The 72,089-nt window shown below is 43.2% G+C and overlaps 1 protein-coding gene across 1 annotated transcript; it reads right to left on the reverse strand.

The window, feature by feature from the left end:
- Positions 1–21,847: 21,847 nt before the first annotated feature.
- LOC123395481 (ATP-dependent DNA helicase 2 subunit KU70) lies at positions 21,848–32,214 on the reverse strand. Its single transcript, XM_045090485.1, has 19 exons — positions 31,923–32,214; positions 31,732–31,812; positions 31,252–31,368; positions 30,587–30,701; positions 30,018–30,123; positions 29,542–29,659; positions 29,337–29,420; positions 29,211–29,269; positions 28,641–28,774; positions 28,520–28,563; positions 26,266–26,342; positions 25,930–26,077; positions 25,276–25,337; positions 24,195–24,255; positions 23,454–23,546; positions 23,268–23,385; positions 22,775–22,877; positions 22,259–22,442; positions 21,848–22,180 (listed from the first exon to the last, which is right to left on the reverse strand). Exons 1-19 carry the CDS (start codon positions 31,983–31,985, stop codon positions 22,067–22,069), a joined length of 1,881 nt encoding a protein of 626 aa, XP_044946420.1. The 5' UTR covers positions 31,986–32,214; the 3' UTR covers positions 21,848–22,066.
- Positions 32,215–72,089: the final 39,875 nt, after the last annotated feature.

Here is a 72,089-nt window from a genome sequence, read left to right on the forward strand (position 1 = left end):
ATGACATACGGGATTATACGAATCCTTGGCACTGAGGTTCAAACGATAAGATCTTCGTAGAATATGTAGGATCCAATATGGGCATCCAGGTCCCGCTATTGGATATTGACCGAGGAGTCTCTCGGGTCATGTCTACATAGTTCTCGAACCCGCAGGGTCTGCACACTTAAGGTTCGACGTTGTTTTATGCATATTTGAGTTATATGGTTGGTTACCGAATGTTGTTCGGAGTCCCGGATGAGATCATGGACGTCACGAGGGTTTCCGGAATGGTCCGGCAACGAAGATTGATATATAGGATGACCTCATTTGATTACCGGAAGGTTTTCGGAGTTACCGGGAATGTACCGGGAATGACGAATGGGTTCCGGGAGTTCACCGGGGGGGCAACCCACCCCGGGGAAGCCCATAGGCATTGGGGGAGTCACACAAGCCCTTAGTGGGCTGGTGGGACAGCCCACAAGTGCCCAATGCGCCAAGAGAAGAAAAATCAAGAGGAAAGAAGAAAAAAAGGAAGGAGGTGGGAAGGGAGGGGGACTCCTCCCACCAAACCAAGTCCAACTCGGTTTGGGGGGGGAGTCCTCCCCCCCTTGGCTCGGCCGACTCCTTGGGGGGTCCTTGGACCCCAAGGCAAGGTCCCCCTCCCTCCTCCTATATATATGGAGCTTTTAGGGCAGATTTGAGACGACCTTCTCACGGCTGCCCGACCACATACCTCCACGGTTTTTCCTCTAGATCGCGTTTCTGCAGAGCTCGGGCGGAGCCCTGCTGAGACAAGGTCATCACCAACCTCCGGAGCACCGTCACGCTGCCGGAGAACTCTTCTACCTCTCCGTCTCTCTTGTTGGATCAAGAAGGCCGAGATCATTGTCGAGCTGTACGTGTGTTGAACGCGGAGGTGCCGTCCGTTTGGTACTAGATCGTGGGACTGATCGCGGGATTGTTCGCGGGGCGGATCGAGGGACGTGAGGACGTTCCACTACATCAACCGCGTTCCCTAACGCTTCTGCTGTACGATCTACAAGGGTACGTAGATCACTCATCCCCTCTCGTAGATGGACATCACCATGATAGGTCTTCGTGCGCGTAGGAAAATTTTTGTTTCCCATGCGACGTTCCCCATCAGTGGCATCATGAGCTAGGTTCATGCGTAGATGTCTTCTCGAGTAGAACACAAAAGTTTTTGTGGGCGGTGATGTGCGTTTTGCTGCCCTCCTTAGTCTTTTCTTGATTCCGCGGTATTGTTGGATTGAAGCGGCTTGGACCGACATTACTCGTACGCTTACGAGAGACTGGTTTCATCGTTACGAGTAACCCCCTTTGCTCAAAGATGACTGGCAAGTGACGGTTTCTCCAACTTTAGTTGAATCGGATTTGACCGAGGAGGTTCTTGGATGAGGTTAAATAGCAACTCATATATCTCCGTTGTGGTGTTTGCGTAAGTAAGATGCGATCCTACTAGATACCCTTGGTCACCACGTAAAACATGCAACAACAAAATTAGAGGACGTCTAACTTGTTTTTGCAGGGTATGATTGTGATGTGATATGGCCAAACGATGTGATGTGATATATTGGATGTATGAGATGATCATGTTGTAATAGAAATATCGACTTGCATGTCGATGGTACGGCAACCGGCAGGAGCCATAGGGTTGTCTTTATACTAACGTTTGTGCTTGCAGATGCGTTTACTATTTTGCTAGGATGTAGCTTTAGTAGTAATAGCATAAGTAGCACGACAACCCCGATGGCAACACGTTGATGGATGATCATGGTGTGGCGTCGGTGACAAGAAGATCGTGCCGGTGCTTTGGTGATGGAGATCAAGAAGCACGTGATGATGGCCATATCATGTCACTTATGAATTGCATGTGATGTTAATCCTTTTATGCACCTTATTTTGCTTAGAACGACGGTAGCATTATGAGGTGATCTCTCACTAAAATTTCAAGACGAAATTGTGTTCTCCCCGACTGTGCACCGTTGCTACAGTTCGTCGTTTCGAGACACCACGTGATGATCGGGTGTGATAGACTCAACGTTCACATACAACTGGTGCAAAACAGTTGCGCACGCGGAACACTCGGGTTAAGCTTGACGAGCCTAGCATGTGCAGACATGGCCTCGGAACACATGAGACCGAAAGGTCGATCATGAATCATATAGTTGATATGATTAGCATAGGGATGCTTACCACTGAAACTACTCTCGACTCACGTGATGATCGGACTTGGGATAGTGTAAGTGGTTCATGAACCACTCAAATGACTAGAGAGATGTACTTTTTGAGTGGGAGTTTAGCGTATAATTTGATTAAGTTAAACTCTAATTATCTTGAACATAGTCTAAAGTCCACTTTGAATATATTTGTGTTGTAGATCATGGCTCACGCGACAGTCATCCTGAATTTTAAATACGTTCCTAGAGAAAGCTAAGTTGAAAGATGATGGAAGCAACTTTGTAGACTGGGCTCATAATCTTAAGCTAATCTTACAAGCTGGGAAGAAGGATTATGTCCTTAATGCTGCGCTAGGAGATGAACCACCCGCTACGGCTGATCAGGATGTTAAGAACGCTTGGTTAGCTCGTAAGGAGGACTACTCAATAGTTCAATGTGCAGTCTTGTATGGCTTAGAACCGGGACTTCAACGTCGCTTTGAGCGTCATGGAGCATTTGAGATGTTCCAGGAGTTGGAGTTTATCTTTCAGAAGAACGCCCGGATCGAGAGGTATGAGACCTCCGATAAATTCTATGCTTGCAAGATGGAGGAAAACTCGTCTGTCAGTGAACATGTGCTCAAAATGTCTGGGTACTCAAACCGTCTAGCTGAACTGGGATTGAACTCCCGCAGGAGGCTATCACTGACAGAATCCTTCAATCACTGCCGCCAAGCTATAAAGGCTTTGTGTTGAACTACAACATGCAAGGGATGAACAAGTCTCCCGGCGAGTTGTTTGCGATGCTGAAAGTCGCAGAGTCTGAACTCCGTAAAGAGCATCAAGTGTTGATGGTGAGCAAGACCACTAGTTTCAAGAGAAACGGCAAAGGCAAGAAGGGCAATTCGAAGAAGAGCGGCAAGCCTGTTGCCAATCCGCCGAAGAAACCCAAGGCTGGACCTAAGCCTGAAACAGAGTGCTTCTATTGCAAGGGTATGGGTCACTCGAAGCGCAATTGCCCCAAGTATCTGGCAGATAAGAAGGCGGGCAAAGAAAAATCAGGTATATTTGATATACATGTTATTGATGTGTACGTAACCAGCTCTCGTAGTAGTGCCTGGGTATTTGATACCGGTTCTGTTGCTCACATTTGCAACTCGAAGCAGGAACTGCGGAATAGACGAAGGCTGGCGAAAGACGAAGTGACGATGCGTGTAGGAAACGGTTCCAAGGTTGATGCAATCGCTGTCGGCACAGTGTCACTTCAGCTACCATCGGGATTAGTGATGAACTTAAATCATTGTTATTTAGTGCCTGCGTTGAGCATGAACATTATATCTGGATCTTGTTTATTGCGAGACGGTTACTCTTTTAAGTCTGAGAATAATGGTTGTTCTATTTCTATGAGTAACATCTTTTATGGTCATGCACCGAATGTGAGAGGATTGTTCATATTGAATCTTGATAGCGATACGCATATACATAACATTGAGACCAAAAGAGTTAGAGTAAACAATGATAGCGCCATATTTTTGTGGCACTGCCGCTTGGGTCATATTGGTGTAAAGCGCATGAAGAAACTCCATGCTGATGGACTTTTGGAGTCACTTGACTTTGATTCACTTGACACGTGCGAACCATGCCTCATGGGCAAGATGACTAAGACTCCGTTCTCCGGAACAATGGAGCGTGCAAGTGACTTGTTGGAAATCATACATACCGATGTGTGTGGTCCAATGAGCGTAGAGGCACGCGGCGGATATCGTTATTTTCTCACCTTCACTAACGATTTAAGTAGATATGGTTATGTCTATTTGATGAAACACAAGTCTGAAACATTTGAAAAGTTCAAGCAATTTCAGAGTGAAGTGGAAAATCATCGTAACAAGAAGATCAAGTTCCTACGGTCTGATCGTGGGGGTGAATATCTGAGTTTCGAGTTTGGTGCTCACTTAAGACAATGTGGAATTGTTTCGCAGTTAACACCGCCTGGAACACCACAGCGTAATGGTGTGTCCGAACATCGTAATCGTACTTTGTTAGAGATGGTGCGATCTATGATGTCTCTTACTGATTTGCCGTTATCGTTTTGGGGTTATGCATTAGAAACAGTTGCATTCACTTTAAATAGGGCACCATCAAAATCCGTTGAGACGACACCATACGAACTGTGGTATGGCAAAAGGCCAAAGTTGTTGTTTCTTAAAGTTTGGGGATGTGATGCTTATGTCAAAAAGCTTCAGCCTGAAAAGCTGGAACCCAAAGCGGAAAAATGCGTCTTCATAGGTTACCCAAAAGAGACAGTTGGGTACACCTTCTATCTCAAATCCGAGGGCAAAGTGTTTGTTGCTAAGAACGGAACTTTTCTCGAGAAGGAGTTTCTCTCGAGAGAATTGAGTGGGAGGAAGATAGAACTTGACGAGGTTGTCGAACCTCTCATCCCTCTGGATGGTGGCGCAGGGCAAGGGGAAACCTCTGTCGTTGCGACGCCGGTTGAGGAGGAAGTTAATGATGATGATCATGAAACTCCAGTTCAAGTTCCTGTTGAACCACGCAGGTCAACGAGATCACGCGCTGCTCCAGAGTGGTTTGGTAATCCCGTCTTATCAATCATGTTGTTAGACAACAATGAACCTGCGAATTATGAAGAAGCAATGGTGGGCCCAGATTCCAACAAATGGCTAGAAGCCATGAAATCCGAGATAGGATCCATGTATGAGAACAAAGTGTGGACTTTGGAGATACTGCCTGAGGGCCGCAAGGCTATTCAGAACAAATGGATTTTTAAGAAGAAGACGGACGCGGACGGTAATGTGACCGTTTATAAAGCTCGACTTGTGGCAAAGGGTTTTTCACAAGTTCCAGGAGTTGACTACGATGAGACTTTCTCACCCGTAGCGATGCTTAAGTCCGTCAGAATCATGTTAGCAATAGCTGCATTTTTCGATTATGAAATCTGGCAGATGGATGTCAAGACGGCGTTCCTTAACAGTTTCCTTAAGGAAGAGTTGTATATGATGCAGCCCGAAGGTTTTGTCGATCCTAAAAATGCTGACAAGGTGTGCAAGCTCCAGCGATCCATTTATGGACTGGTGCAAGCATCTCGGAGTTGGAACAAATGCTTTGATGAGGTGATCAAAGCATTTGGGTTTATACAAGTGGTTGGAGAATCTTGTATTTACAAGAAAGTGAGTGGGAGCTCTGTGGCGTTTCTAATATTATATGTGGATGACATATTACTGATTGGAAACAACGTAGATCTTTTGGAGAGCATAAAAGGTTACTTGAATAAAAGTTTCTCTATGAAGGACCTAGGAGAAGCTGCTTACATTCTAGGCATTAAGATCTATAGGGATAGATCAAAACGCCTGATAGGACTTTCCCAAAGCACATACCTTGATAAAGTTTTGAAGAGGTTCAAAATGGAATAGTCCAAGAAAGGGTTCTTGCCAGTGTTACAAGGTACGAGATTGAGTAAGACTCAGTGCCCAGCAACTGATGAAGATAGAGAGCATATGCGCTCCGTCCCCTATGCTTCAGCCATAGGTTCTATCATGTATGCGATGTTGTGCACTAGACCGGATGTTAGCCTGGCCATAAGTATGGCAGGAAGGTTCCAGAGTAATCCAGGAGTGGATCACTAGACAGCGGTCAAGAATATCCTGAAGTACCTGAAAAGGACTAAGGAGATGTTTCTCGTGTATGGAGGTGACGAAGAGCTCGCCGTAAAAGGTTACGTCGATGCAAGCTTTGACACAGATCCGGACGACTCTAAGTCGCAAACCGGATACGTATTTATTCTTAATGGGGGTGCAGTAAGCTGGTGCAGTTCCAAGCAAAGCGTCGTAGCAGATTCTACATGTGAAGCGGAGTACATGGCTGCCTCGGAGGCGGCTAAGGAGGGTGTCTGGATGAAGCAGTTCATGACGGATCTTGGAGTAGTGCCAAGTGCGCTGGATCCAATAACCTTGTTCTGTGACAACACGGGTGCCATTGCCTTAGCAAAGGAACCACGGTTTCACAAGAAGACCAGACACATCAAACGACGCTTCAACCTCATCCGCGACTACGTCGAGGAGGAGGACGTAAATATATGCAAAGTGCACACGGATCTGAATGTAGCAGACCCGCTGACTAAACCTCTTCCACGGCCAAAACATGATCGACACCAGAACTGTATGGGTGTTAGATTTATTACAATGTAATTCACATGGTGATGTGAGGGCTGGATTAATGACTCTAGTGCAAGTGGGAGACTGTTAGAATTATGCCCTAGAGGCAATAATAAATGTAGTTATTATTATAATTCCTGTATCAAGATAATAGTTTATTATCCATGCTATAATTGTATTGAATGAAGACTCATTTACATGTGTGGATACATAGACGAAACACCGTCCCTAGCATGCCTCTAGTTGACTAGCCAGTTGATCAATGATAGTCAGTGTCTTCTGATTATGAACAAGGTGTTGTTGCTTGATAACTGGATCACGTCATTGGGAGAATCACGTGATGGACTAGGCCCAAACTAATAGACGTAGCATGTTGATCGTGTCATTTTGTTGCTACTGTTTTCTGCGTGTCAAGTATTTATTCCTACGACCATGAGATCATATAACTCACTGACACCGGAGGAATGCTTTGTGTGTATCAAACGTAGCAACGTAACTGGGTGACTATAAAGATGCTCTACAGGTATCTCCGAAGGTGTTAGTTGAGTTAGTATGGATCAAGACTGGGATTTGTCACTCCGTGTGACGGAGAGGTATCTCGGGGCCCACTCGGTAATAGAACATCACACACAAGCCTTGCAAGCAATGTAACTTAGTGTAAGTTGCGGGATCTTGTATTACGGAACGAGTAAAGAGACTTGCCGGTAAACGAGATTGAAATAGGTATGCGGATACTGACGATCGAATCTCGGGCAAGTAACATACCGAAGGACAAAGGGAATGACATACGGGATTATACGAATCCTTGGCACTGAGGTTCAAACGATAAGATCTTCGTAGAATATGTAGGATCCAATATGGGCATCCAGGTCCCGCTATTGGATATTGACCGAGGAGTCTCTCGGGTCATGTCTACATAGTTCTCGAACCCGCAGGGTCTGCACACTTAAGGTTCGACGTTGTTTTATGCGTATTTGAGTTATATGGTTGGTTAACGAATGTTGTTCGGAGTCCCGGATGAGATCACGGACGTCACGAGGGTTTCCGGAATGGTCCGGAAACGAAGATTGATATATAGGATGACCTCATTTGATTACCGGAAGGTTTTCGGAGTTACCGGGAATGTACCGGGAATGACGAATGGGTTCCGGGAGTTCACCGGGGGGGCAACCCACCCCGGGGAAGCCCATAGGCATTGGGGGAGTCACACAAGCCCTTAGTGGGCTGGTGGGACAGCCCACAAGTGCCCAATGCGCCAAGAGAAGAAAAATCAAGAGGAAAGAAAAAAAAAGGAAGGAGGTGGGAAGGGAGGGGGACTCCTCCCACCAAACCAAGTCCAACTCGGTTTGGGGGGGAGTCCTCCCCCCCTTGGCTCGGCCGACTCCTTGGGGGGTCCTTGGACCCCAAGGCAAGGTCCCCCTCCCTCCTCCTATATATATGGAGCTTTTATGGCAGATTTGAGACGACTTTCTCACGGCTGCCTGACCACATACCTCCACGGTTTTTCCTCTAGATCGCGTTTCTGCAGAGCTCGGGTGGAGCCCTGCTGAGACAAGGTCATCACCAACCTCCGGAGCGCCGTCACGCTGCCGGAGAACTCTTCTACCTCTCCGTCTCTCTTGCTGGATCAAGAAGGCCGAGATCATTGTCGAGCTGTACGTGTGCTGAACGCGGAGGTGCCGTCCGTTCGGTACTAGATCGTGGGACTGATCGCGGGATTGTTCGCGGGGCGGATCGAGGGACGTGAGGACGTTCCACTACATCAACCGCGTTCCCTAACGCTTCTGCTGTACGATCTACAAGGGTACGTAGATCACTCATCCCCTCTCGTAGATGGACATCACCATGATAGGTCTTCGTGCGCGTAGGAAAATTTTTGTTTCCCATGCGACGTTCCCCATCAGTTCCACAATATACCAGAGATCATTGTCAATAGCTTGTAGATGCATCTGCATCTTGGTCTTCCAAAAGGGAAAGTCCTTTCCTTTGAAAGTAGGACATGCTGCAGTAACCTTAATCATGCCTGCAGTCGACATAACTAAAACTCGAGGTGGTTAAACCAAAATCACACAGAACAAGGGAGTACGTTGCTCTTATACCAATTGAAAGTGCGTTATATTGACTAGAGGGGGATGAATAGGAGATTTTTAGAATTTCATCACTGAGGAAATTCCTTTTGAGGAAATTCCTCACTGATGACTAACTTACAGCGGAAACAACAAAGGACCAGGAGTGCAAAGTTTCACTACAGCAGTTTTCAGGATGAAGACTACGAAAACTGTTTGCACAGTAAGCAGGCACGCAGAAAACAGATAAGGATTAACTTGCATGAAGAATTTGGGGTTGAGGAATTTCAGAGAAAGTCTTCAGCAAATTCTTCAAACAGTGACAGTGAAAATCATCAACACATAATATGAGGAATATAAAGAGTTGAGGAAATAGAACCCGTTTCACAGTGAAGACAGTAGTTGATGACCCAGTTCCAACTGTTGTGACAGTTGTACATCTGGTTTGGAGCGGCTTGGTATTGAAACCAAAAGACACACAGTCCCTACCGTATTCTCCTTGGGCTAAGAACACACAGTCCTCGCCCAACACTCGTGGTAAGTCTTCAGGGCAGACTTCCAAACACTCACAAACTTGGTCACCCGATGATCCACAATTGAGTGCTTGATTGCTCTAGACCATGACGCCTAACCGTCTGGAGGATGCACAGTCCTCAAAGGTAAAAGGCTTCAGTCCCACACAGGAACAACTTCTTCGGTGATGCTCAATCACTTGGTTCTCGGTTTGTGGTTTGGTGTTTGGGGTATTTCCTCACTGATGAATTACTCTCGAAGACTCTGAGGAATTTGGGTTGCTCTTATAACAAGTGTCAGTTTCTAACGGAGCAGCCAACCAGCTAATGGTTGTGGGGGGCGGCTATTTATAGCCTGGGAGCATCCCGACATGATTTGACATTAATGCCCTTAAGTAATATGACCGTTGGTGTGTATAAGACCAATGATGTGGCGTGGCTATCGAAAATGGTCGGGACCCTCAACTGTGAGAGTCCTCATGTCACTTATATTCCTCACTTGAGGCTTTTGGTAGGATTAGGCTTGGGTTGAGCATCATGAGGAAATTCATTCCAATGTGTTACCTCGACCCCCTTTAACAGTACGGTGTTCCTATTACTCAAGTGTGAAGAAAACAAAACAGAAAGAGTAAATCTTCAAGCTTCAAAGTCTTCAGAATGATTTTCTTCAGGACACACCGAATTCCTCAATTTCAAAATCTTCATGAGGAATATCATTTTCATCGCAAATTCTTCGCGATTCAAATCTTCAGCTTCAGACCAATTTCTTCAACCGAAGATATACATATTTAGGGGTCGATATTCATCGAATATTTCAAACTTCTCAGCGACTTATAGATCATGTGTACACTCAAGAACACATTAGATACTTAACCTATAAGTCTTCAAACCACCAAAATCACTAAGGGGCACTTGATGCACTTACAACTTTGTGTGTATCAAACGTCACAACGTAACTGGGTGACTATAAAGGTGCACTATGGGTATCTCCGAAAGTGTCTGTTGGGTTGGCACGAATCGAGATCGGGATTTCTCACTCCGTGTGACGGAGAGGTATCTCTGGGCCCACTCGGTAGAACATCATCATAATGATCTAAATGTGACTAAGGAGTTAGTCACGAGATGATGTGCTGCGGAACGATTAGAGATACTTACCGGTAACGAGATTGAACAAGGTATAGGTATACCGACGATCGAATCTCGGGCAAGTTCTATACCGACAAGACACAGGGAATTGTATACGGGATTGATTGAATCCTTGACATCGTGGTTCATCGGATGAGATCATCGTGGAACATGTGGGAGCCACCATGGGTATCCAGACCCCGCTGATGGTTATTGGTTGGAGAGGTGTCTCGGTCATGTCTGCATGCCTCCCGAACCCGTAGGGTCTACACACTTAAGGTTCGATGACGCTAGGGTTATAGGGAATTGTTATACGAGGTTACCAAAGGTTGTTCGGAGTCCCGGATGAGATCCCGGACATCACGAGGAGCTCCGGAATGGTCCGGAGGTAAATATTGATATATATGATGGATGGGTTTGGACGCCGGAAATGTTTCGGGCACCACCGGCAAAGTGTCGGGGCCACCGGAAGGGTTCCGGAGGCCCACCGGGAGGGGCCACCAGCCCCAGGAGGATACATGGGCCAAGTGTGAGAGGAACCAGCCCCTGGGTGGGCTGGTGCACCCCCCCCTCCCACACACACACACCCAGCCCAAGGCGCCTAGAGAGGGAAGGGGGAAAACCCTAAATCAGGTGGGCCTAAGGCCCACCAGGGGTGCGCCACCCCCCCCCCCTCTCCCCTCCTGGCCGCCACCTCCAGCCCCATCTAGGGCTGCCGCACCCCTTAGGGGTGGGAACCCTAGGGGGGCTCCACCCTCCCCTTCCCCCTATATATAGCGGGGGGGTTGGCCATTGGAGATACGGGAATTTATCTCTCTCTCTCGGCGCAGTCGTGTCTCTCTTCTTCCTCCTCTCCCACGGTGCTTGGCGAAGCTCTACTGTGAGACCTCATCGCTCCATGGCCACCACGTCGTCGTGCTGCCCGAGCTCTTCCCCAAACTCTCCCTCCTCCTTGCTGGATCAAGGTGCGGGAGATGTCACAGGCTGCACGTGTGTTGAACGCGGAGGTGTCGTGGTTCGGCACTAGATCGGAATCACACCGCGATCTGAATCGCAGCGAGTACGACTCCATCAACCGCGTTCTAGCAATGCTTCCGCTTAGCGATCTTCAAAGGTATGAAGATGTTCACACCCTACTACGGCGCCAGGAATCCCTCGCGGCCTCTTGAGCTTGCGTTGGTTTTTCCCTTGAAGAGGAAAGGGTGATGCAGCACAGGAGCAGTAAGTATTTCCCTCAGTTGAGAACCAAGGTATCAATCCAGTAGGAGAATCAAGCCAAGTGTCCAGAGTACTTGCGCAAACACAAACAAGCTTGCACCCAACGCTATAAAGGGGTTGTCAAACCCTTCAAGATTGATTGCAAAGTGAGATCTGAAGGCGGAAAGTGCAACGAAGTAAAAGTAAAAGGCTGAAAATATGGTGTGAAGTAGACCCGGGGGGCATAGTGTTCACTAGAGGCTTCTCTCAAAATAGCAAATATTACGGTGGATGAACGAATTACTGTCGAGCAATTGATAGAACCACGCAAAGTCATGATGATATCTAAGGAAATGATCATACATATAGGCATCACGTCTGAGACAAGTAGACCGATACTTTCTGCATCTACTACTATTACTCCACACATTGATCGCTATCCAGCATGCATCTAGTGTATTAAGTTCATGACGAACAGAGTAACGCCTTAAGCAAGATGACATGATGTAGAGGGATAAACTCAAACCAATGATGTAAACCCCCATCTTTTTACCCTTGATGGCAACAACACGATGCGTGCCTCGCTACCCCTTCTGTCACTGGGTGAGGTCACCACACGGTATGAACCCAAAACCAAGCACTTCTCCCATTGCAAGAATCATAGATCAAGTTGGCCAAACAAAACCCACAACTCGAAAAGAATTACAAGGATATGAAATCATGCATATAAGAGATCGGAAGAAACTCAAATAAGATTCATAGATAATCTGATCATAAATCCACAATTCATCGGATCTCGACAAACACACCGCAAAAGAAGATTACATCGGATAGATCTCCATGAAGATCATGGAGAACTTTGTATTGAAGATCAAAGAAAGAGAAGAAGCCATCTAGCTACTAGCTATGGACTCGTAGGTCTATGGTGAACTACTCAAGCATCATCGGAGAGGTCATGGTGTTGATGAAGAAGCCCTCCGTATCCGAATCCCCCCTCCGGCAGGGCACCAGAACGTGCCCCAGATGGGATCCTGCGGAGACAGAAGCTTGCGGCGGCGGAAAAGTATTTTCGTGGATCTCTCACGTAGTTTTGGATTTTTCCTAAATTTATAGGCGGAAGAGGTAGGGCAGACGAGCCACGGGGGGCCCACAAGCCTGCTAGCCGCGGGCCCCCCTGGCCGCGCCTAGGGGGCTTGTGGGGTCCCCTGGTGGCCTCTGCCTTGGTTGTCAAGTCCCATGCGTATCTTCTGTTCCGGAAAAAATCTTTTTGGAAGTTTTATTCCGTTTGGACACCGTTTAAAATCCTCCTCTGAAAAGGGTCAAAAACACGGAAAAAACAAGAACTGGCACTTGGCACTGAGTTAATAAGTTAGTCCCAAAAAAGATATAAAAGGCATACAAAACATCTAAAGTTTGACAAAATAATAGCTTGGAACCATCAAAAATTATAGATACATTGGAGACGTATCAAGCATCCCCAAGCTTAACTCCTGCTCGTCCTCGAGTAGGGAAGTGATAAAGACTGAATTTTTGATGTGGAATGCTACCTAGCATAGTTGCCCTTTGTAACTTCTTTCATGTGACATGAATGTTCAGATCCGTAAGATTCAAAACAATAGTTTTCTATTGACATGAAAACAATAATACTTCAAGCAAACTAGCAAGGTAATCATGAACTTTCGAAATAACAAGGCAAAAGAAAGTTATCCCTACAAAATCATATAGTCTGGCTATGCTCCATCATCCCCACACAACTAATTTAAATCATGCACAACCCCGGTATTGGCCAAGTAATTGTTTTCGCACTCTTACCTTCTCAAACCTTTTTCAACTCTCATGCAATACATGAGCGTGAGCCATGGATATAGCACTATAGGTGGAATAGAGTGTGGTGGAGGTTGTGACACAAAAAGGAGGAGATGGTCACATTGACTCGGTGTATCAAAGGGCTATGGAGATGCCCATTAATAGATATCAATGTGAATGAGTAGGGATTGCCATACAAAGGATGCACTAGAGCTATACATAAGTATGTGAAAGCTCAAACGGAGAACTAGTGGGTGTGCATCCAACTTGCTTGCTCACGAAGACCTAGGGCAATTTTGAGGAAGCCCATCATTGGAATATACAAGCCAAGTTATATAATGAAAATTCCCACTAGCATATGGTGGTGACAAAACAAGAGGCTCTCGATCATGAAGCACAAGTGTGGAAAGAGATAGTAGCATTGTCCCTTCTCTTTTTTTCTCTTTTTTTTGTTTGGGCTCTTTGGCCTCTTTTTTCTCTTTTTTTATGTGGGCAACTTTGGCTCTTCTTCTTTTTTCCTCACATAGGACAATGCTCTAATAATGATGATCATCATACTTTTATTTACTCACAGCTCAAAGCTTAGAATGATGATGACTCTATAGGAAATGCCTGCGGCAGTGTATCGGGATGTGCAACGATCTAGCTTGGCGTATGACATTGAAACATCTCGTTAGCTTTCTTACGATCATGCAATGGAAATATGAGAGTGACGACACAAGTCATGAGATGGAACGGTGGGAGTTGCATGGCAATATATCTCGGAATGGCTATGAAAATGCCAAAGTGGGTAGGTATGGTGGCTGTTTTGAGGAAGGCATATGGTGGGTTTGTGCACCGATGAAAATTGCGCGGTACTAGAGAGGCTAGCAATGGTGGAAGGTGAAAGTGCATCTATACCATGGACTCACATTAGTCATGAAGAACTCACATACTTATTGCGAAAGTTTTTATTAGTAATCGAAACAAAGTGCTAAACGCATACTCCTAGGGGAAGGGTTGGTAGGTGTAAACCATCGCGCGATCCCGATCGCAACACAAAGGATGACAACCAATAGATCAATTATGCTCCGACTTCCTAACATAGCGGTTCACCATACGTGCATGTTACGGGAATCACTAACTTCAACACAAGTATTTCTAGATTCACAACACCCTACTAACATGACTCTTAATATTACCAAATCCACGTCTCAAAACTAATTGAGAGGAATCAAACTTCTCTTCTACTCAATGCACATGAAGATGGAAGTTTTATTGTATTCTCTTTGGATACCTATCACCTTTGGGACTACTTTTATAGCACAAGCCAACTACCAAGTTACGCATCGCCGTGCTCTAAAAGATCTAAGTGAAGCACATAGAGCAACATGGTCTAGCTCAAAAGATATAAGTCAAGCACAAAGAGTATTCTAGAAAATTCACGATGAGTGCATGTCTCTCTCAAAAGGTATGCAGCAAGGATGATTGTGACACAACAAAAAGAAAAGACTCCTATGATACAAGACGCTCCAAGCAAGACACATATCATGTGGTGAATAAAAATATAGCTCCAAGTAATGTTACCGATGGATTGAAGACGAAAGAGGGGATGCCTTCCCGGGGCATCCCCAAGCTTAGGCTTTTTGGTGTCCTTGAATTTGGCTTGGGATGCCTTGGGCATCCCCAAGCTTGAGCTCTTTCCACTCTTTATCCCTTTGTCCATGAGAACATCACCCAAAACTTGAAAACTTCACAACACAAAACTTAAACAGAAACTCGTGATATCATTAGCACAAGAAAACAAACTACCACCTCTTTAGGTACTGTAGAAATCTTGATTTCTGTTTATATTGGTGTTAGGTTACTGTATTCTCACTTTTCCATGGATAGTACCCCCCGATACTATCCATAGTTTCATCAAAACAAGCAACCAACACAACAAAAACAGAATCTGTCAAAAACAGCCCATTATGTAGCAATCTGTATACTTCGTATACTTCTGGTACCTCAAAAATTCTGAAAACTTACGAATAATCAACTCAAAATCTCTTTATGAATAAAAATGAAAAATAATCTAGTGAGTGAAAAGTTTCTGTCTTTTTTCCAGCAGGATCAAACAACCATCACCAAAACTAGTCATAAAGGTTTTGCTTGGCTCAAACACAAAAAGAAACACAAAAAACACAATCATAACAGAATTATGATGGTGTGGACGCAACAAAACAGAAAGAAAAAGATAAATTCATTGGGTTGCCTCCCAACAAACGATATTGTTTAATGCCCTTAGCTAGGCATAAGGTGATGGAATCACGTATCGTCGTCTTTGGTGCTCAAACCATAAGTAGCCCTCATCATGGATTCATAAGGCAATCTTATTTTCTTTCTAGGAAAATGCTCCATGCCCTTCTTTAAAGTAAATTGAAATCTAATATTCCCTTCCTTCATATCGATGATAGCACCAATAGTCCTTAGGAAAGGTCTACCAAGAATGATAGGGCATGTAGGATTGCAATCAATGTCAAGCACAATGAAATCCACGGGTACATAGTTCCTATTTGCAATAATAAGAACATCAATGATCCTTCCCATTGGTTTCTTGACAATAGAATCCGCAAGATGCAAACTAAGAGAGCACTCATCAATCTCATTAAAGCCTAGAACATCACATAAAGACTTTGGAATCGCAGAAACACTAGCACCCAAATCACACAAAGCATTGCATTCATAGTTTTTGATTTTGATTTTGATATTAGGTTCCCACTCATCATGAAGCTTTCTAGGAATAGAAACTTCCAACTCAAGTTTCTCTTCAAGAGATTTTATCATAGCTTTGACGATATGATCGGTAAAGGCCTTGTTTTGGCTATAAGCGTGTGGAGAGTTTAGGGTGGATTCTATCAAGGAAATGTATTCAATCAAAGAGCAACTATCATAATTGAATTCCTTAAAATCCAAAGTAGTAGTTTCATTACTACTCAAAGTTTTGATATCGTCTACTCCACTTTCAATGCTTTTAGCATCAAGATAGATGGACTCCGAATCATTGGGGCGTTTTTCAACCAAAGTGGATTCATATCCAGCCCCATCATCATTAGGTTTGACACTAGAAAACAAGGATTAAATGAGAGTCACACCAAGCACTTTAAGATCTTCGTGATTCTTATCACGAGAACACGCCTTCTTAAGCCATCCATGTCTAGCACGAATTTGGGCGGTTCTTTCTTTGCTCTCACTCATGGAAACACGCATAGCGTTCAAAGTTTCATCCATATTGATCTTGGGAGGAGCACATCTAACTTTCAAAGCATCAATATCACTAGACATTCTATCAACGCTCTTAGTCAAATCGTCAATTTTGAGTAGGTTTTCCTCTATGGACGCATTGAAAATATTTTGCGAGTTGATAAACTCTTTGATATTACTCTCTAGATCAGAGGGTAATTTATTGTAATTTCCATGAGTATTGTTGTAGGAGTTGCCAAAGTTATTAGAGGGGTTACTAGGAAAAGGCTTAGGAACATAGTTTCCTCTAAAAGCATTGTTGTTGCCAAAATTATTCCTACCAACAAAATTAATGTCCAAGCTCGCGTTGCTACTCTCAATCAAGGAAGACAAGGGCATATCATTAGGATCTAAAGGAGCACTTCTACTAGCAAGCAAAATCATTAACTCATCCATTTTAGCGCTCAACGAGTTAATTTCTTCTATAGCGTGTACCTTTTTACTAGTAGGTGACCTTTCAGTGTGCCACTGAGAGTAGTTTGTCATGATATTGTCTAGGAGTTTTGTGGCTTCCCCTAATGTGATTTCGATGGACGTTCCACCTGATACGGAGTCCAAGATATTTCTAGAAGCGAAATTCAAGCCAGCGTAAAAGATTTGTATGATCATCCAAAGACTCAAGCCATGAGCGAGACAATTTCTAATCATCAATTTCATTCTCTCCCAAGATTGTGCAACATGTTCATGATCAAGTTGCTTAAAATTCATGATATCATTACGGAGAGAGATAATCTTAGCCGGCGGAAAATACTTGGATATATAAGCATCTTTGCACTTGTTCCAAGAATCACTATTTTTGGGCAAAGATGAAAACCAAGTTTTTGCTCGATCTCGCAACGAGAAAGGAAAAAGCTTCAATTTAATAACATAATTATCCACATATTTCTTCTTTTGCATATCGCAAAGCTCAATGAACGAATTAAGATGGGATGCGGCATCTTCACAAGGAAGGCCGGAGAATTGCTCTTTCATAACAAGATTCAGCAAAGCAGCATTGATTTCGTATGATTCCGCACTAGTGGCGGGAGCAATCGGAGTACTAATAAAATCATTATTATTAGTATTCAAGAAGTCACAAAGTTTGGTGTTTTCAGTCATGGTGACTTCAACAAGCAAACAAGCACACAAGCGAACAGAAAGCAAGCGAGAGAAAAGGACGAACGAAAAAGGCAAACGAAAAAGGCAAATATTTTTATAAATTTTTGTTTTTCAGAAGTGGGGGAGAGGAAAACGAGAGGCAAAAAAGTAAATGCAAGAGATGAGTTTGCGACACTTACTTGGATGAGCTTCACCTAAAACTTGATCCTCCCCGGCAACGGCGCCAGAAATCCTTCTCCTACGGCGCCAGGAATCCCTGGCGGCCTCTTGAGCTTGCGTTGGTTTTTCCCTTGAAGAGGAAAGGGTGATGCAGCACAGGAGCAGTAAGTATTTCCCTCAGTTGAGAACCAAGGTATCAATCCAGTAGGACAATCAAACCAAGTGTCCAGAGTACCTACGCAAACACAAACGAGCTTGCACCCAACCTATAAAGGGGTTGTCAATCCCTTCAAGATTGATTGCAAAGTGAGATATGAAGGCGGAAAGTGCAACGAAGTAAAAGTGAAAGGCTGAAAATATGGTGTGAAGTAGACCCGGGGGCCATAGTGTTCACTAGAGGCTTCTCTCAAAATAGCAAATATTACGGTGGGTGAACGAATTACTGTCGAGCAATTGATAGAACCGCGCAAAGTCATGACGATATCTAAGGAAATGATCATACATATATGCATCACGTCCGAGACAAGTAGACCATTACTTTCTGCATCTACTACTACTACTCCACACATCGACCGCTGTCCAGCATGCATCTAGTGTATTGAGTTCATGACGAACAGAGTAACGCCTTAAGCAAGATGCCATGATGCAGAGGGATAAACTCAAACCAATGATGTAAACCCCATCTTTTTACCCTTGATGGCAATAACACGATGCGTGCCTCGCTACCCCTTCTGTCACTAGGTGAGGTCATCGCACGGTATGAACCCAAAACCAAGCACTTCTCCCATTGCAAGAATCATAGATCAAGTTGGCCAAACAAAATCCACAACTCTAAGAGAATTACAAGGATATGAAATCATGCATATAAGAGATCAGAAGAAACTCAAATAAGATTCATAGATAATCTGATCATAAATCCACAATTCATCGGATCTCGACAAACACACCGCAAAAGAAGATTACATCGGATAGATCTCCATGAAGATCATGGAGAACTTTGTATTGAAGATCCAAGAGAGAGAAGAAGCCATCTAGCTACTAGCTATGGACCCGTAGGTCTATGGTGAACTACTCACGCATCATCGGAGAGGTCATGGTGTTGATGAAGAAGCCCTCCGTATCCGAATCCCCCCTCCGACAGGGCACCAGAACATGCCCCAGATGGGATCTTGCGGAGACAGAAGCTTGCAGCGGCGGAAAAGTATTTTCGTGGATCTCTCGCGCAGTTTTGGATTTTTCCTAAATTTATAGGCGGAAGAGGTAGGGCAGACGAGCCACAGGGGGCCCACAAGCCTGCTAGGCGCGCCCCCTGGCCGCGCCTAGGGGGCTTGTGGGGTCCCCTGGTGGCCTTTGTCTTGGTTCTCAAGTCCCGTGCGTATCTTCTGTTCCGGAAAAAATCTTTTCGGAAGTTTTATTCTGTTTGGACACCGTTTAAAATCCTCCTATGAAAAGGGTCAAAAACACTAAAAAAACAGGAGCTGGCACTTGGCACTGAGTTAATAAGTTAGTCCCAAAAAAGATATAAAAGGCATACGAAACATCCAAAGTTTGACAAGATAATAGCACGGAACCATAAAAAATTATAGATACGTTGGAGACGTATCACACCCCTCTCTCGTTGCTGGTCTCTCCATAGGAAGATCTGAATATGGCGTAGGAAAATTTTGAATTTTTGATACGTTATCCAACACAACAGTCTTGGGGTCCGCACGGAGCTCACCGCATAGGTGGTGACAACCGTGACACACCTGTATCGCATGGCACGTGAGTGCGTTCGATCCCTAGAGGCTGGCATTCTTCCTGGGTCTCACCGCTTTCGTCGTGTTGGGCCAGTTCTCCCAGGAGTGGTGGATACGTCTCCATCGTATCTACTTTTCCAAACTGTTTTGCCCTTGTTTTGGACTCTAATTTGCATGATTTGAATGGAACTAACCCGGACTGACGTTGTTTTCAGCAGAATTGCCATGGTGTTGTTTTTCTGCAGAAATAATAGTTCTCAGAATGACCTGGATACTTATGAGGATTTTTTGTGGAATATATAAAAAATATTAGGCGGAAGAAATACTGGAGGGGGGCCACCAGGAAGTCACGAGCCTGCCAGACGCGCCCTACCCCCTGGCCGCGCCTGGGTGGCTTGTGGGCCCCCTGTTACCCCTTTGGCTCCCATCTTCTGCTATAAGGAGGGTTTCGTCCCAGAAAAAATCAGGGGAGAGCTTTCGGGAAGAAACACCGCCGCCACGAGGCGGAACTTGAGCAGAACCAATCTAGAGCTCCAGCAGGACCGTCGTGCCGGGGAAACTTCCCTCCCGGAGGGGGAAATCGTCGCCATCGTCATCACCAACACTCCTTTCATCAGAGGGGACTCATCTCCATCAACATCTTCATCAACACCATCTCATCTCCAAACCCTAGTTCATCTCTTGTATCCAATCTCCGTCTCGCGACTCCGATTGGTACTTGTAAGGTTGCTAGTAGTGTTAATTACTCCTTGTAGTTGATGCTAGTTGGTTTACTCGGTGGAAGATCATATGTTCAGATCCTTAATGCTATTCAATACCTCTCTGATCATGAACATAATTATGCTTTGTGAGTAGTTACGTTTGTTCCGGAGGACATGGGATAAGTCTTGCTATAAGTAGTCATGTGAATTTGGTATTCGTTCGATATTTTGATGTGTTGTATGTTGTCTTTCCTCTAGTGGTGTTATGTGAACGTCGACTACATAACACTTCACCATTATTTGGGCCTAGAGGAAGGCATTGGAAAGTAATAAGTAGATGATGGGTTGCTAGAGTGACAGAAGCTTAAACCCTAGTTTATGTGTTCCTTCGTAAGGGGTTGATTTGGATCCACTAGTTTAATGCTATGGTTAGACTTTGTCTTAATTCTTCTTTCGTAGTTGCGGATGCTTGCGAGAGGGGTTAATCATAAGTGGGATGTTTGTCCAAGTAAGTACAGCACCTAAGCACCGGTCCACCCACATATCAAACTATCAAAGTAGCGAACGCGAATCATATGAACATGACGAAAACTAGCTTGACAGAAATTCTCATGTGTCCTCGGGAGCGCTTTACCTTATATAAGAGTTCGTCCAGGCTTGTCCCTTGCTACAAAAGGGATGGGCCATCTTGCTGCAGCATTGTTACTATTGTTACTTGCTACCCGTTACGAATTATCTTATCACACAACTATCTGTTACCGATAATTTCAGTGCCTGCAGAGAATACCTTGCTAAGAATCACTTGTCATTTCCTTCTACTCCTCGTTGGATTCGACACTATTACTTATCGAAAGGACTACGACAGATCCCCTACACTTGTGGGTTATCAAGAATCTTTTCTGGGTTGTTCCCGTGAATTCGTCTTATTTATTCCAAACATTCCAAAACTACATTACCAAAGTTGAACCTGAATCATTAATATTCTAGACACTCAAAAAATCTACTCAAAATACACTATTAAATCGGATCCTACACCACTAAAATTTCTACAAAAGCAATCCATGGAACTAACTTTGGATTCTACATCACTAAAGATGTTGATTCACAGTAATTATTTTCTACACAAATCATGGATTCCGTGTGGCATCTGCAGACTGAGGGGGTGTGAGTGGGGAGGAAGGAGATGTGATGGGAGGGTAAGAAGAGGATCGAACCTTGCTGTCGGTGTTTCATTCTCACCCGACGAACAGTGTGAGTGGGGAGGAAGGAGATGCGACGGGAGGGTAAGAAGAGGATCGAACCTTGCTATCGGTGTTTCATTCTCACCCGACGAAGACAAATCCATTAACTCGAGGTCGAAGCACTCCTCGTCGGAATCCATCATGTTTGCTTCAAAGTAAACAACAAAAACATTAAAAGTTTGGGCAATGACATTCGATCGAACACTTGTCGGGTGTGATGTCCGCCATGGACAACGTTGGTAGAGGATGGAGGATACCTGGTTTGTGATCGGATCTCAGGTGGAGCAGCTACTTAGTGAAGGCAGGCAGGTGCCTAGATGGAGAGGTAGATGTCAGGCCGCAGCCAAGATGGTACAATGAGTGCACCGGTCTCCAAGGGTGCGGATACAAAGGATAGAGAGAAGGGGGTTGTGTGTTTGGGGAAGGGCTCCAAGCGAATTTTTTTAGACGGTGGGGGTGGCACCCTTGGCTAAGGCAAGGGTTGAGATTGCATGGCTTAGACTAGTGTTAGACATGGCAGTAGATTGCATGGCAAGGGTTGAGAATTTGAGATTGCATGGCTTAGACTAGTGTTAGACATGGCAGTAGATTTTGATAACACACTTTCATCAACGTAAAAATGGTGCTTCACAAGCCACTAGTCATCTAAGACAGCTCCATCCCAAGTTGCGTGCCACGGGAGCACATACATGGTTTCAAACAAACTAACATGGAAGTCACACTGGCACCCGATACTACTATACAAAATCGCCACGGCCCAAACAGAGAAGGTATCTATCATCCATGGCTAAAAAGGATGCATATTCCCAGTCAACGATTCTTGTTTCTCACTTGCCTAGATGAGTCAAGATCCTGCTGATGATGGCGTCTTTCTTGCCAGAAACCGGGAGACCATGCGCCGTCAGGTAAGTTTTCAAGTCCATCACCGTCATGTCCTTCAGCTGCAAATTACAGATTCAGAATTTTGCAAAACAAACGTTCGGATGAATGGCGTCATTAAGAAAGATCTGCATAATCACCTTTCCATTGTCTGCAAGGTCTGCCCAATCATAAGCTGCGCTTTTCTGTGAAGCTGCATCAGCAATTGCTTTCCTCTTCTTTGAGGCACCACCTTTTGCTGCCGCTGCCTCGGCTTCCTCTTGGTCATAATTTTCACCAAACACTGCAGCCTTAAATTCTTCTATAGCTTTAACTACTCCTGGCCTAAGACAAGGGTATACGAAATATTCCACGATAAGATACGTGACGACTGTTGTATGTTTCTTTTATAATACAAGCAATATGTTTGATAAGTAAACCTTCAGCTTATTTAAGCATGCCCTAGATTGTACTTTCTTATATAAAGAATAAAAATATCTTAAGCCTATTTCAGCATGCACTAAATTATGTTTCCATCATCACTGTCCCTGTTTGGATGCAGGAACACCAAGATGGTTGGCTATAGTTAATAATTTGCATTTGCATTTCCAAAAAAAAATGCATTTGCAAAAAACAAATGGCGGAGTACCATACACAATGACAAAAAAAACATGTACCTAGCCATGCCCTCTTCATCGGGCAGGGTCTCATCCTTTATATCCGGCATCTCATCCTCACCTAAAGCTAAGGCTTCCAAAATCCCGTAGTGTTTTTGCAATCCTGTTCCATGACAAAGACAAGCCACAATCAGAACAACGAGAAATTCACTGACTTTGCACCAACTTATTTCTTAATGCTCATTGGCATGCTAACCCAACAAGATATAGGGCTACAACCAAGGTTTTCGAGTCGACGAGTCGTTCTGGGATAGCGACTCTTGACGAGTCGAGCCTGGCCGATCGACTAGTCTCGACTAGTCGAGAGGTTGAGTCGACATCTGGCAGTGCGACTCGTCACGGAACTAGTAGCGTGACTCGAAAACAGTGGCTACAACACATCAGCAAGCAATCCTGGTCTATATAGATTGTAAGATAAGAGGCAAATCTATAAGTGGAACACACACATATGTTACGAGTAGTTCTGAAAAAAAAAATCTAGGTATTGATTTACCTGGGTTAGCAAATCGGCATACTGAGAAATGCTTCAGGTCAATACGTCTCAACAGATTCGAAGCTTTCTTTATTTGCTCATCTGTAGCACGAGGTGCATCCCCAGAAGTCAGATGAACCTGCACATTAATGTAAAATCACTCTGTTGCTTAAGAAGGGAAAATACAAATGCAGCACCAGTGGTTACCTCTTCAGGATATCTAACATCATCCGAGTATGGAAGATAGATCATGTGCATTCCAGGTGGCTCATCTTGACCACTCGAAGAAATAACCTCTTCCTGTTTTTCAATCCCAGTGTTTATTTCGGAAAGGAAAATAGTTGGAGTTATGAAATTGTAAATCCAGGAAGTTCAGAGCCTCAGACAGAAAAATCATAACGCATAATACAAAAAAGTGGAATGTGATGCAGGAGTAGATAATTTTCACACCATCCACTCGAGTCTTATCCTATAAGTGAGAAATGGGGAGAAGCTGGAACATGAAAGATTGGAAAGTTGAGTATAACTACAAGAGGTGTTTGTAGAGAAGTCATTTTGGGTTTATTACAGATTACCTCATTATCTCACTGAGAAATATCCAAGTAATTAGTTGAATGAAGCAAGTAGAAAAAAATCAGGTAAATGAAGCAAGATTAGTCGTTTCTGTTGACGTAATCAAACCCAGATATTTCAGACATAGTGCTGTGGTGCCTAGAGATGAGCTATCGTATGATGCACAGAACAATCATGTTAGACATCAACTTGCCAGAAATCAATTTTTATGAAAAAGAAGAAGGGTTTTTTGTGTGCAATTAACACCATTTGCACTATTACATTGAATAGATTTGATCCTAAAGGGGTTGCTCATATCATACACGTAACCCAAACTGAAAAGTTTACCATGGTAATCATTGCAAAACAAACATAAACATGGAAAACACATCTTACTTGTGCAACAAGGGCTACAAGCCGTGGGCGAGTAGGGGTCCCGTAAAACGCAAGTGCAAACCTGAAATCATATATATCATAATACTAAGTTTGTAACGCAGATCGTATAACCGTGAAAAGAAACATGAAACGCTACATTTATGATGCTATAAGCGTGTGTACTCTTGTTACAGAACATCTTAGTCTATGCCCAGCCATTTGTTTGAATAAACACATGAGAACATGTACAATATGACACATGATAGCCAGTAACATAGAAAGGTTTGCAATGATGGGTTGCTACAGAACATTATGTTAGTAAGATAACTGATTATCTGTTGATGTGGCCAAACTCTTATTGACTTTGGCACCAATTATTTTATACATTCATGCCAAAATAAAAACCTAAAAAATGTTTCAAATTTTTTTATATCCACATTCGATTCTATAAAATCTGAACTATATCAAACGCGCAAGCTAGTATCTAGACTACTAATCTAATTAATATACAGGCCCAACAGAAGTTACAAGGAACCAATTAGGTACGTAGCACGAGGAAAACAGGTAAATGGTATTGACACGGATCCTACAGTTTAGAAGAGTGCCACCCAAAAAACCATTTTAGATCAATGACCTAAAAGAAATAACTTTCCCTGTTGTGTACCGTATCACCCATTACCATGATTTTCACATCATAAGTCACAACTCCTTTATCCTTCAATTTTCCAAACAGCCAGCAGACTACAGATCAGATCATCAAAAATTATTGTTTCAACAGAAGACACGACAAACAAATCCAAAACTTGAGCAAACAATATTCCAACCACATCTATTCCAATTCATTACTTGTCATGAATTAATACCTCAACATCATACCCAAGTGGTTATCACCAGAAATTATCCTAAACAACGAGAATGTAATGTGAGCACCAATAATCCATATTAATTAGAACCAATAATACAATACTAATTCTTTTCGGTGCATCCTTATGATTCAGGATAGCTTTCTGCACATTCATAGGTTTCAGTTCTCGGACAAGCTTTCTTCCTGAAGTGGTCATAGAAGTTGTGGCAGCATCAGGAATAGGTGATAGTGACTAACCGTCCAAGGCGCAGCATCGAGCTATGTAAAGCAACGAAAACACGAGTGCTTCCGAATATTTGCTGCATCAAAGCAAAGGAAGTAAATCTAGCATCCACCCATTATTCAACAGCCCTAGTTATGTTCAGCATCAAACTATGTAAAGCATGAAAATGTGAATGCATCCAAATATTTGCTGCATCAAAGCAAAGGAGGTCAATCTAGCACGCACCAATCATTCAACAACCCTAAATATTTTCAAGAGATCTATTTAGTTACTAGTAGCACAAAGTCACTAATCACTGTGTGAAGCATTATATTTTCACTAAGAAAACTAGTCCTTCAGCTTGGACAAGAAGTAGTATGCACTAGAACCAAGTCAAACTACAAAATTGTCCTTACATATAATGAAAACATTCCCATCAAGGAAAATATTGAAAGTTTACAACTATTGATTATCTACCTCAAGTTAGAGAAGCACATATAATGAAAACATTCTCATCACAGAAAATATTGGAAGCTTATGAACAAGATTATCAGTCTAAAGATAGAGAGTAGAGACATAAATGGTCTGGACTCTGTAGCAACAAACCAAAAATAGTATTTGAATGGTGAACGTTATGCACAAAAGAACAAAGTACCCTTGGTAGTGTCAATAGAAGGCAGTGTTATTACCTCATCACTGGGGTAAATAAATGTTGATGGACTTAAATTATGATAATCTTTCAAGCAATCCAATGGCTTGAACCCTAAAAGGCGAAGATGATGACTTGAAACCCTCTTCACATCAGACAATTCACGAACAGAAAATTTAACAGCTTTACTGCACAAACATGAATACATGAGAGTGCTTTAAGATCACAAATATAAGCATCAAACTGAACAAGAAAACAAATAATGGAAAGATTGGTGAAGAAATCAGGAAGCAGGTACTGGAAGTATAATACAAATAAATCTAGAAACTAAAAAATACATTATTACATGACATTGTATAAACATATGTGTACTTACTCATTGTATAGCTGAAAGCGCTCTTGGGGAGCCTGAAGAAGGGCCCCGGTGTCATTGCATATGAAAGACCTTTCAGTCTGTATAAACAATTAAACATCATTTTATGTGTTAAGAAAATGTCAGCAAAAAGTAACTGCAAGAAAAGAGTTGCACTGTAAATCTTCCCTCATAAAAGGAAGTTAATAACAACGAAAACTCTCAGAAGAAGAAGAAAAAAGCGCAAAGATTGTGTACAATATGTGTAAGTGTTGAATGTTCTGTTATGCTGATTGTGTACAATATGTGGAAGTGGTGAATGTCCTGTTGTGCCCAAGAGGCACAGAAATGCTTAGGCCTCCTTTGGTTCATAGGATGAGTACTATAGGAATAGGAAAATCATAGGAAATGAGACGGCATGTATCTCAAATCCTATAGGAAAAGAGACGTCATTTGATGCATAGGATAGGAATTTTTCCATTGAGTCTAGGCTAATGTTTTTTTCCTTCGAAATGTTAAGGATTGGTTCCTATCCTATATAGGAATAGGAATCGGCTAATGTTTTTTTTTTTCCTTTGAAATAGGAATGCATTCGTACAAACTAAAGGGCTTCAGAGGATTTTTTCCTACAAAATTCCTGTAAACCAAAGGAGGCCTTAATCTATAATAGTACTCCTCTACACAATGACCAGTCCTTGATATATTTCTTTTTTGTGTGGCAGACACATGGCATCTCAACCTCAACTACCTTGAAGGTCGATATGCATGACCATAAAATAGTAGCTCTATGATACAATCAGATTATATCATGTAGCTCTAGATTCTTCAATCATGAATCTGACTAATTTGCTGCTGCCTTCCATCCATTAGGTCAAATCAATTTTCCAAATACCGTCGGCGTACTTCTTCTGAATGGAATCTTAGCAGCTCTCCTGCTAACTTTCAAAAAAAAAAATCCAGATACCAACAGTGTGGCTGTGTAACTTCTCTAGCCATGTGACAATTACTGGTTATTAATTATTATTGACCATTTTGCAGCAAAGGTGCAGGGACACAGTACACTTGGAGAGAGCTTCGAGAGGGCATCAGAAAAGAATCCATGACCTGGTGGGGGCGTATGCCCCCACGTTATGGTCATGGCCCTGGGCAATGCAGCCAGCCAGTATGCTCAGGATAACAATATGGCTGTCCATTCAGGACGGAATAGGATAGAGATTAGTTAGTTTGCTAACTATTTGGATATGGCTAGTACCACTAGAGATACGACTAGTAGTAGTTACAGCAGGATAGATGCATGTGCCAACGCCGTACATGTATGGGGAAACCTGTTAGATTAAGGAAGCTCTTAGCTCTTAATTATTCTTGGTGCATCTTAAGTTTGAATTGAGATCCAACTTGTGGATCAAGTTAGTTGTACTATATAAGGGAATATCATGTAACCGTTTTAGGCAATCAATCAGATAAAGTTCCAATAAGCATTACAGCCTGTCCTCCACATCCAAGGACAAAGTGAGTGCCCTATCCCTAGTTTCCAAACCATTATCCTATTCTTCTGCAATTTATCGGGTTGTGGACCAAGGTCCATAACACCCCAAAACCAAATTGTGTGTTTGCATCTCCAGGTACTGAGGTAAATGCACACTCAAAAATCTGGAAGTGATGGGTACTGATCCTATACACAGGTTAGCGGTTGTGTCAATCTTTTGTCCCTATCATGGTAAAATATTGACGTTTTGTAATCTGGGTCTATAATAAATCAGTTACCACACTGTCAGACTATAGAATGTTGCATCATCAACCATGAAAACATTTTCACTTCCCTGTCAAACAAACCAAATATCCTTACAAATTAGAGCAGGAAAAAGATTCTGAGCTACCCTCCATATTACAAATACCTGTTCTGGAAATGCCTTAAGTCAAAGTTTTCAAGCTTCAACTAGAATAAATATTGTTTCAAATATTTAGATTGAGAACTTGTAGACCATATCCATATGCTTACATTTGTCTCGAAAAGTATTCATACTACGATAATTTTCTTGTGTTATGTATGTATAGTTGTATACTAGAGTAAAAATTAGTGGTCAAAGGTAAATCTTGAAAACCATGTCAATATCCAAAACGACATGTATTTGTGATACAGAGGGGGTATGACTTAAGACTACTGTAAGCTTGTCACAACTTTTGTAATGATAGCATAACAAACTATGAAGGTGCATGGGCAAAATCCAAAAAAGAAAGCAACAAAGAACATAATATTTTTCATAGAGCATAACTTTACCTTTAATGGAAGGTTACTGATCGAGTCAAGCCACGTAATCGTCCCTACAAATATAGAAGTAACATAGTTATGCTTAAGTTGCAACATGTAAACAAGCATGTGAAAGACAGTCAGAGCATACCTGGAGCAGTTGGACGGATTAGCGCATATGTGTTCACCTCTATGCAAACATCATTTGTAATTGCAAATGAGAGAGTTTTGACTTTGCGCTTCTTCATCATTCGCTTTCTCAGTTGATCAGTCATATCCTCCAGCCTTCAAAGAGCAATACTAGAATGAGGCTCAAGTAAGTGGGTCTAAACTAAACTATCTACTAAAGTAAAGCATAAGCATAACCTGCCATAATGATGAGGGTAACAGACAGGTAGCATAAAAATTATCATGAATACCAAGAGATGCTAAGATATAGCTAGAGCCTCTGAAAGCTCTACAGAGTTAGCTGACCATTCTTGTTATTGTACCAAGGGAAAAAATCCATTCAGGTTTTTGTTCTCAGATCTGGTTCTGAGACGCAGAATATTTCCATTCAACAGAGTTGAAAGCTCCCACTCGAGCACCAACATTTTGTCTTTATTCTTTTCTTTGTGCAAAGTAATTAGAAGAATAAGATGCTATTGAGTATTTACATTTGTATCAACAAGACAAAAGAAACAATCAACAAGTAAATTGGTGCTTAAAGAAAGAAAAATACTTTTCACCAGCAGATGGCACGTACTGCAGTACTTCATCTCCCTCCAGACCAATCAACTCCTGGGAGATGGAAGTTGCTTAGCATTTGGCACTGATACGAGGAGAAAGGGGAGCTGCGAAGACTTACTGCGTAAAACAGGGACATGTTGAAGTCCTCATCGGGCCTACTCAATGGAAGAAGTTCGATAGACAGGCCCAGATCTTTTGCATCCTGAAGGTAGGCAAGTAATTATCGAACAAAAACATAAGATCATTAGGAACACACCATATTGATTTGCATCTGTGGGTTGCTTGGTGTGAAAACAGAATAGATGTATGTGTCATAGACAAACTTTTGCACGTTGAATTGTGGTCCTAATCATATCAGCCTTTGCTGCTCCTGTAATACCACCAAAAGGATCATCCTCATTGGTGAATATGAGGATTCTCTTACTCACAGTCTTCACAGATCTGACGAATGAAAAAAGAAGAAAGGAAAATCACTGAAATTAAACCATATAGGTGTTAACCATTACATTAGATTATGCTTCAACATTCAACAGAACACTGTTAAAGCACCTAAAGTATATTGCATTCACTTATAACAAATAAGTATAATGTGCACAATGATCTAGCTGATGCAAACTAGATCATTGTGCATAATATACAGAAATTTAAGCTTTACTGCTGAACTGTATCCCCCAAGAAAGCTATAGATAATACTTGTCATGTATACAGGCTACACCTCTACAAAGATGTTAGGCAACTGGGATGTGTTAATTGATATAAACTACGGCATCTGAGAAACAAAGGAGAAACGTGAAGTTACCCTTTGCGCAGCAGTGCCTGTGCAACCCAAAGAGCATTGTACAGGGTATTCTCTCGAGATCCAGAGGTTATTCCATACCGGCTTCCAATGTTATTCATAAAAGAATCTTGCACAGGTGAAAACAGAGATTATAATGAAAACATAATTGCTGAGTTCTCTCATACACAGGTACCCTACTCCAATTTTATCCATAGAGCCTTTCTGTTCAGGCCAAAACAAAATGAAATAAACATCATGCTTACAATGTTCATGTACTGCTATCCTAGCTAACTTTCTAAAAACATGGTTGCCTTAGAATTTTTTAGTGAGCAAGAGGATACAAAAGATGAAATCAACATGAGATGTAAAATGACAGAATCAGTTGAGATAATACAATCTCTGAGTTTCAGTCTTGTAGCATGTTTTTTATGCATGTCTGTTATGGTATGAGTAAACCATCCAACTGTACAATTTCAAATTTCCTGCAAGTGTTAAATTATACAAATCTGCTACATGGAACTAGCCCAGCATGCATATCACTCGAACTCCGATCAACTGTCCAAAAAGAACAATTCATTAAGTAGCATTACCTTCTACACAAGAAAATTCTTTAATCAGTCTTGCATCAGGCCTATCAAGTTGCTCTCTTTCTGTGACATTGTAAACATATACACCAGCCAGCTCCTGTAAATTTTTCTTTTCTTTCTGCAAGAGTTATGTGATAGCTATATCAAAGAAGGGTATCATGTAACATTAGCAGTTCCACGTCGTAAGTGTTCAAGGAGGTTGCACTTTGTAAGGAACGTCATGAAAAGAATCTTAGCAGACATTAGTAATCTACACGGTGCAAGACAAACAGTTTAGCTCAAATTTTCACACATTTAACTGTTCAATAGACAAAAGAACAAATCATAGCAACATGTCGTTATTTCAACACCTGGCAGTTGTAATCAGTTCGTTTGTTGATGAATGAAAGTGGATTTCAAAGACATAATCGAAATCTTGAAGTTCAGTGTCCATTCATCAAGCCTAGTAACAGCAGATCTATCAAGTAAAACTAGGAAGCAAAGTTGTCACAGAAAGCAATACAGCAGCGAAGATCAAGGTCTCAACTAACAGGTTGAAACTCGAAAACCTCGCCTTTGCCTGGTCCGAACAATCACTTGCAGTAAAATCAGAGGACTTGGACCAGCAAATAAATAAGCTAAATAATCAAGCGTCGAGTTCAAGCTTACAACTATGAGTAGCAACTTACGGTGTTAAAGAAACATATTGCAACTTCATCACGGGATCTCCCGATAATCTGCGTCTTCAGAGACTGCGTGATGCAGTTCACTATGGTATGGAAATGTGTCTCCTGCTTTTCATCTGCCTGCAAGAAACGACAAGAGTACAGGACCAAAACGCTCCATTACCTAGTAAACGAATATAACCACGGAACTTCACACAAACTAAATATCGGCAAATACAGCAAGCCCCTATCCTTACCATCGTATTACCCCAAATCATTCATTCTAAACCATAATCTAGAGTCCTAAACCGGAAGCAAACCCTCGAAAGCATACAGAGACCAGCTACCTACTTTGCTTCTGCCGGAAACCAGACATACTACTTGAAAGTTGTGCCACTTAGAGAAAGTTATGGTCAAAGTACATGTTATATACTGACTTAATTGCAGAACCAAAAATGCTCTGGGGCTGTGAAACTATGTGCATATAAGCTGTCTGTGCTTCACCTTGGCGGCGTTGGCGGGCGTGAACATCTTGGGCGAGGCGTCTATGAGGTAGACGACCATCTCCTTGTTGGCCTCCCTCTCCTGCATCCGAAACCAGCACACGCCAGCATCAAAACAAATCGCGACGCACGCAGCAATCGAACCCAAGATGGAAAATGGGGGCGAAGGAAAGCGCGGAGCAGGGAGCGTACATGGAGGTTGTCGTCGTCCTCGTCGCTGTCGTCGCGGAAGATGCCCTCGGGGTCCAGGTCCATGGCGCCAGCCGGAACTAAACCCTTGCGGTGGAAGAAGGGCGCGCGTGGGGAACCCTTCCGATAGCTTCTGGAACCTTCCTGGTCGGCCGAGAACGAGGCGAGTCTTCCTGGTCACGGGAGTCGCGAGGCGACGCGGTGGCGTCCGAGTCCTGGACGAGTGGCGGCGCCCTCCCCGTCGGCGGAGACCTGGAGGAGCGGCGGCTGGCGGGAGTGGGGGAAACTCGGGGACGAATTTTTTATTTATTTTTTACGGCGGGGACGGTCATATATTGGCAGAGGCCCACACGCCCAGTCCACTCCAGCCCACCTCCACGACTCCACTGTTCAAAAGCATGCATATACTCACTCCGTTCTAAATACTCCCTCCGGTCCAAAATATAAACCTTTATAGAGATTTTATCAGGGGGCTATATACAAAACAAAATGAGTGAATTTTCACTTTAAAATATATTTATACCAGTAGAATGTCCGTGTGTTGCTACGGACTACGATGCATATAAATAAATTCAACAAATGTTTAAGGTTGTCTTCAAAATCAAATCCCATTTCTTCCTAATAAGTCCGGGTGTGTTCAGATATCAAATAGGCGCCCAACCAGCTTCCAAAATTCAACTGCTAGATAGTTCGGGCTCCCTAAATTCAACCCATGTATAGGAAAGAAGTATGATTATCCGGAATATCGACCATGTTATCTCGAACACATGATCCCAACACAAAAAACCCACCTCACAAAGCATCCTTCCCTTCTCTTATCGGACCCTTCCTTTCCCACTTGGTTTCCCACCGTATCGGAACATTTATGGCCGGAGCCTTCTTCAAAATCAGATGATACCCACCTCATCTTCAATCATGGTATCCTCTCTACTTCATACCATACTTTCCCACGGACCGCCAAGGAGGAGTCCCTCGCCAACTACCCCACTCTCCGCCCTTATCTACCGCCGCCATCAAGGGGCAGGCGACGTGCGCTACCCTTAAGCCCGTGCCCCTACGAGCCAAGAAGTGAGATCTACGCCTCCTTAGCCATTGCCACCTTGTACGTATAGTTGAATGGTGTGCATTGCCATGAAACAAAAATATGATGTCCATTATTGGGCATGCAACTGATACGTCAACATGTCCATTATTAACTCTTGAAGCAACCAATATGCATTTACCTTTCTATCCTAAGTTCCTAACCAAAAAAATTGTATGACTTGATGAAAAAAACTGATCACTCATGCAATTGCTGCAAAGATGTATCTAATGAAATGTAATTTGTCACATTTTTTAAAGTAAGGAAATTGTTTCGCTCACATGGCTGGAACTTTTGTTCTAAAGTTGGAAATTATTTGACGCTGAAATGAATGTATCTAGATGCCATTTCAGCATCAAGTAATTCCGGATGTAGGGAGTATATTTTTTTGCTCTTAAGAAATAATTGGACTAAAAGGAAAAAAAGGAAAGAATATCAGGGTATGAGATTTGGAAAGGATGGATAGAAACTAATTGAAGGCACATTGTTATTAACAGATATCAAACAACACTCTTTATGTTGCAAAAAGGAACCTCCTTTGATGTCTTATAAGCTAATTCAGTCTCCAATATATGCACTTTTATTGCCTTATACAAAAATAAAAAAATAAAGTATACCTCCATATGTTTATACTACATGGAAAATATTTATTAGGGGAAATGGCCAATAAAGCATGACTACAGTTTAAAAGTTCCATCCCAAAATTAGATATACTAAGAGGAGTGGGGACATCTAGGAAAACATATGAATCCGACAGGATAATAACTTTCAGGGATTCAGACACATGAATGGATTGAATACAACAAATCCTTATCATTTTAGCTAACCAATTAATTACCTCCATTCTCAGTAATTCAACTACTCACTTTGGAGCTAGTACTCAACTTCAGTATTTATAGTGTGCAATCAGAATCGTATCAACCAAAGAACCTTTACCATTCTACTATTGACATCATGCTTGATTCAACCACTTGATGCACGATCAAAAGTACTAAAATGGCAGTGTTTCGGGAATTTCTCGGTAAACCAAAAGGATTAGTTAATGTAACCAAACTGTTGGGGAACGTTGCATGGGAAACAAAAAAATCCTACGCACACCGCAAGACCTATCCATGGTGATGATCATCTATGAGAGGGGATATCGGATCCACATACCCTTGTAGATCGCTAAGCGGGAAGCGTTAAGAAACACGGTTGATGTAGTCGAACGTCTTCGCGATCCGAATCACAAGCGTCCCATGAACTCCGTCCCAATCTAGCGCCGAATGGACGGCACCTCCGCGTTCAGCACACATGCAGCTCGATGACGATCTCCGCCTTCTTGATCCAGCAAGAGAGACGAAGAGGTAGCTCAATTCTCCGGCAGCACGACGGCGTGGCGGTGATGGTGGTGGAGCTACTCCGGCAGGGCTTTGTCGTACCGTACCGAACTAGCTATGGGGTGTCATCAAGTGGTGGAGGGACAGAGGTTGCGCCTTGGCTTGAGGTGTCAAAAGCCTCTCTCACCTCCACTATAGATAGGAGAGAGGGGAGGGGTGGCGCCCTAGGGCAAGGCCCTAGGGTTCGGCCGGCGCAACAAGAGAGGGAGGACTCCTCCAACACAACTTGGAAGGAGTCCTCCTTTCCAATTCGGGTTTGGCCCACCCTCCTTTCCCGAAATAGGCTTCCTTAGGCTGGCCACCAGCCCACTAAGGGCTGGTACGCCACCCTTGGGCCTCTTTGGTTCTCTCCCGGGTGGGTGGACCCTCCCGGTAGAACTCGAGAACCCATTCGTCACTCCCGGTACTTTACCGGTAATGCCCGAAAACCTTTAGGAAGCCAAATGGATACTTCCTATATATCAATCTTCATCTCCGGACCATTTCGAAAACCCACGTGACGTTCGGGATCTCATCCAGGACTCCGAACAACCTTCGATTACCAACATCAATAATTCAACTATACCGAAACGTCACCGAACCTTAAGTGTGCAGACCTTGCGGGTTGGAGAACTATGTAGACATGACCAAGACACTCTACGGTCAATATCCAATAGCGGGACCTGGATGCCCATATTGGATCATACACATTCTACGAAGATCTTTATCGGTTGAACCTCTATGTCAAGGATTCAGTTAATCCCGTATAACATTCCCTTTGTCCTTCAGTATGTTACTTGCCCGAGATTCGAACGTGGGTATCTCCATACCTATTTCAATCTCGTTACCGGTAAGTCTCTTTACTCGTTCCGTAATACAAGATCCCATGGCTAACTCTTTAGTCACATTGCTTGCAAGGCTTGTTTGTGATGTTGTATTACCGAGTGGACCCCGAGATACCTCTCCGTCATACGGAGTGACAAATCCCAGCCTTGATCCATGCTAACTCAATGGACACCTTCGGAGATACATGTAGAGCACCTCTATAGTCACCCAGTTACGTTGCGACGTTTGATACACACAAGGCTGTTGGAAATATGCCCTAGGGGCAATGATAAAATAGTTATTATTATATTTCTTGTTTCAAGATAATCGTTTATTATCCATGCTACAATTGTATCGAATGAAAACATAGATACATGTGTGGATACATAGACAAAACAATGTCCCTAGCAAGCCTCTAGTTGGCTAGCCAGTTGATCAAGGATAGTCAAGGTTTTCTAACTATATGCAAGTGTTGTCACTTGATAATTGGATCACATCATTAGGAGAATCATGTGATGGACTAGACCCAAACTATGAACGTAGCATGTGATCGTGTCATTTTGTTGCTATTGTTTTCTGTGTGTCAAGTATTTATTCCTATGACCATGAGATCATATAACTCACTGGCACTGGAGGAATACCTTGTGTGTATCAAACGTCGCAACGTAACTGGGTGACTATAAAGGTGCTCTACAGCTATCTCCGAAGGTGTCCGTTGAGTTAGTATGGATCAAGACTGGGATTTGTCACTCCGTGTGACGGAGAGGTATCTCGGGGCCCACTCGGTAATACAACATCACACATAAGCCTTACAAGAAATGTGACTAAGTGTAAGTCACGGAATCTTGTATTAGAGAACGAGTAAAGAGACTTGCCGGTAACGAGATTGAAATAGGTATGCGGATACCGACCATCAAATCTCGGGCAAGTAACATACCGAAGGACAAAGGGAATGACATACGGGATTATATGAATCCTTGGCACTGAGGTTCAACCGATAAGATCTTCGGAGAATATGTAGGATCCCATATGGGCATCCAGGTCCCCCTATTGTATATTGACCGAGGAGTGTCTCGGGTCATGTCTACATAGTTCTCGAACCCGCAGGGTCTGCACACTTAAGGTTCGATGATGTTTTTAGTATAGTTGAGTTATATGTGTGGTTACCGGATGTTGTTCGGAGTCCCGGATGAGATCACGGACGTCACGAGGGTTTCTGGAATGGTCCGGAAACAAATATTGATATATAGGATGGGTTCATTTGGTCACCGCAAAGTTTCGGGCATTTCCGCTAGTGTACCGGGAGTGACGAATGGGTTACGGGTGTTCACCTGGAGGGGCCCACCCACCCGAAAGTGAGCCCAGTGACCCTAGGGTGGCGCACCAGCCCTTAGTGGGCTGGTGAGGCCATCCCAATAGGGCCATGGCGCCACAAGTGGAAAAACACCAAAGGACAGAAAAAAAGGAAAGAGGGAGGTGGGAAGGGAGAGGAGGACTCCTCCTTCCCAAACCAAATTGGAGTAGGAGTCCTCCTCTCCACTTTGGCCGGCGCACCAAGGGGCCCCTTGAGCCCCAAGGCTAGCCCCTCCCCTCCTCCTATATATACTGGTGGTTTTAGGGTTTTTGAGACACAACTTTGCCACGTGCAACTCAAACCTATACCACGTAGTTTTACCTCTAGATCGGATTTCTGCGGAGCTCGGGCGGAGCCCTGCAGGAGTAGATCACCACCACCACCGGAGCACCGTCACGTTGCCGGAGAACTCATCTACTTCTCCGTCTCTCTTGCTGGATCAAGAAGGTCGAGATCGTCATCGAGCTGTACGTGTGCTGAACACGGAGGTGTCGTCCGTTCGGTGCTAGATCGGAACGGATCGTGGGACGGATCGTGGGACGACGGTGATTTGAATCACAAAGCTGTACCACTACATCAACCACGTTTCTTAACGCTTCACGCTTAGCGATCTACAAGGGTATGTAGATCTAATCTCCTCTCGTAGATGGACATCACCATGATAGGTCTTCGTGTGCGTAGGAAATTTTTTGTTTCCCATGCAACATTCCCCAACAAAGGCATTCCTCCAATGTTAGTGAGTTACATGATCTCATAGTCATATGAATGTATACTTGACATGCATAAAATAGTAGTAATAAAATAACATGATCACATGGTACATTTATAGTTTGGATCTTGTCCATCACATCATTCTCTTAATGATGTGATCCCGTTATCAAGTGACAACACTTGTCTATGGCTAGGAAACCTTAACCATCTTTGATCAACGAGCTAGTCAACTAGAGGCTTACTAGGGACAGTGTTTTGTCTATGTATCCACACATGTATTTGTGTTTCCATTCAATACAATTCTAGCATGGATAATAAATGATTATCTTGAAACATGAAATATAATAATAAATATTTTATTATTGCCTCTAGGGCATATTTCCAACAGTCTCCCACTTGCACTAGAGTCAATAATCTAGCTTCACATCTCTATGTGATTTATAGTGTAACGAATCTAACACCCATACAGTTCTGGTATTGATCATGTTTTCTCGTGGAAGAGGCTTAGTTAGCGGATATGCAATATTCAGATCTGTGTGCACTTTGCAAATATTTATGTCCTCCTCCTTGATGTAATCGCGGATGGCATTGAAGCGTCGCTTTATGTGCATTGTCCTCTTGTGAAACCTTGGTTCCTTGGCTAGAGCAATGGCACGAGTGTTGTCACATAAGAGATTTATTGGATCCAGTGTACCTGGCACAACTCCAAGATTTGTCATGAACTACTTCATCCAGACACCCTCTTTAGCCGCCTCCGAGGTAGCTATGTACTCCGCTTCGCATGTAGAATCAGCTATGACGCTCTTCTTGGAACTGCACCAGCTTACCACATCCCCGTTGAGAATAAATATGTATCCGGTTTGAGACTTAGAGTCATCAGGATCAGTGACGAAGCTTGCATCGACGTAACCCTTTACGACGAGCTCTTTGTCACCACCATAAACAAGAAACATTTCCTTAGTCCTTTTCAGGTACTTCAGAATATTCTTGACCGCTATCTCATGTCCCACAAGCGTATGGGATCGCAACAGTTTTCGAGGGTAGAGTATTCAACCCAAATTTATTGATTCGCTCACAAGGGGAAGCCAAAGAATTTTCTCAAGTATTAGCAGCTGAGTTGTCAATTCAACCACACCTGAAATATTAGTGTCTGCAAGCAAAGTATCAGTAGCAAGGTAGTATGATAGCAATGGCACTAGAAAAAGCTTTGACAATTCCCAGCAATGGCGCCAGAAAAGGCCCTGTTGACGGGATGTTAGCGCCAACAAAGTCTTGGAACAAGTAATAGCAAAGTACCAAGGAACAGTAGTAGCAGCAACAACAAAGTAACAAGTAACAACAGTAGTGACAGCAGCAAAGTGACAGCAGCAACAAAGTGGCCCAATCCCTCTTGTAGCAAGGGACAAGCCTAGGCAAAGTAACGTAGCGAGAACCAGTAGTAAAAGACTCATAGGCAGTGGATCGGTGATGGATGAGTGTGACGGATGTGATTCATCATGTAACAGCTATAACACAGAGAGATATGTGGCTAGCTCCCATTCATCAATCTAATGTAGGCATGCATTCCGTATGTAGTCATACGTGCTTAGGGAAAAGAACTTGCATGACATCTATTGTCCATCCCTCCCGTGGCAGCGGGGTCCTAATGGAAACTACGGGATATTAAGGTTATCCTTTTAATAAAGAACCGGACCAACGCATTAACACGCGGTGAATACATGAACTCCTCATACTATGGTCATCTCCGGGAGTGGTTCCGGCTATTGTCACTCCGGGGTTGCCGGGTCATAACACATAGTAGGTGACTACAACTTGCAAGATAGGATCTAAAACACACATATATTGGCGACAGCATAATAGGTTCAGATCTGAAATCATGGCACTCGGGCCCTAGTGGCAAGCATTAAGCATAGCCAAGTAGTAGCAACATCAATCTAGAACATAGTGGATACTAGGGATCAATCCCCGTCAAAAACTAACTCGATTACATGATAGATCTCATCCAACTCATCACCGTCCAGCAAGCCTACGATGAGATTACTCACGAACGATGAAGAGCATCATGGAATTGTCGATGGTGAAAGGTTGACGATGACGATGGCGACGATTTCCCCTCTCCGGAGTCCGAAACGGACTCCAAATCTGCCCTCCAGATGAAGAACAGGATGTGGCGGCGCCTACGTATCGCAAAACATGATGAAACCTTCTCTCTGATTTTTTTCCAGGTGAAACGGAAGATATAGGACTGAGATTGGTGGCGGTGGTGCCACGTGGGCCCCACAAGCCCTCATGGCGCGGCCATAGGGGGTGGCCGCGGCCCAGGGGCTTGTGGCCCACTGGCACGCCCCCTCACGTGGAACTTTGCGCACGTATTTTTCTTTTATTCCAGAAAAAATCTTCGTAAATTTTCAGGACGTTCTGAGAACTTTCATTTCTGCACAAAAACAACACCATGGCAATTCTGCTAAAAACAGCGTCAGTCCGGGTTAGTTCCATTCAAATCATGCAAATTAGAGTCCAAAACACGGGCAAAAGAGTTCAGACAAGTAGATACGACGGAGACGTATCAACTCCCCCAAGCTTAAAGCCTTGCTTGTCCTCAAGCAATTCAGTTGACAAACTGAGAGAGACAAAAGAAAAACTTTGACGAACTCTGTTTGATCTTGTTGTTGCAACTATGTCTAACTCATAACCAGAATTTCAGCAACATCACAAGCAAACCACATAAGCAAATGACATCTAGGTCTCACGGCAAACTCATATCAATGGCATAATCAACTAGCGAGCAAATAATAATAATGCCTCAAGTGTCAACACTTCAATCAAAACAACATGAAGCAATACGAATAGATGGTATCTCACTAGATCTTTCTGAGACCGCAAAACATAAATGCAGAGCACCTTAAAAGACCAAGGGCTGACCAAACATTGTAATTCATGGCAATGAAGATCCAGTCATAGTCATACTCAACACAGTTAAAAGCAAAGCATAAAAATGACAGAGGTGCTCTCTAATTGGTGCTTTTGTAAGAGGAGGATGACTCAACAGGAACATAAATAGACAGGCCCTTCGCAGAGGGAAGCGTTGATTTGCAGAGGTGCCAAAGCTCAAGCTTTGAAAACAAAGATAATAGTTTTGGGTGGCATGCTTTCATTGTCAATGCAATGACTAAGAGTTCTCAACATCTTCCATGCTACACATGCTATAGGCGGTTCCCAAACAGAAAAGTAAAGTTTTGACTCCCCACCACCAATCAATCACACTCCATGGCTAGCCGAATCCTCGGGTACCGTCCATACCAACAACAATCCTAGGGGAGTTTTGTTTGCAATTATTTTTCGATTTGAGCATGGAACTGGGAATTCCAATTACCGGCCCCTGTCTCGTGAATGATAGTGAATAAACACATATCGAGGATAACACGCCTAGCATGGAAGATACCAATAGCCCTCTGTCACCACATGAGCGGTTCGTGCATGCAAAACAGATTATTTCTTGAAGGTTTAGAGAGTGGCACATGCAAATTTACTTGGAACGGCAGGTAGATACCGCACATAGGTAGGTATGGTGGACTCATGTGGCACAACTTTGGGTTTATGGAGGTGGATGCACAAGCAGTATGCCTGCTTAGTACAAGTGAAGGCTAGCAAAAGACTGGGAGGCGACCAACTAGAGAGCGACAACAGTCATCAAAATGCATTGAGAGTAACTAACATTGAGTGCAAGCATGAGTAGGACATAAATCACCATGAACATGAACATCATAGAGGCTATGTTGATTTTGTTTCAACTACATGCGTGAACATGCGCCAAGTCAAACCACTTGAAACATTCAAAGGAGGATACCACCCTATCATACTAAATCATAGTCATCTCAATATTCATGTTGGCAACCAAGGCAAACCATTATAAGCTCCTAGCTAAGTAAGCATGGCATAAGCAACTATGATCTCTAAGTTGTCATTGCAAACATGTTTCTCTCACAACAAAGTTGAATCAGGCATGATGAGCTAGTCATATTTACAAAAACAAAATAGATCGAGTTCATACCAGCTTTTCGAGGCTCAGTCACTTCATCATATATCGTCATTATTGCCTTTCACTTGCACGACCGAACGATGTGAACAATAATAAGAGTGCTCGTGCATTGGACTAAAGTTGGAATCTGCAGGCAAACACAAAGGAGAAGACAAAATAATATGGCTCTTTGAAAGCTAAACAGGTATGCAAGCAAGAGCCACTAAACATTGTAACCATTATATTCTACCTTGACCCAAAGAAAAAGAAAACTATCTACACGAGAAAGCTCCCAACAAGCAAAAGAAGAAAAGAAAATGTTTTTGGTTTTTCTCAAACTAGACAGACACACGAAAAGAAAACGGGAAAAAGAAAATAAAACTAGCATGGATGATACAGTGGCAAAGTTGTTGGGGAACGTCACATGGGAAACAAAAAAATTCCTACGCGCACGAAGACCTATCATGGTGATGTCCATCTACGAGAGGGGATTTCCGATCTACGTACCCTTGTAGATCGCACAGTAGAAGCGCTAAGAAACGCGGTTGATGTAGTGGAACGTCTTCACGTCCCTCGATCCGCCCCGCGAACCGTCCCACGAACCGTCCCGCGATCCGTCCCACGATCCGCTCCGATCTAGTGCCGAACGGACGGCACCTCCGCGTTCAGCACACGTACAGCTCGACGATGATCTCGGCCTTCTTGATCCAGCAAGAGAGACGGAGAGGTAGATGAGTTCTCTGGCAACGTGCCGGCGCTCCGGAGGTTGGTGGTGATCTAATCTCAGTAGGGCTCCGCCCGAGCTCCGTAGAAACGCGATCTAGAGGTAAAACCGTGGAGGTCTGTGGTCGGGCTGCCGTGGCAAAAGTTGTCTCAAATCAGCCCTAAAACCCCACTATATATAGGAGGGAGGGAGGGGAGGAGGCAGCCTCAAAACCTAAAGGTTTGGCCGAAATTGGAGGTGGAGGAGTCCTACTCCAATCCTACTTGGAGTAGGATTCCACCTTCCCACTTGGAAACTCTTTCCACCTTGTGTTTTTTCCTTCTCAAACCTTATGGGCCTTAGTGGGAACTTATTCCAGCCCACTAGGGGCTGGTTTATCTCTTCACATAGCCCATGAGACCCCTTGGGGCATGACACCCCTCCTGATGGTCCCCGGCACCCCTCCCGGCACTCCTAGTACACTACCAATGAGCCTGAAACTTTTCCGGTAATGCACGAAAACCTTCCGGTAACCAAATGAGGTCATCCTATATATCAATCTTCATTTCTGGACCATTCCGGAAACCCTCGTGACGTCTGTGGTCTCATCCGGGACTCCGAACAACATTCGGTAACCAACCATATAACTCAAATACGCATAAAACAACGTCGAACCTTAAGTGTGCAGACCCTGCGGGTTCGAGAACTATGTAGACATGACCCGAGAGACTCCTCGGTCAATATCCAATAGCGGGACCTGGATGCCCATATTGGATCCTACATATTCTACGAAGATCTTATCGTTTGAACCTCAGTGCCAAGGATTCATATAATCCCGTATGTCATTCCCTTTGTCCTTCGGTATGTTACTTGCCTGAGATTCGATCGTCAGTATCCGCATACCTATTTCAATCTCGTTTACCGGCAAGTCTCTTTAGTCGTTCCGCAATACAAGATCTCGAAACTTACACTAAGTCACATTGCTTGCAAGGCTTATGTGTGATGTTGTATTACCGAGTGGGCCCCGAGATACCTCTCCGTCATACGGAGTGACAAATCCCAGTCTTGATCCATACTAACTCAATGAACACCTTTGGAGATACCTGTAGAGCATCTTTATAGTCATCCAGTTATGTTGCGACGTTTGATACACACAAAGCATTCCTCCGGTGTCAGTGAGTTATATGATCTCATGGTCATAGGAACAAATACTTGACACACAGAAAATAGTAGCAACAAAATGACACGATCAACATGCTACGTCTATTAGTTTGGGTCTAGCCCATGACATGATTCTGCTAATGATGTGATCCCGTTATCAAGTAACAACACTTGCCTATGGCCAGGAAACCTTGACCATCTTTGATCAACGAGCTAGTCAACTAGAGGCTTACTAGGGACAATGTTTTGTCTATGTATCCACACAAGTATTGTGTTTCCAATCAATACAATTATAGCATGGATAATAAACGATTATCATGAACAAAGAAATATAATAATAACTAATTATTATTGCCTCTAGGACATATTTCCAAGAGTCTCCCACTTGCACTAGAGTCAATAATCTAGTTTACATCACCATGTGATTCCAACGAATCCAACACCCATATAGTTATGGGGTCTCATCACGTCTTGCTCGTGAGAGAGGTTTTAGTCAACGGTTCTGAAACTTTCAGATCCGTGTGTTCTTTACAAATCTTTATGTCATCTTGTAGATGCTGCTACTATGTGCTATTCAGAAATACTCCAAACATCTACTCTACTATACGAATCCGTTTCACTACTCATAGTTATTCGGATTAGTGTCAAAGCTTGCATCGACGTAACCCTTTACGACGAACTCTTTAACCACCTCCATAATCGAGAAAACTTCCTTAGTCCATCAGTTATTAAGGATAAATTTTGACCGCTGCTAGTGATTCAATCATGGATCACTCTCTGTACCTCTCAACAGACTTTTAGTCAAGGCACACATTAGGCGCGGTACCCAGCATGGCATGCTTTAGAGTCTACGGCTAAGGCATAGAAGACGATCTTCGTCTATTCTCTTTATTCTGCCGTGGTCGGGTTTTGAGTCTTACTCAAATTCACACCTTACAGCACAGTCAAGAACTCTTTCTTTGCTGATCTATTTCGAATTCCTTCAAAAAACTTGTCAAGGCATGCATCTTGTTGAAACTTCTATTAAGCGTTTTGATCTATCTGTTGGGGAACGTCGCATGGGAAACAAAAATTTTCCTACGCGCATGAAGACCTATCATGGTGATGTCCATCTACGAGAGAGGATGAGTGATCTACGTACCCTCGTAGACCGTACAGCAGAAGCGTTAAAGAACGCGGTTGATGTAGTGGAACGTCCTCACGTCCCTCGATCCGCCCCGCGAACTATCCCGCGATCAGTCCCACGATCTAGTACCGAACGGACGGCACCTCCGCGTTCAGCACACGTACAGCTCGACGATGATCTCGGCCTTCTTGATCCAGCAAGAGAGACGGAGAGGTAGAAGAGTTCTCCGGCAGCGTGACGGCGCTCCGGAGGTTGGTGATGACCTTGTCTCAGCAGGGCTCCGCCCGAGCTCCGCAGAAACGCGATCTAGAGGAAAAACCGTGGAGGTATGTGGTCGGGCAGCCGTGGAAAAGTCGTCTCAAATCTGCCCTAAAACCTCCGTATATATAGGTGGGAGGGAGGGGGCCTTGCCTTGGGGTCCAAAGACCCTCAAGGGGGTCGGCCGAGCCAAGGGGGAGGACTCTCCCCCCCCCCCAAACCGAGTTGGACTAGGTTTGGTGGGAGGGAGTCCTCCTCCCTTCCCACCTCCTCTTTTTTTTTCCTCTTGATTTTTCTTCTCTTGGCGCATAGGCCACTTGTGGGCTGTCCCACCAGCCCACTAAGGGCTGGTGTGTCTCCCCCAAGGCCTATGGGCTTCCCCGGGGTGGGTTGCCCCCCCGGTGAACTCCCGGAACCCATTCGTCATTCCCGGTACATTCCCGGTAACTCCAAAAACCTTCCGGTAATCAAATGAGGTCATCCTATATATCAATCTTCGTTTCCGGACCATTCCGGAAACCCTCGTGACGTCCGTGATCTCATCCGGGACTCCGAACAACATTCGGTAACCAACCATATAACTCAAATACGCATAAAACAACGTCGAACCTTAAGTGTGCAGACCCTACAGGTTCGAGAACTATGTAGACATGACCCGAGAGACTCCTCGGTCAATATCCAATAGCGGGACCTGGATGCCCATATTGGATCCTACATATCCTACGAAGATCTTATCGTTTGAACCTCAGTGCCAAGGATTCGTATAATCCCGTATGTCATTCCCTTTGTCCTTCGGTATGTTACTTGCCCGAGATTCGATCGTCAGTATCCGCATACCTATTTCAATCTCGTTTACCAGCAAGTCTCTTTACTCGTTCCGTAATACAAGATTCCGCAACTTACACTAAGTTACATTGCTTGCAAGGCTTGTGTGTGATGTTGTATTACCGAGTGGGCCCCGAGATACCTCTCCGTCACACGGAGTGACAAATCCCAGTCTTGATCCATACTAACTCAACTAACACCTTCGGAGATACCTGTAGAGCATCTTTATAGTCACCCAGTTACGTTGCGACGTTTGATACACACAAAGCATTCCTCCGGTGTCAGTGAGTTATATGATCTCATGGTCATAGGAATAAATACTTGACACGCAGAAAATAGTAACAACAAAATGACACGATCAACATGCTACGTCTATTAGTTTGGGTCTAGTCCATCACGTGATTCTCCCAATGACGTGATCGAGTTATCAAGCAACAACACCTTGTTCATAATCAGAAGACACTGACTATCATTGATCAACTGGCTAGCCAACTAGAGGCATGCTAGGGATGGTGTTTTGTCTATATATCCACACATGTAAATGAGTCTTCATTCAATACAATTATAGCATGGATAATAAACTGTTATCTTGATACAGGAATTATAATAATAACAATATTTATTATTGCCTCTAGGGCATAATTCCAACAGTCTCCCACTTGCACTAGAGTCAATAATCCAGCCCTCACATCACCATGCGAATTACATTGTAATAAATCTAACACCCATACAGTTCTGGTGTCGATCATGTTTTGGCCGTGGAAGAGGTTTAGTCAGCGGGTCTGCTACATTCAGATCCGTGTGCACTTTGCATATATTTACGTTCTCTTCCTCGACGTAGTCGCGGATGAGGTTGAAGCGTCGTTTGATGTGTCTGGTCTTCTTGTGAAACCGTGGTTCCTTTGCTAAGGCAATGGCACCCGTGTTGTCACAGAACAAGGTTATTGGATCCAGTGCACTTGGCACCACTCCAAGATCCGTCATGAACTGCTTCATCCAGACACCCTCCTTAGCCGCCTCCGAGGCAGCCATGTACTCCGCTTCACATGTAGAATCTGCTACGACGCTTTGCTTGGAACTGCACCAGCTTACTGCACCCCCATTAAGAATAAGTACGTATCCGGTTTGCGACTTAGAGTCGTCCGGATCTGTGTCAAAGCTTGCATCGACGTAACCTTTTACGGCGAGCTCTTCGTCACCTCCATATACGAGAAACATCTCCTTAGTCCTTTTCAGGTACTTCAGGATATTCTTGACCGCTGTCCAGTGATCCACTCCTGGATTACTCTGGAACCTACCTGCCATACTTATGGCCAGGCTAACATCCGGTCTAGTGCACAACATCGCATACATGATAGAACCTATGGCTGAAGCATAGGGGACGGAGCGCATATGCTCTCTATCTTCATCAGTTGCTGGGCACTGAGTCTTACTCAATATCGTACCTTGTAAAACTGGCAAGAACCCTTTCTTGGACTTTTCCATTTTGAACCTCTTCAAAACTTTATCAAGGTATGTGCTTTGTGAAAGTCCTATCAGGCGTTTTGATCTATCCCTATAGATCTTAATGCCTAGAATGTAAGCAGCTTCTCCTAGGTCCTTCATAGAGAAACTTTTATTCAAGTAACCCTTTGTGCTCTCCAAAAGCTCTACGTTGTTTCCAATCAGTAATATGTCATCCACATATAATATTAGAAACGCCACAGAGCTCCCACTCACTTTCTTGTAAATACAAGATTCTCCAACCACTTGTATAAACCCAAATGCTTTGATCACCTCATCAAAGCGTTTGTTCCAACTCCGAGATGCTTGCACCAGTCCATAAATGGATCGCTGGAGCTTGCACACCTTGTCAGCATTTTTAGGATCGACAAAACCTTCGGGCTGCATCATATACAACTCTTCCTTAAGGAAACCGTTAAGGAACGCCGTTTTGACATCCATCTGCCAGATTTCATAATCGAAAAATGCAGCTATTGCTAACATGATTCTGACGGACTTAAGCATCGCCACGGGTGAGAAAGTCTCATCGTAGTCAATTCGTGGAACTTGTGAAAAACCCTTTGCCACAAGTCGAGCTTTATAAACGGTCACATTACCGTCAGCGTCCGTCTTCTTCTTAAAGATCCATTTGTTCTGAATAGCCTTGCGTACCTCAGGTAGTATCTCCAAAGTCCACACTTTGTTCTCATACATGGATCCTATCTCGGATTTCATGGCTTCCAGCCATTTGTTGGAATCTGGGCCCACCATTGTTTCTTCATAACTCGCAGGTTCATTGTTGTCTAACAACATGATCGATAAGACGGGATTACCGTACCACTCTGGAGTAGTACGTGATCTCGTCGACCTGCGTGGTTCAACAGAAACTTGAACTGGAGTTTCATGATCATCATCATTAACTTCCTCCTCAACGGCGTTGCAATGACAGAGGTTTCCCCTTGCCCTGCGCCACCATCCAGAGGGATGAGAGGTTCGACAACCTCGTCAAGTTCTATCTTCCTCCCACTCAATTCTCTCGAGAGAAACTCCTTCTCGAGAAAAGCTCCGTTTTTAGCAACAAACACTTTGCCCTCGGATTTGAGATAGAAGGTGTACCCAACTGTCTCTTTTGGGTAACCTATGAAGACGCACTTCTCCGCTTTGGGTTCCAGCTTTTCAGGTTGAAGCTTTTTGACATAAGCATCGCATCCCCAAACTTTAAGAAACGACAACTTTGGCCTTTTGCCATACCACAGTTCATATGGTGTCGTCTCAACGGATTTTGATGGTGCCCTATTTAAAGTGAATGCAGCTGTTTCTAATGCATAACCCCAAAATGATAACGGCAAATCAGTAAGAGACATCATAGATCGCACCATCTCTAACAAAGTACGATTAAGACGTTCGGACACACCATTACGCTGTGGTGTTCCAGGCGGTGTTAACTGCGAAACAATTCCACATTGTCTTAAGTGAGCACCAAACTCGAAACTCAGATATTCACCCCCACGATCAGACCGTAGGAACTTGATCTTCTTGTTACGATGATTTTCCACTTCACTCTGAAATTGCTTGAACTTTTCAAATGTTTCAGACTTGTGCTTCATCAAGTAGACATAACCATATCTACTTAAATCGTCAGTGAAGGTGAGAAAATAACGATATCCGCCGCGTGCCTCTACGCTCATTGGACCACACACATCGGTATGTATGATTTCCAACAAGTCACTTGCACGCTCCATTGTTTTGGAGAACGGAGTCTTAGTCATCTTGCCCATGAGGCATGGTTCGCACGTGTCAAGTGAATCAAAGTCAAGTGACTCCAAAAGTCCATCAGCATGGAGTTTCTTCATGCGCTTTACACCAATATGACCCAAGCGGCAGTGCCACAAAAATATGGCGCTATCATTGTTTACTCTAACTCTTTTGGTCTCAATGTTATGTATATGTGTATCGCTATCAAGATTCAATATGAACAATCCTCTCACATTCGGTGCATGACCATAAAAGATGTTACTCATAGAAATAGAACAACCATTATTCTCAGACTTAAAAGAGTAACCGTCTCGCAATAAACAAGATCCAGATATAATGTTCATGCTCAACGCAGGCACTAAATAACAATGATTTAAGTTCATCACTAATCCCGATGGTAGCTGAAGTGACACTGTGCCGACGGCGATTGCATCAACCTTGGAACCATTTCCTACGCGCATCGTCACTTCGTCTTTCGCCAGCCTTCGTCTATTCCGCAGTTCCTGCTTCGAGTTGCAAATGTGAGCAACATAACCGGTATCGAATACCCAGGCACTACTACGAGAACCGGTTAAGTACACATCAATAACATGTATATCAAATATACCTGATTTTTCTTTGCCCGCCTTCTTATCTGCCAGATACTTGGGGCAATTGCGTTTCCAGTGACCCATACCCTTGCAATAGAAGCACTCTGTTTCAGGCTTAGGTCCAGCCTTGGGTTTCTTCGGCGGATTGGCAACAGGCTTGCCGCTCTTCTTTGAATTGCCCTTCTTGCCTTTGCCGTTTCTCTTGAAACTAGTGGTTTTGCTCACCATCAACACTTGATGCTCTTTACGGAGTTCAGACTCTACGACTTTCAGCATCGCAAACAACTCGCCGGGAGACTTGTTCATCCCTTGCATGTTGTAGTTCAACACAAAGCCTTTATAGCTTGGCGGCAGTGATTGAAGGATTCTGTCGGTGATAGCTTCTTGCGGGAGTTCAATCCCCAGGTCAGCTAGACGGTTTGAGTACCCAGACATTTTGAGTACATGTTCATTGACAGACGAGTTTTCCTCCATCTTGCAAGCATAGAATTTATCGGAGGTCTCATACCTCTCGATCCGGGCGTTCTTCTGAAAGATAAACTCCAACTCCTCGAACATCTCAAATGCTCCATGACGCTCAAAGCGACGTTGAAGTCCCGGTTCTAAGCCATACAAGACTGCACATTGAACTATTGAGTAGTCCTCCTTACGTGCTAACCAAGCGTTCTTAACATCCTGATCAGCCGTAGCGGGTGGTTCATCTCCTAGCGCAGCATTAAGGACATAATCCTTCTTCCCAGCTTGTAAGATTAGCTTAAGATTACGAGCCCAGTCTACAAAGTTGCTTCCATCATCTTTCAACTTAGCTTTCTCTAGGAACGTATTAAAATTCAGGATGACTGTCGCGTGAGCCATGATCTACAACACAAATATATTCAAAGTGGACTTAGACTATGTTCAAGATAATTAGAGATTAACTTAATCAAATTATTCGCTAAACTCCCACTCAAAAAGTACATATCTCTAGTCATTTGAGTGGTTCATGATCCACTTACACTATCCCAAGTCCGATCATCACGTGAGTTGAGTATAGTTTCAATGGTAAGCATCCCTATGCTAATCATATCAACTATATGATTCATGATCGACCTTTCGGTCTCATGTGTTCCGAGGCCATGTCTGCACAAGCTAGGCTCGTCAAGCTTAACCCGAGTGTTCCGCGTGCGCAACTGTTTTGCACCCATTGTATGTGAACGTTGAGTCTATCACACCCGATCATCACGTGGTGTCTCGAAACGACGAACTGTAGCAGAGGTGCACAGTCGGGGAGAACACAATTTCGTCTTGAAATTTTAGTGAGAGATCACCTCATAATGCTACCGTCGTACTAAGCAAAATAAGGTGCATAAAAGGATTAACATCACATGCAATTCATAAGTGACATGATATGGCCATCATCACGTGCTTCTTGATCTCCATCACTAAAGCACCGGCACGATCTTCTTGTCACCGGCGCCACACCATGATCATCCATCAATGTGTTGCCATCGGGGTTGTCGTGCTACTTATGCTATTACTACTAAAGCTACATCCTAGCAAAATAGTAAACGCATCTGCAAGCACAAACGTTAGTATAAAGACAACCCTATGGCTCCTGCCGGTTGCCGTACCATCGACGTGCAAGTCGATATTTCTATTACAACATGATCATCTCATACATCCAATATATCACATCACATCGTTGGCCATATCACATCACAATCATACCCTGCAAAAACAAGTTAGACGTCCTCTAATTTTGTTGTTGCTTGTTTTACGTGGTGACCAAGGGTATCTAGTAGGATCGCATCTTACTTACGCAAACACCACAATGGAGATATATGAGTTGCTATTTAACCTCATCCAAGGACCTCCTCGGTCAAATCCGATTCAACTAAAGTTGGAGAAACCGTCACTTGCCAGTCATCTTTGAGCAAAGGGGGTTACTCGTAACGATGAAACCAGTCTCTCGTAAGCGTACGAGTAATGTCGGTCCAAGCCGCTTCAATCCAACAATACCGCGGAATCAAGAAAAGACTAAGGAGGGCAGCAAAACGCACATCACCGCCCACAAAACTTTTGTGTTCTACTCGAGAAGATATCTACGCATGAACCTAGCTCTGATGCCACTGTTGGGGAACGTCACATGGGAAACAAAAATTTTCCTACGCGCACGAAGACCTATCATGGTGATGTCCATCTACGAGAGAGGATGAGTGCTCTACGTACCCTCGTAGACCGTACAACAGAAGCGTTAAAGAACGCGGTTGATGTAGTGGAACGTCCTCACGTCCCTCGATCCGCCCCGCGAACTATCCCGCGATCAGTCCCAAGATCTAGTACCGAACGGACGGCACCTCCGCGTTCAGCACACGTACAGCTCGACGATGATCTCGGCCTTCTTGATCCAGCAAGAGAGACGGAGAGGTAGAAGAGTTCTCCGGCAGCGTGACGGCGCTCCGGAGGTTGGTGAAGACCTTGTCTCAGCAGGGCTCCGCCCGAGCTCCACAGAAACGCGATCTAGAGGAAAAACCGTGGAGGTATGTGGTCGGGCAGCCGTGGAAAAGTCGTCTCAAATCTGCCCTAAAACCTCCGTATATATAGGTGGGAGGGAGGGGGCCTTGCCTTGGGGTCCAAGGACCCTCAAGGGGGTCGGCCGAGCCAAGGGGGAGGACTCTCCCCCCCCAAACCGAGTTGGACTAGGTTTGGTGGGAGGGAGTCCTCCTCCCTTCCCACCTCCTCCTTTTTTTTTCTTTTCCTCTTGATTTTTCTTCTCTTGGCGCATAGGCCACTTGTGGGCTGTCCCACCAGCCCACTAAGGGCTGGTGTGTCTCCCCCAAGGCCTATGGGATTCCCCGGGGTGGGTTGCCCCCCCGGTGAACTCCCGGAACCCATTCGTCATTCCCGGTACATTCCCGGTAACTCCGAAAACCTTCCGGTAATCAAATGAGGTCATCCTATATATCAATCTTCGTTTCCGGACCATTCCGGAAACCCTTGTGACGTCCGTGATCTCATCCGGGACTCCGAACAACATTCGGTAACCAACCATATAACTCAAATACGCATAAAACAACGTCGAACCTTAAGTGTGCAGACCCTGCAGGTTCGAGAACTATGTAGACATGACCCGAGAGACTCCTCGGTCAATATCCAATAGCGGGACCTGGATGCCCATATTGGATCCTACATATCCTACGAAGATCTTATCATTTGAACCTCAGTGCGAAGGATTCGTATAATCCCGTATGTCATTCCCTTTGTCCTTCGGTATGTTACTTGCCCGAGATTCGATCGTCAGTATCCGCATACCTATTTCAATCTCGTTTACCGGCAAGTCTCTTTACTCATTCCGTAATACAAGATCCCGCAACTTACACTAAGTTACATTGCTTGCAAGGCTTGTGTGTGATGTTGTATTACCGAGTGGGCCCCGAGATACCTCTCCGTCACACGGAGTGACAAATCCCAGTCTTGATCCATACTAACTCAACTAACACCTTCGGAGATACCTGTAGAGCATCTTTATAGTCACCCAGTTACGTTGCGACGTTTGATACACACAAAGCATTCCTCCGGTGTCAGTGAGTTATATGATCTCATGGTCATAGGAATAAATACTTGACACGCAGAAAATAGTAGCAACAAAATGACACGATCAACATGCTACGTCTATTAGTTTGGGTCTAGTCCATCACGTGATTCTCCCAATGACGCGATCCAGTTATCAAGCAACAACACCTTGTTCATAATCAGAAGACACTGACTATCATTGATCAACTGGCTAGCCAACTAGAGGCATGCTAGGGATGGTGTTTTGTCTATATATCCACACATGTAAATGAGTCTTCATTCAATACAATTATAGCATGGATAATAAACTATTATCTTGATACAGGAATTATAATAATAACTATATTTATTATTGCCTCTAGGGCATAATTCCAACACTATCTCCATAGATCTTGATGCTCAACGTTCAAGTAGCTCAATCCAGGTATTCCTTTGAAAAACTCCTTTCAAACAACCTTGTATGCTTTATAGAAACTCTACATTACTTCTGATCCACAATATGTCAACCACATATACTTATCAGAAATTCTATAGTGTTCCCACTCACTTCTTTGGAAATACAAGTTTATCATAAACCTTGTACAAACCCAAAATCTTTGATCATCTCATCAAAGTGTATATTCCAACTTCGAGATGCTTGCACCAGTCCATTGAAGGATCGCTGGAGCTTGCATACTTGTTAGTATCTTTAGGATCGACAAAACCTCCTGGTTGTATCGCATACAATGTTTGCTCAAGGAAACCGTCGAGGAAACAATGTTTTGACATCCTATGTGCAATATTTCATAAATAATGCAGCAACTACTAACATAATTCTAACAGACTTTTAGAATCGCTACGAGTGAGAAAGTCACATCATAGTGAACTCTTTGATCTTGTCGAAAACATCTTTGCGACAAGTCGAGCTTTTCTTAATAGTGACTTATCACCATCATCGCCTGTCTTCGTTTTAAAGATCCATCTTTACTCAATAGTCCTATGACCATCAAGTAGTTCTTCCAAAGTCTACACTTCGTTTTCATACATGGATCCTCTCTCGGATTTCATGGCTTCCAGCCATTTGTTGGAATCCGGGCCCACCATTGCTTTCTCCATAACTCGTAGGTTCACTGTTGCTCAACAACATGACCTCCAAGATAGGGTTACCGTACCACTCTGCAGTAGTACGCGACCTTGTCAACCTACGAGGCTTGTAGTAACTTGATCCGATGCTCGATGATCACCATCATCAGCTTTCACTTCAATTGGTGTAGGCGCCACAGGAACAACTTCCTGCGCCCTGCTACACACTGGTCGAAGTGATGGTTCAATAACCTCATCAAGTTCTACCACCCTCCCACTCAATTCTTTCAAGAGAAACCTTTCCTCGAGAAAGGATCCGTTTCTAGAAACAAACACTTTGCTTTCGGATCTGAGATAGGAGATGTACCCAACTGTTTTGGATATCCTATGAAGATGCATTTATCCGCTTTGGGTTCGAGCTTATCAGACTGAAATTTTTTCACATAAGTGTCGAAGCCCCAAACTTTCAAGAAACGACAGTTTAGATTTCTCTAAACCTCAGTCTATACTGTGTCATCTCAACGGAAATACGCGGTGCCCTATTTAAAGTGAATGTGGTTGTCTCTAATGCATAACCCATAAACGATAGTGGTAATTCGATAAGAGACATCATAGCATGCACCATACCAAATAGTGCGTGGCTATGACGTTCAGACACATCATCACACTATGATGTTCCATGTGGCATGAACTGCGAAACAATTTCCACATTGTCTTAACTGCGTACCAAAACTCGTAACTCAGATATTCATTTCTATGATCATATCGTAGACAGTTTATCGTCTTGTTACGACGAACTTCACTCCGAAACAGAATTGAACTTTTCAATATTTCAGACTTGTGATTCATTAAGTAAATACTCTTGTATCTGCTCAAATCGTCATTGAAGTAAGAACATAATGATATCCACTGCGTGCCTCAGCACCCATTGGACTGCATACATCAAAATGTATCACTTCCAACAAGTTACTATCTTGTTTCATCTCAATGAAAACAAGGCCTTGCTCATGTGGTATGATTTGCATGTCACTAGTGATTCAAAATCAAGTGAGTATAAAGATCCATCAGCATGGAGCCTCTTCATGCAATTTATACCAACATGACTCAAGTGGCAGTGCCACAAGTAAGTGGTACTATCATCATTACCTCGTATCTTTTGGCACCAATATCATGAACATGTGTAACACTACGATCGAGATTCAATAAACCATTGAAGGTGATTATTCAAGCAAATAGAGTAACCATTATTCTCTTTAAATGAATAATCGTATTGCAATAAACACGATCCAATCATGTTCATGCTTAACGCAAGCACCAAATAACAATTATTTAGGTTTAACACCAATCCCGATGGTAGAGGGAGTGTGCGATGTTTGAGCATATCAACCTTGGAAACACTTCCAACACGTATCGTCACCTCACCTTTAGCTAGTCTCCGTTTATGCCGTAACTTTCATTTCGTGTTACTAATCACTTAGCAACCGAACCGGTATCCAATACCCTCGTGCTACTAGGAGTACTAGTAAAGTACACATCAACATCATGTATATCAAATATACTTCTTTCGACTTTTGCCAGCCTTCTTATCTACCAAGTATCTAGAGTTGCTCCGCCTCAGTGACCGTTCCCCTCACAACAGAAGCACTTAGTCCCGAGCTTGGGTTTAATCTGGGGTCTCTTCATTAGTGCAGCAACTGCTTTGCCGTTTCACGAAGTATCCCTTCTAGCCCTTGCCTTTATCGAAACTTAGTGGTTTTACTAACCATCAACTATTGATGCTCCTTCTTGATTTCTACTTTCGCAGTGTCAAACATCGTGAATCGCTCAAGGATCATTGTATCTATCCTTGATATGTTATAGTTCATCACGAAGCTCTCATAGCTTGGTGGCAGTGACTTTGGAGAATCATCACTATCTTATCTGGAAGATCAACTCCCACTTCATTCAAGCGATTGTCGTACTCAGATAATCTGAGCACACGCTCAACGATTGAGCTTTTCTCCTTTACTTCATGGACAAAGAATCTTGTCGGAGGTCTCATACCTCTTAACAAGGGCACAAGCATGAAATCACAATTTCATCTCTTTAGAACATCTCTCATGTTCCGTGACGTTTCAAAACGTCTTCGGCGCCTTGCTTCTAAGCCATTAAGTATTTTGTACTGAACTATCGTGTAGTCATCAGAAACGTGTATGTCGGATGTTCACAACATCTACAGACGACGCTCGAGGTGCAGCACACCGAGTGGTGCATTAAGGACATAAGCCTTCTGCGCAGCAACGAGGACAATCCTCGGTTTTACAAACTCAGTCTACAGAGTTTTCTACTATCAACTTTCAACTAAATTTTCTTTAGGAACATATAAAAAACAGTAGAGCTATAGCGCAAGCTACATCGTAATTCGCAAAGACCATTAGACTATGTTCATGACAATTAGTTCAATTAATCATATTACTTAAGAACTCCCACTCAAAAAGTACATCTCTCTAGTCATTTGAGTGGTACATGATCCAAATCCACTATCTCAAGTCCGATCATCACGTGAGTCGAGAATAGTTTCAGTGGTAAGCATCTCTATGCTAATCATATCAACTATACGATTCATGCTCGACCTTTCGGTCTCATGTGTTCCGAGGCCATGTCTGCACATGCTAGGCTCGTCAAGCTTAACCCGAGTGTTCCGCATGTGCAACTGTTTTGCACCCGTTGTATGTGAACGTTGAGTCTATCACACCCGATCATCACGTGGTGTCTCGAAACGAAGAACTGTCCAACGGTGCACAGTCGGGGCGAACACAATTTAGTCTTGAAATTTTAGTGAGATATCACCTCATAATGCTACCGTCGTTCTAAGCAAGATAAGGTGCATAAAGGATTAACATCACATGCAATTCATAAGTGACATGATATGGCCATCATCATGTGCTTCTTGATCTCCATCACCAAAGCACCGGCACGATCTTCTTGTCACCGGCGTCACACCATGATCTCCATCAACGTGTCGCCATCGGGGTTGTCGTGCTACTCATGCTATTACTACTAAAGCTACGTCCTAGCAATATAGTAAACGCATCTGCAAGCACAAACGTTAGTTTAAAGACAACCCTATGGCTCCTGCCGGTTGTCGTATCATCGACGTGCAAGTCGATATTAACTATTACAACATGATCATCTCATACATCCAATATATCACATCACATAGTTGGCCATATCACATCACAAGCATACCCTGCAAAAACAAGTTAGACGTCCTCTAATTGTTGTTGCATGTTTTACGTGGTGACCATGGGTATCTAGTAGGATTGCATCTTACTTACGCAAACACCACAACGGAGATATATGAATTCCTATTTAACCTCATCCAAGGACCTCCTCGGTCAAATCCGATTCAACTAAAGTTGGAGAAACCGACACTCGCCGGTCATCTTTGAGCAACGGAGTTACTCGTAGCGATGAAACCAGTCTCTCGTAAGCGTACGAGTAATGTCGGTCCGAGCCGCTTCGATCCAACAATACCGCGGAATCAAGAAAAGACTAAGGAGGGCAGCAAAACGCACATCACCGCCCACAAAAACTTTTGTGTTCTACTCGAGATGACATCTACGCATGAACCTAGCTCATGATGCCACTGTTGGGGAACTTCACATGGGAAACAAAAAAATTCCTACGCGCACGAAGACCTATCATGGTGATGTCCATCTACGAGAGGGGATTTCCGATCTACATATCCTTGTAGATCGCACAGCAGAAGCGTTAAGAAACGCGGTTGATGTAGTGGAACGTCCTCACGTCCCTCGATCCGCCCCGCGAACCGTCTCGCGATCCGTCCCACGATCCGCTCCGATCTAGTGCCGAACGGACGACACCTCCGCGTTCAGCACACGTACAGCTCGACGATGATCTCGGCCTTCTTGATCCAGCAAGAGAGACGAAGAGGTAGATGAGTTCTCCGGCAACGTGCCGGCGCTCCGGAGGTTGGTGGTGATCTAATCTCAGCAGGGCTCCGCCCGAGCTCCGTGGAAACGCGATCTAGAGGTAAAACCGTGGAGGTCTCTGGTCGGGCTGCCGTGGCAAAAGTTGTCTCAAATCAGCCCTAAAACCCCACTATATATAGGAGGGAGGGAGGGGAGGAGGCAGCCTCAAAACCTAAAGGTTTGGCCGAAATTGGAGGTGGAGGAGTCCTACTCCAATCCTACTTGGAGTAGGATTCCACCTTCCCACTTGGAAACTCTTTCCACCTTGTGTTTTTTCCTTCTCAAACCTTATGGGCCTTGGGAACTTATTCCAGCCCACTAGGGGCTGGTTTATCTCTTCACATAGACCATGAGACCCCTTGGGGCGTGACACCCCTCCTGATGGTCCCCGGCACCCCTCCCGGCACTCCCAGTACACTACCGATGAGCCCGAAACTTTTCCGGTAATGCACGAAAACCTTCCGGTAACCAAATGAGGTCATCCTATATATCAATCTTCATTTCCGGACCATTCCGGAAACCCTCGTGACGTCCGTGTTCTCATCCGGGACTCCTAACAACATTCATTAACCAACCATATAACTCAAATACGCATAAAACAACGTCGAACCTTAAGTGTGCAGACCCTGCGGGTTCGAGAACTAATTAGACATGACCCGAGAGACTCCTCGGTCAATATCCAATAGCGGGACCTGGATGCCCATATTGGATCCTACATATTCTACGAAGATCTTATCGTTTGAACCTCAGTGCCAAGGATTCATATAATCCCGTATGTCATTCCCTTTGTCTTTCGGTATGTTACTTGCCTGAGATTCGATCGTCAGTATCCGCATACCTATTTCAATCTCGTTTACCGGCAAGTCTCTTTACTCGTTCCGTAATACAAGATCCCGCAACTTACACTAAGTCACATTGCTTGCAAGGCTTGTGTGTGATGTTGTATTACCGAGTGGGCCCCGAGATACCTCTCCGTCATACGGAGTGACAAATCCCAGTCTTGATCCATACTAACTCAATGAACACCTTTGGAGATACCTGTAGAGCATCTTTATAGTCACCCAGTTACGTTGCGACGTTTGATACACACAAAGCATTCCTCCGGTGTCAGTGAGTTATATGATCTCATGGTCGTAGGAACAAATACTTGACACACAGAAAACAATAGCAACAAAATGACATGATCAACATGCTACGTCTATTAGTTTGGGTCTAGTCCATCACATGATTCTCCTAATGATGTGATCCCGTTATCAAATAACAACACTTGCCTATGGCCAGGAAACCTTGACCATCTTTGATCAACGAGCTAGTCAACTAGAGGCTTACTAGGGACAGTGTTTTGTCTATGTATCCACACAAGTATTGTGTTTCCAATCAATACAATTATAGCATGGATAATAAACGATTACCATGAACAAAGAAATATAATAATAACTAATTATTATTGCCTCTAGGACATATTTCCAACAAAAGTGTGAACACCGACTAACAAAGTGAAAGCATAAGCAAGAATGTAAAGTCAGTGAGAACACGTACTCCCCCAAGCTTAGGCTTTTGGCCTAACTTGGTCTACTCCCAAGGATGGTCCTCGCGAAACCCAAAATCATAATGGGGGTTATACGGGAGCGCTGCAGCCACTTCCTGAATAGCTGCCTCACGGAGACGAGCAGCCGTCGCCTCCCTCTCATACTCCTTTGCCTCTCCTCTGGTTATGTAATATCTCCGTTTTACCTGAAAGTTAAAGAAAGCAGGAGCAGGAAGGGTAATATGGAAAACACGTTGCTGGTTAAATATCAAGCGGTATAGGATTGATTTATCATCCCTCTCAAGGAACTGGTAGCGTGTCATAGCGACGCGGTCAAGGAAAGCTGTATGGAGCGGGGGATCTCCTGCGCTGATGGGCACTCCAAGAAAATTTGCTATGCGAGTGGCATAGATGCCGCCAAAGAAATCCCCATAAATAGCATTCTTATTCAGCCTCCTTGCTATAATAGCTCCCATGTTGAAGCTTTTGTCACCCGTCACCGCGCTCTTAAGGATACTAAGGTCGGGTGCGTAGAGGTGGCAATGCTCAATCTTGCCATTAATGCATCTGCCTATGAAGAGGGCAAAGTAATGCAAGGCAGGAAAATGAATACTCCCCATGGTAGCTTGCGTAATGTCTCTAGTTTCTCCAACCGTAATACTAGCGCAAAAATCTCTAACCGAAGATTTAGGAGGATCATTGAGGTTACCCCAAATAGGTATTTTGCAAATTATACTGAAATCCTCTAAGTCCATGGTATACGATTTATCATAGAGAACGAACAACACCGATGGCTCACGACCAGCTGAAAATTTGAATCTACGAACAAAAGAGGCAGTGAGAGCAACATACTGTTCACATTTATCGAAGATGAATTCTTCGAGTCCGACGTTGTGAACAAATGCATCAAACTCATCTTTGAAACCTGCCTCAATCATAAATTCATCAGAAGGCCATTCACATGGTTGTACCTGCGCGTCTCTAGGTTGGTAAGGATCAGGCTCCCGAATCGCAAGACGGGGACCTCTCTTGCTTGAGGAACCACCATGATAGTTTCTCTTGAACATCTTCCTTTTTTTGAAATTTTCAGTGACCCAAAGGAAAGGTGAATAAGGTTCAGCTAAACTTGTAGCAACTACTCCCACTAGTGCCTAGAGACCATATTACGCATCAAAACTACTTGGGACCAGCTAGAATCAGCATGCGAAGCTCAAGAACATGGTTACCAAGGCAACAAAAATACGCGGAGTATAAGGCACTAGAGAAAAAACTAATTGGACCAATGGAGGATTCACTTACCAAGGAGTAAATTCCCCAAAACAGTTCGGAGAACGGTGATTTGAGCAAAGAGATCGAAAATCCCAGCAAGAGGAGCAAGAACACGGGTTTGAGCTGCGAAACGATTTTTTCTGGAGGTAGGAGAACTGGATGGGAGCAAGAATGAGTGGAGGTGGTGCCTGTGGGCCCCACAAGCCTGGGTGGAGCGGTCACGGGGGGTGCCCGCGCCCCTAGGGCTTGTGGCCCACTCGTGTGGCCCCCCAGACAGACTCTTTGTCTGAGTATTTTTCAAATATTCCAGAAAAAATCATACTTGATTTTCACAGCGTTCGGAGAACTTTGATTTTCGAGGTACTTTTCTACCGGACGCGAAAACAGAAAACAGGGAAAACTAAACTAAACCTATCAATTTTCTTCTAAGCAACCTAAAGTGAAAGCTTGTAACAAATGTTTGTGACTCCTTGATTCATCCATCTCACGGTCATCGAAAGAAATCCGTCAATGGGGTTGATCAAATCCCCTCGACAAAACTTTCTCAAATCGCAAAAGAAGACGGAGAATCTTTGAATAGTCACTAGGTCACCTCAATGGGGATGTGTATCTCCCCAACCAGCAAATCATACTTCATCTTGACACGAGGAATAGGGCATTCAAAGCTCCCAATAAGAATCAATGAAGTTTTTTCGATAACATTGATGCAATGTACTCGATATTGTTTCTTCGGAAAGTGCACCTTATGCTCATTACCGTTGACATGGAAAGTGACATTGCCTTTGTTGCAATCTATAACATCCCCTGCGGTGTTTTAAAAGGGTCTTCCGAGGATGACAACCATGGCATCATCCTCGGGAATATCCAAGATAACAAAGTCTGTTAAGATAGTGGTGTTAGCAACCACAACAGGCACATCCTCGCAAATGCCGATAGGGAAAGCATTTGATTTGTCGGCCATTTGCAGAGAGATTTCAGTGGGTGTCAACTTATCGAGTTCAAGTCTACGATAAAGAGAGAGAGGCATAACACTAACACCGGCTCCAAGGTCGCATAACGCAGTTCTAACATAGTTGCCTTTAATGGAGCAAGGTATAGCGGGCACACCGGGATCACCAAGTTTCTTCGGAGTTCCACCCTTGAAAGTGTAATTGGCAAGCATGGCGGAGATCTCAAGATCAGGTATCCTCCTCTTATTAGTCACAATATCTTTCATGTACTTAGCATACGGAGACATCTTGAGCATATGAGTCAAACGCATCTGCAGAAAGACAGGTCTGATCATTTCAACGAATCGCTCAAAATCCTCATCATCCTTTTTCTTGGATGGTTTGAGAGGAAAGGGCATAGGTTTCTGAACCCATGGCTCCCTTTCTTTACCGTGCTTCCTAGCAGTGAAGTCATTCTTATCGTATCTTCTAGTCTTAGGATGTGGGTTATCAAGATCAGCTTCAATCTCCACATCCTTATCATTGCTAGGTTGAGCATCTTCATGAACATCACTATTGATATTATCATTAGGCTCATGTTCATCACCAGATTGTGTTTCAGCATCAGAGAGAGACATCGTTTGGACTCTAAGGTGTAGCAACAACAGGGTTGCTAGTGTGCAGGTTCCTATCATCTTTCTTCTTCTTTCTAGGATGACTAGGTGCATCAGTGCTAACTCCTTGAGAATCTTGTTCAACTCTCTTTGGATGACCCTCAGGATACAGAGGTTCCTGGGTCATTCTACCGCCTCTAGTGACGACTCTGACAGAAAATCCTCAGAGATTTTTCTGTCGTATTTCATCCTAGCATTCAGAGATTTTTCTTTCCACTTGCGCAGTAGTTTCTCAACATCATAGCTATCCTTACACGCAAGCAAATCCTCAGTTATCTCTCCCTCCATAACATAGCGCGTGTCAGGCATAACACGCAATTCAGGCATAGTAGCAGGTTCTACTTCAATAGTATCAGCAGTTTCAGAAGTATCATCACATCTAGCAGCAACTCTAGCAATATGTGCATCAAGGGCACCAAGTGGCAAAGCACTATCAAGCATAGCATCATCATGCATAGTATCAAGCATAGCATCATCGGTCATAGTATCTAGCATAGCATCATCAGGCATGATATCAAGCATAGCATCATCAGGCATGATATCAAGCATAGCATCATAAGCATCATGGGCAGCATAAGTAGCATCATCAAGCACATGCGACATATCAAGATTTCTAGAAGGAAGCGAAGTCGCAAACTTACTCAAAACTGAAGGTGAATCAAGTGTAGAGCTAGATGGTAGTTCCTTACCTCTCCTCGTAGTGGAAGGCGGGATTTTAGTTCTTGGATCTTTCGGATTCCTCATAGTGATCAGCAGACGTCAATCCCAGGTGATTCAGAGAATATAGCTGTGCTTCCCCGGCAACGGCGCCAGAAAAATCCTTGATGTCCCACAAGCTATGGGATCGCAACAGTTTTCAAGGGTAGAGTATTGAACCCAAATTTATTGATTCGCTCACAAGGGGAAGCTAAAGAATATTCTCAAGTATTAGCAGATGAGTTGTCAATTCAACCACAACTGAAAGATTAGTGTCTGCAAGCAAAGTATCAGTAGCAAGGTAGTATGATAGCAACGACACCAGAAAAAGCTTTGACAATTCCCAGCAATGACGCCAGAAAAGGCCATGATGACGGGATGTTAGCGCCAACAAAGTCTTGCAACAAGTAACATCGGAGTAGCAAGGAACAGTAGTAGCAGCAACAACAAAGTAACAAGTAACAGCAGTAGTGACAACAGCAGCAAAGTGGCCCAACCCCTCTTATAGCAAGGGACAAGCCTAGGCAAAGTAACGTAGCGAGAACCAGTAGTAAAAGACTCGTAGGCAGTGGATCGGTGATGGATGAGTGTGACGGATGTGATTCATCATGTAACAGCTATAACACGGAGAGATATGTGGCTAGCTCCCGTTCATCAATCTAATGTAGGCATGCATTCCGTATGTAGTCATACGTGCTTAGGGAAAAGAACTTGCATGACATCTATTGTCCCTCCCTCCCGTGGCAGTGGGGTCCTAATGGAAACTACGGGATATTAAGGTTCTCCTTTTAATAAAGAACCGAACCAACGCATTAACATGCGGTGAATACATGAACTCCTCATACTATGGTCATCTCCGGGAGTGGTTCCGACTATTGTCACTCCGGGGTTGCCGGGTCATAACACATAGTAGGTGACTACAACTTGCAAGATAGGATCTAAAACACACATATATTGGCGACAACATAATAGGTTCAGATCTGAAATCATGTCACTCGGGCCCTAGTGACAAGCATTAAGCATAGCCAAGTAGTAGCAACATCAATCTAGAACATAGTGGATACTAGGGATCAATCCCCGTCAAAAACTAACTCGATTACATGATAGATCTCATCCAACTCATCACCGTCCAGCAAGCCTACGATGAGATTACTCACGAACGATGAAGAGCATCATGGAATTGTCAATGGAGAAAGGTTGACGATGATGATGGCGACGATTTCCCCTCTCCGGAGCCCGAAACGGAATCCAGATCTGCCCTCCAGATGAAGAACATGATGTGGCGGTGCCTCCGTATCGCAAAACGCGATGAAACCTTCTCTCTAATTTTTTTTCCAGGCAAAACAGAAGATATAGGACTGAGATTGGGGGCGGTGGTGCCACGTGGGCCCCACAAGCCCTCATGGCACGGCCATAGGGGGTGGTCGCGGCCTAGGGGCCTGTGGCCCACTAGCACGCCCCCTTACGTGGAACTTTGCGCAGGTATTTTTCTTTTATTCCAGAAAAAATCTCCGTAAATTTTCAGGACCTTCCGAGAACTTTCATTTCTGCACAAAAACAACACCATGGCAATTCTGTTGAAAACAGCGACAGTCCGGGTTAGTTCCATTCAAATCATGCAAATTAGAGTCCAAAACAAGGGCAAAAGAGTTCGGAAAAGTAGATACGACGGAGACGTATCACTATCCAGTGCTCCATTCGTGGATTACTTTGAAACCTGCCTGCCATACTTATTGCTAGGCTGACATCCGGTATTGTGCACATCGTTGCATACAATGAAAGTGCGTTATATCAGGGATGAATAGGCGATTTTTACAATTTTATCACTGAGGAAAATCTTAGTGAGGAAAATCCTCAGTCATGAACTGAGTGCAGTGGAAATAGTACTTAGACGGAAGAGCAAAACATCTACAACAAAGTACTCGGCGTGAAATAAGAGAATCAGTTTGCACAGGTCACGGGTACATGATATGCAGGTGAAGAATAACTTAGGTGAAGAATTTGAGGTGAGGAATCCAGAATGTCTTGAGTCAAATCCTTCAAACAGTACAGATGAAAGTCTTCAACAAAAAATTGAGGAAATGAAAGGAGTTGAGGAAATAGAACGAGTAGCTCCATGAAGACAGTTGTTGATGACCCAGTTCCAACTGTTGTGGCAGTTGTACGTCTAGTTTGGAGCGGCTTGGTTTTGAAACCAAAGGACACACAGTCCCGGGACACACAATCCCTACCGTATTCTCCTTGAGCTAAGGACACACAGTCCTCGCCCAACACTCGTGGTAAGTCTTCAGGACAGACTTCCAAACCCTCACAAACTCGGTCACCCGGCGATCCACAATTGACTGTTGGATGCTCTAGACCATGACGCCTAGCCGTCAGGAGGATGCACAATCCTCAAAGGTAACAAGCATCGGTTCCACACAGGAATAACTTCTTGAGTGATGCTCGATCACTTGGGTTTTGGTTTGGGTTTGGGTGTTTGGGGTATTTCCTCACTTGATGATTTTCTCTCAAAGGCTTTGAGGAATTTGGGTTGGACTGCAAGTATAAAGAAAATGAAATAGAAAGAGTATAAAGAAAATGAAACAGAAAGAATATAAAGGCTTTGATGATTTTCACTTCGTTCCATAGTTTTACCTCGACCCCCTTTAACAGTATCGTGTTCCTATGACTCAAGTATAAAGAAAATGAAACAAAAAGAGTAAATATTCAAGCTTCAAAGTCTTCAGAGTATTTTCTTCAGGACACATCGAATTCCTCATCTTCAACATCTTCATGAGGAATATCAATTTCTTCGCGATCAAAGTCTTCAAGGAGTGACCAAAGTCTTCACCCGAAGACATACATTTTTAGGGGTTGATATTCATCGAATAACTCAAACTCCTCGGTGACTTATCGAGCATGTGTACACTTACACACATATCAGTCTCTTAACCTATAAGTCTTCAAACCACCAAAATCACTAAGTGGCACTAGATGCACTTACAATCTCTCCGTTTTTGGTGGTTGATGACAAATAGGTTAAGTTTTCAACGGGGATAATAATATGAAATGTAAGTATAGAGTTTGAGGAATTTGAAGGCAAGATACAGAGAAACGCCCCGTGAAGATGTGCATATTTTGAGGAATTTGTGTTGGACTGTGATACGTCCATTTTGCATCATGGTTTTATATCAATATTTATTGCATTATGGGCTGTTATTGCACATTATGGTACAATACCTATGCCTTTCTTCTCTTATTTTACAAGATTTACATGAAGAGGGAGAATGTCGACATCTGGAATTCTAGACTACAAAAGGAGAAAATCTGAGAGACCTATTCTGCACAGCTCCAAAAGTCCTAAAAAGTTACGGAGAATTGTTATGGAATACATAAAAAATAATGGGTGAAAGAAGTACCATAGGGGACCCACCAGGAGGCCACAAGCCAGGAGGCGCGACCTACCCCCCTGGCCGCGCCCTGCAGGCTTGCGCCCCCCCTGGCAGGCCTCCGGTGCCCAAATTCTGCTATATGAAGGGTTTTGACGTGGAAAAATCATATCAGAGCTTTCGGGATGCGACGTCTCTATCTCAAGGCGGAACTTCGACAGAACCAATCTAGAGCTCCGACGGAGCTATTCCGCCGGGGGGAATCAAAGCCATCGTCATCACCAACGATCCTCTCATTCATAGGGGGTCAATCTCCATCAACATATTCATCAGCACCATCTCCTCTCCAAACCCTAGTTCATCTCTTGTATCCGATCTTTGTCTCAAAACCTCAGATTGGTACCTGTGGGTTGCTAGTAGTGTTGATTACTCTTTGTAGTTGATGCTAGTTGGTTTATTTGGTGGAAGATCATATGTTGAGGTCCTTAGTGATTATTAATACTCCTCTGATTATGAACATGAATATGCTTTGTGAGTAGTTACGTTTGTTCCTGAGGACATGGAATAAGTCTTGTTATAAGTAATCACGTGAATTTGGTATTCGTTCGATATTTTGATAAGATATATGTTGTCTCTCCTCTAGTGGTGTCATGTGAACATCGACTACATGACACTTCACCATTATTTGGGCCTAGAGGAAGGCATTGGGAAGTAATAAGTAGATGGTGGGTTGCTAGAGTGACAGAAGCTTAAACCCTAATTTATGCGTTGCTTCGTAAGGGGCTGATTTGGATCCATATGTTTAATGCTATGGTTAGTTTATCTTAACTCTTCTTTCGTAGTTGCGGATGCTTGCGAGAGAGGTTAATCATAAGTGGGAGGTTTGTCCAAGTAAGTGCAACACCCAAGCACTGGTCCACCCACATATCAAATTATCAAAGTAACAAACACGAATCATATGAGCATGATGAAAACTAGCTTGACATAAATTCCTATGTGTCCTCGGGAGCGCTTTTCTTTATATAAGAGTTTGTCATGGCTTGTCCTTTGCTACAAAAAGGATTGGGACACCTTGCTACACCTTTGTTACAATTATTACTTGTTACCCGTTACAAATTACCTTATCACAAAACTATTTGTTACGGATAATTTTAGTGCTTGCACAGAATACCTTACTGAAAACCACTTGTCATTTCCTTCGTCTCCTCATTGGGTTCGACACTATTACTTATTGAAAGGACTACAATAGATCCCCTATACTTGTGGGTCATCAAGACTCTTTTCTCGCTCGTTGTCGGGGAGTGAAACGCCTTTGGTAAGTGGAACTTGGTAAGGAAAAAATTATATATTGTGCCGAAATTTACTGTCACTTGTCACTATGGAAAATAATCCTTTGAGGGGCTTGTTCGGGGTATCTTCACCACGACCGGAAGCACAAGGAGACGCTCCTCAAAATTCTGCACCTACTGAAAATATTTATTATGAACTTCCTTCGGGTATGATAGAAAAACGGCTAGCTAATCCTTATGCAGGAGATGGAACACTACATCCTGATTTGCACCTAATCTATGTGGATGAAGTTTGTGGATTATTCAAGCTTGCAGGTCTGTCCGAGGATGATGTCAAGAAGATGGTATTTCCTTTATCTTTGAAGGAAAAGGTGTTGACATGGTAGAGGCTATGTGATGATATTGGATCATGGAACTACAACCGATTGAAATTGGAATTTCATCAGAAGTTTTATCCTATGCATCTAGTTCATTGTGATCGGAATTATATTTATAATTTTTGGCTCGTGAAGGAGAAAGAGTCGCTAAATCTTGGGGGAGGTTAAGTCAATGTTATATTCATGCCCCAATCATGAGCTCCCGAGAGAAATTATTATTCGTAATTTTTATGCTCGGCTCTCTCGTAATGATCAATCCATGCTCGACGAAGATTATGTTGGTTCCTTTATGAAAAAGATACTGAATTCAAATGGGACTTATTGGAAAGAATTAAATGCAACTCTGAAGATTGGGAACTCGACAAAGGTAATGAGTCAGGTATAAGCCTTAAGTTTGATTGTGTTAAAACCTTTATAGACACTGCTGCTTTTCGTGATTTTAGCACTAATTATGGACTTGACTGTGAGGTAGTAGCTTCATTTTGTGAATCTTTTGCTACTCATGTTGATCTCCCCAAGGATAAGTGGTTTAAATATCATCCTAACATTGAAGTTAAAGTGGTAGAACCTATTAAAGTGGAAGAAGAAACTACTATCTATAATGCCGATCATGTTATTCCTACTGCTTATAGTGAGAAACCACCCTTCCCTGTTAGGATAAAAGAACATGCTAAAGCTTCAATTGTGGTTCGTAAGAGTTGTACTATAACACTTATACCTCCTGAGAAAATTAAAGTAGAACCTAATATTGCTATGGTTAAAGATCTATTGGTTGATAATATTGATGGGCATGTCATTCATTTCTGTGATGAAGCTGCTAGAATTGCTAGACCTGATACTAAGGGTAAACATAGACCTATTGTTGGCGTGCATGTTGTTTTTGTTAAAATGGGAGATCATTTGTTATCATGGCTTATGTGATGTGGGTGCTAGTGTGAGTGCAATTCCCTTTACCTTATACCAAGAAATTATGAATGATATTGCACCAGCCGAATTAGAGGAAATTGATGTTACCATCAAGCTTGCTTATAGAGATACTATTGCACCAGTTGGGATTGTTAGAGATGTTGAAGTATTGTGTGGGAAAATAAAGTATCCTACTTATTTTCTTGTTCTTGGTTCCCCACAAGATGATTTTTGTCCCATTATAATCGGTAGACCCTTCTTGAATACCGTTAATGCTAAGATTGATTGTGAAAAAGAAATGGTTACTGTAAGTTTTGGAGATGCATCTCATGAGTTCAATTTCTCTAAATTTCGTAGACAACCCCATGACAAAGAACTGCCTAGTAAAGATGAAATTATTGGTCTCGCTTCTATTGTTGTGCCTCCTACCGATCCCTTAGAACAATATTTGCTAGACCATGAAAATGATATGTATATGAATGAAGGGAATGAAATAGATAAGATTTTCTTTGATCAGCATCCTATCCTGAAACACAACTTGCCCGTTGAAATACTCAGGGATCCTCCTCCACCTAAGGGTGATCCCATGTTTGAGCTTAAACAATTACATGGTACTCTGAAGTATGCTTATCTTGATGAAAAATAGATATATCTTGTTATTATTAGTGCTAACCTTTCAGAGCATGAAGAAAAGAGATTATTGAAAACTTTGAGGAAGCACCGTGTCGCTATTGCATATACTCTTGATGATCTTAAGGGCATTAGTCCCACTCTATGTCAACACAAAATCAATATGGAGCCTGATGCTAAACCAGTTGTTGATCACCAACGACGATTAAATCCTAAAATGAAAGAAGTGGAAAGAAACGAAATACTGAAACTTCTGGAGGCAGGTATAATTTATCCTATTGCTGATAGTAGATGGTTTAGTCCCGTTCATTGTGTCCCTAAAAAGGGAGGTATTACCGTTGTTCCTAATGATAAAGATGAATTGATCCCAGAAAGAATTGTTAGAGGATATAGAATGGTAATTGATTTCAGGAAATTAAATAAGGCCACTAGGAAAGATCATTATCTATTACCTTTTATTGATCAAATGCTAGAAAGACTACCCAAACATACACATTTTTGCTTTCTAGATGGTTACTCTGGCTTCTCTCAAATACCTGTGTCAAAAGAGGATCAATAGAAGACCACTTTTACTTGCCCTTTCGGTACCTTTGCTTATAGACATATGCCTTTGGTTTATGCAATGCACCTGCTACCTTTCAAAGATGTATGCTGGCTATATTCTCTGTCTTTTGTGAAAAGATTTTAGAGGTTTTCATGGATGATTTTTCCGTTTACGGAACTTCTTTTGATGATTGTTTGAGAAACCTTGATCGAGTTTTGAACAGATGTGAAGAAACTAATCTTTTCTTGAATTGGGAGAAGTGCCACTTTATGGTTAATGAAATCATCATTTTGGGACAAAAATCTCCGAAAGAGGTATTGAAGTTGACAAAGCTAAAGTTGATGCTATTGGAAAAATGACGTGTCCAACAGATATTAAAGGTATAAGAAGTTTCCTTAGTCATGTTGGTTTCTATAGGAGATTTATTAAATATTTCTCTAAAATTTCTAAGCCTCTCACTAATCTTTTGCAAAAGGATGCCCCATTTGTTTTTGATGATGATTGTGTAGAAGCATTTGAAATTCTTAAGAAAGCCTTGATCACTTCACCTATTGTTCAAACACCTGATTGGAATCTACCCTTTGAAATTATGTGTGATGCTAGTGATTATGTTGTTGGTGATGTTCTAGGAGAAAGAGTTGATAAGAAATTAAATGTCATCCATTACGCTAGCAAAACTCTAGATAGTGCTCAAAGAAACTACGCTACCACTGAAAAGGATTTTTAGTAGTTGTGTTTGCTTACGATAAGTTTAGACCTTATATTGTTGATTCCAAAGTAACTGTTCACACTGATCATGCTGCTATTAAGTACCTTATGGAAAAGAAAGATGCTAAACCTAGACTTATTAGATGGGTTCTTCTGCTAGAAGAATTTGATATGCATATTATTGATAGAAAGGGCGCTGATAACCCCGTAGAAGATAACTTGTCTAGATGAGAAAATGTTCTTGATGACGCACTACCTATTGATGATAGCTTCCCTGATGAACAATTAGGTGTCATAAATGCTTCACGCAATGTTCCTTGGTATGCTGATTATGCTAACTACACTGTTGCTAAATTTATACCGCCTAGCTTCACATACCAACAAAAGAAAAAGTTCCTCTATGATTTAAGACATTACTTTTGGGACGATCCACACCTTTATAAAGAAGGAGTATATGGTATTATTAGACATTGTGTACCTAAGCATGAACAGGGGCAGATCCTTCACAAGTGTCACTCTGAGGCCTACGAAGGACACCACGCTAGAGATAGAATTGCACACAAGGTATTACAATCTGGTTTTTATTGGCCTACTCTCTTCAAGGATGCTCATAAGTTTGTCTTGTCTTGTGATGAATGTCAAAGAATTGGTAATATTAGTATATATGAGGAAATGCCTATGAATTACTCTCTAATAATTGAACCATTTGATGTTTGGGGTTTTGATTATATGGGACCTTTTCCAGAATCCAATGGGTATACTCATATTCTAGTTGTTGTTGATTATGTTACTAAGTGGGTAGAAGCTATTCCAACTAGTAGTGTTGATCATAACACTTCTATTAAAATGCTGAAAGAAGTTATTTTCCCTATATTTGGAGTCCCTAGATATTTATTGACTGATGGTGGTTCACACTTTATTCATGGTGCTTTCCATAAATTGCTTGCTAGGTATGATGTTAATCATAGAATTGCATCTCCTTATCATCCTCAGTCTAGTGGAAAGTATAATTGATCAACAGAAAAATTAAATTGATCTTGCAAAAGACCGTTAATAGATCTAGAAAGAATTGGTCTAAGAAACTTGACGATGCATTATGGGCTTATAGAACCGCTTACAAAAACCCTATGGGCATGTCTCCTTATAAAATGGTTTATGGTAAAGCATGTCACTTACCTCGAGAGCTTGAACATAAAGCTTATTGGGCAAATAAAGAGCTTAACTATGATTTCAAACTTGCCGGTGAAAAGAGGTTATTTGACATTAGCTCACTTGATGAAGGAGAACCCAGGCCTATGAGAATGCCAAGTTGTTTAAAGAAAAGGTTAAGAGATGGCATGATAGAAGGATACAAAAGTGTGAATTCAATGTAGGTGATCATGTTTTGCTATACAACTCTCGTTTAAGATTTTTT

Source organism: Hordeum vulgare, chromosome 5H, assembly GCF_904849725.1.
Source record: "Hordeum vulgare subsp. vulgare chromosome 5H, MorexV3_pseudomolecules_assembly, whole genome shotgun sequence".
Taxonomy (NCBI): Eukaryota; Viridiplantae; Streptophyta; class Magnoliopsida; order Poales; family Poaceae; genus Hordeum; species Hordeum vulgare.

Coding starts and splice junctions, on each gene's coding strand:
- LOC123395481 (XM_045090485.1), bottom strand. CDS start 31,985: ATGGACCTGGACCCCGAGGGCATCTTCCGCGACGACAGCGACGAGGAC. Junction 29,421..29,541: donor CCACAATTCAACGTGCAAAA/GTTTGTCTATGA, acceptor GCCTACCTTCAG/GATGCAAAAGATCTGGGCCT. Junction 25,338..25,929: donor TTATTTACCCCAGTGATGAG/GTAATAACACTG, acceptor GCTTTGATGCAG/CAAATATTCGGAAGCACTCG.